Source organism: Phyllobates terribilis, unplaced genomic scaffold, assembly GCF_046119375.1.
Source record: "Phyllobates terribilis strain yellow unplaced genomic scaffold, ASM4611937v1 Scaffold_462__1_contigs__length_1437853, whole genome shotgun sequence".
NCBI lineage: Eukaryota > Metazoa > Chordata > Amphibia > Anura > Dendrobatidae > Phyllobates > Phyllobates terribilis.
Genome location: NW_027363222.1, coordinates 654,130 through 726,049, shown reverse-complemented (window position 1 = coordinate 726,049; position 71,920 = coordinate 654,130). Strand labels below are relative to the sequence as shown.

General features: G+C 49.9%; 1 long non-coding RNA gene across 1 annotated transcript; it reads right to left on the bottom strand.

Moving 5' to 3' along the window:
* Nucleotides 1–13,011: 13,011 nt before the first annotated feature.
* Nucleotides 13,012–66,271, bottom strand: LOC141229230 (uncharacterized). The gene is made up of 3 exons (XR_012295957.1): nucleotides 66,177–66,271; nucleotides 55,230–55,351; nucleotides 13,012–13,088 (listed from the first exon to the last, which is right to left on the bottom strand). It is a non-coding gene; the product is annotated as an uncharacterized lncRNA (long non-coding RNA).
* Between the last annotated feature and the right edge of the window lie 5,649 nt (nucleotides 66,272–71,920).

The following is a 71,920-nucleotide window of genomic DNA, read 5'->3' as shown; positions in this document are numbered from 1 at the left end:
TTCCAACGGTTGATGGAATGCTGTCTGGGACACCGGAACTTTGAGACGGTCCTGTTATACCTGGACGATGTCATCGTCTATTCCAAGACCTACGAGGACCACCTGAAACACCTGCCAGAAGTGTTTGAAGCTCTGGCAAACTACGGCCTAAAGGTGAAACCCTCCAAGTGTCACCTCCTGAAACCAAAGGTGCAATACCTGGGACACGTGGTGAGTGCTGACGGAGTAGCTCCTGACACTGATAAGATCACAGTGATTAAGGACTGGCCAAGACCCTCCAGCATAAAGGAAGTGCGGCAGTTCCTCGGGTTGGTAGGCTACTACCAAAGATTCATTCCCGGTTTCACCAAAATGGCAGCCCCTATGCAGGACCTCCTGATAGGTCAATCTCGGAAAGCCAAAAACCAGAAGCCGCCCTTTAGGTGGGAAAAGCTGGAAGAGGAGTCCTTCTGCCAGCTGAAGATGGCCCTCACGGGGGATGAAATCCTGGCATATCCAGACTACAGCCAGCCCTTTATCCTCCACACGAACGCAAGCAACATCGGGCTAGGAGCCGTACTGTCCCAGATCCAGCAAGGGAAAGAACGGGTAATCGCTTACGCCAGCCGAAAGCTACGGCCCACGGAGAGGAACCCTGAGAATTATAGCTCATTCAAGCTGGAGTTCCTGGCAGTAGTGTAGGCAGTGACCGAACGTTTCAAGCATTACCTTGCCTCCTCCAAATTCACCGTGTACACGGATAACAACCCGTTGACACACCTGGACACTGCAAGGCTCGGTGCCCTGGAACAGAGATGGATGGCCCGCCTGTCCAACTTTGAATTCACCATCAAATACCGGGCAGGACGCTCAAATGCCAACGCGGATGCCCTGTCTAGAATGCCAAACTTACCAGACGTAGGGGAAGATCCAGAAGAAGTTGAGCTCCCTGCGTTCCACCGTCATGGGATTACCCTGTATTCCCACCGTGTGAAGGACAGGCGCTCCGTGACGTTCAATCCCTTGCCCCACTACAACTGGGCGGAGACGCAAGACAGTGATCCCGCAGTCCATTTGGTGAAGGAAATGCTGACCCAGGCCGATGCCCGTCTTGACCCAGATGCTCCGGAGGAGACCAAGCAACTGTGGAAGGAGAAAAGTAAGCTGTTCCTCTACAGGGAGAAGCTGTGCCGGAGAATGGTTAACTCTCGAACACATGAGTTGACCTGGCAGGTAGTGGCCCCAAGACGAGACGCGGCTATGGTTCTGGAGGCATACCACAATGGAGCAGGGCATTTCGGATGGAAGAAGCTGGAGTTCTTGTTGCGTGAACGGTTCTACTGGGTAGGCATGAGAGGAGCCATCGAGAGGTGGTGCAGAGACTGTGGCCCGTGCCACCTGAGAAGAAAAGACCGAGCCAGCCAGAAGACTCCCCTGCAGCCCATCACCAGACAGCCACTGGAACTGGTAGCCCTGGACCATGTGAAACTGGCTCCAAGCAGATCTGGGTATGTCTACGCCCTCACAATCGTAGATCATTACTCCCGGTTCCTGGTGGTGGTCCCGGTCAAGGACTTAACGGCTCAAACAGCAGCTAGAGCCTTCCAGCAGCACTTCTGCCGTCCACACGGGTACCCGGACCAAGTGTTGACAGACCAAGGACCAGCCTTCGAAGCGGAGGTCTTCCAGGAGTTCTGCAACCTGTATGGCTGCAAGAAGATAAGAACAACGCCCTATCACCCTCAAACCAATGGACTCTGTGAGAAGATGAACCAGGTGGTGATAGATCTGCTAAAAACGTTGCCCCTGGAAGAACGCAGTCTGTGGCCTGAGAAACTGCCCGATCTGGTGAACCTGTATAACCACATCCCTGTAGGTTCCACCAACTGTACCCCGGCTTACCTAATGAGAGCAAGACCTGGTAAGCTGCCTATTGACATGGATATGGGAGTCCTGACGCCTGAGGACACCTCGCCAGAGGCAGACTGGGATACAGAACGGCAGCAGCAGTATCGGAAAGTACAGGAGAGCGTCGAGCGAAGTCTGTCTCAAGCTAGAGAAAGGCAAGAGAAGGCTTATAACCAGTATGCTCCCGCTGTTCCCCTGGTACCTGGAGAGCAGGTCTTGAAGAGGCGGCTCCACAAGTTGGACGACCAGTGGGAGAAGGACCCGTACACCGTACTGCCATCAAGCCATGAGAACCCAAAAATCTGCGTAATCAGTAAGGATGGAGAAACCACAGCCATTGTCTCCAGAGACCACCTGAAGAAGTGTCCCGAGCAGCTGCAAAGCCCTGAAGAAGATCAAGAAAACCCTCAACCCGCAGAGGAAAGGGAAGAAATGATCAGTACCGTACTCGGAGACTTCCCCCGGTCTTGGACACAAGTAAACGGCGCTGTCGTGGTACCCGTCCTCACCTTTCTCCAGCCAGCCCCGCAAGTGCCTACAGAGGAACCGGTAGAGCTGGAAGAGCAGCCGGCCCAAGAGGCAGAAGAGTCCACACCAGCAGTACAGGAGGATCAACCCTCTGCTAGTAGTGAGCCTGCCGTGCCCCTAGTGAGCCAAAGAGTGCGCAGACAGCTGCCCAGCTTACCCATAACACCTCCTACATCCTGTAGTGCAGAACCAGTTAGTGAGCTCCGTAGGTCCACTAGAGTCACTAGAGGTCAGATGCCCGCTCGCTGGATAATCTAAACTAATGCACTGTGAATTTATCTGTTAACTGTTTATGGTTTATGTTTGTTGCCTGTTATTAATTATGTTTCTCAGTTACCCTGCAGATTTATTTGGACTAACAGGTTATGGACACTGGATAACCGAAACATTCTTGTAGATAGTTGCACCTTGGTGCCTCTTGTGAAGACGGCCGCGGAAGAGAAAACCTGTCTGGCGTGGCCTACTTGCGGCCCAAAGTAGCTAGCTCCAGCCTTGCAGCCACGCCCAGGGCCAACGCAAGGGGTTTGCTTTGGACAGGTCCCCTACTTCGCTTAAAGTTTCACCTTGGGTGACATGGACACCCTCTTGTTTCACAAACTTCACCTTGGGTGAAATGGACACCCGGTTGCGGACACGCCGTGACCTTTAAAGAACTAAAGCTTCTTGTAAATATGTTATCGTATTATTGTTTATACCCTGTATTTATGTTTCTTTAAAAATATGTTTAGTCCCGGAGTACTAAAATTTACTAGGGGGGAATGTGACACCCCAGGGGTCTGGTTGCCACAGTAATAGAGATATTATGTCTGAGAGCAAGTGGGAGGTTTCTCTGGTCAGGAGCCCTAAGCATGCAACACGGTCCGCCCAGACCTGGGAGGGGAGGAATCTTCCCTTATAAACTGGGTCTGGGGTGGGATTAGTGAGTGAAGACAGAGACAGAGCCTGCAGAACAAGCAGAGGAGTCAGAGCCTGGAGAGGGGAAGTAAGAACCAGGAGCTCTGTAGGAGCAGCAGCTGAAGGCCAGGGGCTGTGAGCAGAGATATAGCTCGCCCTGGCTGAAGTTACTAAAACCGGACACAGGAGTCCGAGGCTGTGGGGACTGATATACCCAGCAGCAGAAACCAGCCGGCAGGGGATTCCAGGTCCTCTGTGACTGAGCCTCCGGGCTTCTATGGCCAAAGAAGGGACCAGCGCCGCCATCCAGGAGCGGAGGCTGACAGAAGGCCCCAAGTCACCAGCCATACGGGTGAGCACCACACGGTATACTCAGGGACGTGGGCTACTTGAAACCGCTGACAGCAAGGTAGCCAGGAAGAGTGCAGATAAACGGGGAGGCCTACAACTCCACCTGGCCAGGGGAACTCCTGCTTGCTCGCAGACTGACCAGGCCCCTTATACTAGCCAGTACTCCCGGGAGGGTCTGCCTTGTACCATCAGTAAAGACCCTGAACTGCACCTCACGTCTCTGTGATTCCTTGCCGCACCAGCACCATTAGCACTGGGACCCTCACACCATCACTCCCATCATCTCTCACATTAGCTGCCCTGAGGCAATACTTCTCCCATGGGGAGTTATCCCATACTCGGCTGCGCAAACAACATCAGCCTCAGCGGTCGGCAGCGCAGCGGCGGTCCCCACTGACCGCAATCCACGGGTGGCGTAGTCGGACATTTGCTATACATTAAGACTGCCACTGGTTTGACCACCGTGGGCACGGACCGGGTCACCGCCACACGGACACTACAACCCCCAGCATTCTACAACAGGCCCGGTTCCGGGCTCCCATGCACAACACAGGCCCAGGGGGCGCGTCATATCCCTGGCGGGCGCTTCTAAAACTACCCCTGGCGGGCGCTTCTAGAAGTACCCCTGGCGGGCGCTTCTAGAAGTACCCCTGGCGGGCGCTTCTAGAAGTACCCCTGGCGGGCGCTTCTAGAAGTACCCCTGGCGGGCGCTTCTAGAGGTACCCCTGGCGGGCGCTTCTAGAAGTACCACTGGCGGGCTCTTCTAATAGTACCTCTGGCGGGCGCTACTAGAACTACCCCTCATGGGCGCTTCTAGAACTACCCCTCATGGGCGCTTCTAGAAGTACTCTTAGTGTGCAGTTCTAGAACTACCCGCAGAGCCGTGAGCGGATCTAGAACTTCTAGTGTGCGGTTCTAATACTGTTCCTGGTGTGCGCTTTTAGAATTACCCCTGGTGGGCGGTTCTAGAAGTACTCCTAATGTGCAGTTCTCGAACTACCCCTGGTGACGGTGGACGCTTCTAGAAGTACTTCTAGTGTGCAGTACTAGAACTACCCCTGGTGCCGGTGTGTTCTTCTAGAACTACCCCTGGTGGGCGGTTCTAGAACTACCCCCAGTGCCATGAGCTGTTCTAGAACTTCTAGTATGCGGTTCTAGAACTACCCCTGGTGCCGATGGGTGGTTCTAGAACTACCCCTGGTGGGCACTTCTAGAACTACCCCTGGTGGGCACTTCTAGAACTACCCCTGGTGGGCACTTCTAGAACTACCCCTGGTGGGCACTTCTAGAACTACCCCTGGTGTCGGTGGGCACTTCTAGAACTACCCCTGGTGTCGGTGGGCACTTCTAGAACTACCCCTGGTGTCTGTAGGCTCTACTAGAACTACCCTTGGTGTCTGTAGGCACTACTAGAACTACCCCTGGTGTCTGTAGGCGCTACTAGAACTACCTCTGGTGGGCAGTCCCAGAACTACCCCTGGTGGGCAGTCCCAGAACTACCCCTGGTGGGCAGTCCCAGAACTACCCCTGGTGGGCAGTCCCAGAACTACCCCTGGTGGGCAGTCCCAGAACTACCCCTGGTGGGCAGTCCCAGAACTACCCCTGGTGGGCAGTCCCAGAACTACCCCTGGTGGGCAGTCCCAGAACTACCCCTGGTGGGCAGTTATAGAACTACCCCTGGTGCCGGTGGGCACTTCTAGAACTACCCCATGAGGGCGCTTCTAGAACTACCCTCGTTCCTGGTGTACGGTTCTAGAAATACCTCTGGTGCCGATGGGCGCTTCTAGGACTACCCCTGGTGCCGATGGGCGCTTCTAGGACTACCCCTGGTGCCGATGGGCGCTTCTAGAACTTCCCCTTGTGGGCGCTTCTAGAACTACCCCTGGTGGGCGCTACTAGAACTACCCCTGGTGGGCGCTACTAGAACTACCCTCGTGGGCGCTACTAGAACTACCCTCGTGGGCGCTACTAGAACTACCCTCGTGGGCGCTACTAGAACTACTCCTAGTGTCCAGTTCTAGAACCACCCCCAGTGCCGTGAGCGATTCTAGAACTTCCGGTGGGTGCTTTTAGAACTACCCTTGGTGGGCGGTTCTAGCAGTCCTCCTAGTGTGCAGTACTAGAACTACCCCTAATGCCGTTATGCGCTTCTATAACTACCCCCTGGAGGGCGGTTCTAGAACTACCCCTGGTGCCATGATCGGTTCTAGAACTTCTTCTAGTGTGCGGTTCTAATACTGCTCCTGGTGGGCGCTTCTAGAACTACCCCTGGTGGGCGGTTCTAGAACTACTCCTGGTAGTATACATCTATTCTATATTTTTCTATTTTAACTATTGTATGTACATTGGTGTGAGTGCCTGTCTCTATGGTGTCTTACTTAACCGTGTATTTATTATAGGTTTTTTAATTTCCTATTTATGCATAATTTGACAATTTTGTTCGGTTGTTCTTGATTGGTTCTTTGACATTCCTAGTTTGCCTATGGGGTCAATGCACCAAAATGAGTCATCTAGCGTCAATGAACTTTAACCACCTTCACTGCACACGTCAGTGTTGTGCCCTTCTCCCCCGCCCCCCCAAATAGCTGCAAAGTCCCACCTGTATACTGGAGCCCAAGACCACAAGATCACATGCTGGATCTCTGGCACTCATGAGGTCATGTGCAGGGGCCTCAGGAGCCTCCGAACACCACACTGACATCTGTCTTGTCTCCTCCACAACTGAGCAACATCAGAAACCCAGCTAACAGACATTGCTGTCACTGCAAACACTCATTGGATTAACTGACACGATGTCAGCAAGTTGCTGAAGATCTGGATACTGCAGCCATGAGATCTGTGGCAGCATTAGGCAGATGGGACACTGCAGCTAATAGAGAGTAAGAGTGCAACAGAGATGGCCCTAAACTGCATTTAAAGGGTGTCAGGAAAACTTAGTCAGACTTTGCAACCCTCTGGCGCCCCCTTATCCTGCTGGTCAAACACGGTATTGACTGAGGATAAGCGACAGGGCGCAGCTGCTCTCATTTATGTCGACTATTGTGGCTCGTGATGTGACAGGACGTATATATACCACCAGTTCAGTCCAGGAACGTATATATACCTAAATCCCACCACCCTCAACCACAATATCACATAAATACACCGTATGCTGCCACCACCGATCTCTTAACAGGTGGATTGGGTACCCATTAGGTAACGTGAATTAGCGGGTGAGGAACGTGTTTGCTCGACATAGGACAAGAAGAACGAAGCTGGTAAATAATAATTTACTCCCGAAAGTTGGCAGTGTTTACAAAAGATATACAAGATATTATAAAAGAGACAATTTACATATATGCATAAAACAGTTATTAAAATAAAAGGGGTAAATAATAGCAAAACCTGCGCCACGAGGTGATGGTCTCAGATTCTGTGGCGGGGACGGCTCCCCGGAAATTAGGTGTGATTCCTCCACGCAACGAGGAGTGCTTGCATCTGACGTCCCTGGGTTGGAATGAGCCAACATGGACGATCTGGTTTTTAGTAAGGAGGCAAAACACTAGGACACACCCATGTTGTTTACCTCACACGGGGCTCTGTTTTGTGAACCCACCCAGCTGCACAAGACATAAAAATCCTTCATCTTCCATATCTTGGTATGGGGGGGGGCCCACATCCAAGATGAATACATCATTTTTTTATTTTTTTTTTTAAGGTTGAAGGAAGACTAAGTCCATCTAGTTCAACCCATAGCCTAACATGTTGATCCAGAGGAAGGCAAAAAAAAACCATGTGGAAAACACTAAGCTCCACATTGGGGAAAAAAATTCCTTCCCGACTCCATACGACAATCAGACTAGTTCCCTGGATCAACGCCCTATCAAGGAATCTAGTATTTATAACCTATAATATTATACTTTTCAAGAAAGGCATCCATGCCCTTCTTAAATTTAAAAAGTGAATCACTCGTTTCAACATCATGCGGCAGAGAGTTCCATAGTCTCACTGCTCTTACAGTAAAGAATCCCCGTCTGTGATTATGATTAAACCTTCTTTCCTCCAGACGTAGAAGATGCCCCCTTGTCCCCGTCTCAGGCCTCAGAGTAAAAAGATCAGTAGAAAGGTCTTTGTACTGTCCCCTCATATACTTGTACATAGTAATAAGATCACCTCTAAGCATTTCTTTTTTCCACAGTAAATAACCCCAAGTGTAATAACCTGTCTTGGTATTGCAGACCCCCCAGTCCTCTAATAACCTTGGTCGCTCTTCTCTGCACCCGCTCTAGTTCAGCTATGTCTTTCTTATACACCGGAGACCAGAACTGTACACAGTATTCTAAGTGTGGTCGCACTAGTGACTTGTATAGAGGTAAAATTATGTTCTCCTCGTGAGCATCTATGCCTCTTTTAATGCATCCCATTATTTTATTTGCCTTTGCAGCAGCTGCCTGACACTGGCCACTAAACGTGAGCTTGTCATCCACCAATACACCCAGGTCTTTTTCAGTTACAGTTTTGCCCAGTGTTTTACAATTAAGCATATAATTATACATTTTATTTCCTCTGCCCAAGTGCATTACCTTACATTTATCCCCATTAAAGCTCATTTGTCATTTATCAGCCCAAGCTTCTAGTTTACATAGATCCTCCTGTAATATAAAATTGTCCTCCTCTGTATTGATTACCCTGCAGAGTTTAGTGTCATCTGCAAATATTGAAATATTCCTCTGTATGCCCCCTACAAGGTCATTAATAAATGTTAAAAAGAAGGGGGCCCAATACTGACCCCTGTGGTACCCCACTGTTAACTGAGACCCAGTCTGAGTGTTTTCCATTAATAACCACCCTTTGTTTCCTATCACTGAGCCAATTCTTAACCCACATACATATATTTTCCCCTATCCCCATTGTTCTCATTTTATGTATCAACCTTTTGTGTGGAACCGTATCAAAAGCTTTTGAAGAGTCCATATACACAACATCCACTGCATTTCCTTGGTCCAGTCCCGAACTTGCCTCCTCATAAAAACTGATCAGATTAGTTTGACAGGAACGGTCCCTCGTAAACCCATGTTGATATTGGGTCATGAGGTTATTCTTCTTCAGATACTCTATTATAGCATCTCTTAGGAAACCCTCCAGGATTTTACACACAGTAGAGGTTAAGCTTACTGGCCTATAATTTCCAAGTTCAGTTTTTGTCCCCTTTTTGAATATTGGCACCACATTTGCTATACGCCAGTCCTGTGGACCCTGTTATTATTGAATCTTTAAAGATTAAAAATAATGGTCTATCTATGACGTTACTTAATTCCTGCAGTACTCGCGGGTGTATCCCATCTGGGCCCAGGGATTTGTCAACTTTAGTGATTTTTAGACGCCGCCGTTCTTCCTGCTGGGTTAAGCTAGTGACATTTAATGGAGAATTTTTGTTATCACTAATCATGTTTTCTGTCATGCGATTTTCTTGTGTAAATACGGTTGAAAAAAAATCATTTAGCATATTGGCTTTTTCCTTATCCTCATCCACCATTTCACCCAGACTATTTTTAAAGGGGGCCAACATTATTATTTTTTAGTTTTTTACTATTTATGTAGTTAAAGAATATTTTGGGGTTATTTTTACTTTCTCTGGCAATGATTCTCTCTGCCTCAATCTTTGCTGCCTTGATTTGCTTTTTACATAATTTATTTAATTTTCTATATTTATTTAATGCCTCATCACCACCTACTTGCTTTAGTTCTCTAAATGCTTTTTTTGTCACTTATTGCGCCCCTTACAGCTCTATTTAGCCATAGTGGTTTCCTCCTATTTCTAGCATGTTTATTCCCAAAGGGTATATATTGTGCACAGGTACTATTCAGGATGTTAATAAACGTCTCCCATTTGCTTTGTGTAGCTTTATATCTCAGGATATCGTCCCAGTTTATTGCACTAAGATCATCTCTCAACCGTTGGAAATTAGCCTTCCTGAAGTTTAGTGTCCTTGTAACCCCTCTACTACACATCTTATTAAAGGTTACATGAAAACGTATTATTTTGTGATCACTATTACCCAAGTGACCCCCAACTCGTATATTTGATATGCGGTCTGGCCTATTGGTTAATATTAGGTCTAGCAGTGCCCCCCTTCTTGTTGGGTCCTGAACCAGTTGTGAAAGGTAATTGTCTCTCATAGTTGTCAAAACCTATTACCTTTGCTTGAACTACATGTTTCTGTCCCCCAATGTATTTCAGGGTAGTTGAAGTCTCCCATAATAATGACTTCTCCTTGAGTCGCTGCTTCATCTATTTGCTTTACGAGGATATTCTCTGCTACTTCCATTATTTTTGGAGACCAACCCCTATCAGTAATTTATTATTTTTTCCCCCTCCCCTTATCTCCACCCACAGGGACTCTACATTTTCATTAGATTCACATATATCCTCCCACAAGACAGGTTTTAAGGATGATTTTACATATAAACACACCCCCCCTCGCTTGTTTGTACGGTCATTTCTGAACAGACTATAGCCCTGTAAATTAACTGCCCAGTCATGGCTCTCGTCCAGCCACGTATCAGATATTCCTACCATGTCATAATTATTTTCCAACAAAATTAATTCTAATTCCTCCATTTTGTTGGTGAGGCTTCTGGCATTAGTGTACATGCATTTTATGTATCTCTCTGTACCTCTATTCCTTCTTACTTTATTGGCTGTTCTAACCCCACCCCCAATTTATTTGTGCCCAGGTCACTATCTGCACTATCTTCCCCACCTATAAAATGAATACCCTCCCCCCCAATCCCTAGTTTAAACACTCCTCCAACCTTCTACCCATTTTCTCCCCCAGCACAGCTGCACCCTCCCCATTAAGGTGCAGCCGGTCCCTAGTATAGAGTCTGTAGCCAACTGAGAAGTCGGCCCAGTTCTCCAGGAACCCAAATCCCTCCTTCCTACACCAGTTCTTGAGCCACTTATTTATCTCCCATTGCCTCTCTGGCGTGGCACGCGGTACCGGAAGTATTTCAGAGAATACCACCTTGGAGGTCCTTGCTTTCAGCTTGCAGCCTAATTCCCTGAAATCATCTTTAAGGACCTTCCACCTACCTCTAACTTTGTCATTTGTGCCAATGTGCACCATGACCGCTGGGTCCTCACCAGCCCCTCCCAGTAATCTGTCAACCCGATCAGCGATGTGCCGGACTTGAGCGCCAGGTAGGCAGCACACTGTTTGATGATCCCTGTCTTTGTGACAGATTTGTGACAGATTGCCCTATCTGTTCCCCTAATAATTGAGTCCCCCACTACCAGCACCTGCCTGGCCTGCCCTACTCTCCTATTTCCCTCTTTACTGGAGCAAACACTCCTCCGGCTTTCAGGGGACATGCCTTGCTGCAGCAGTGCTACCCCTGTACCGTCACTCCCCTCATCTGCCAACTTTGCAAACTTGCCAGATCAGGACTAGCCTCCCTTGCACTCTTCCCTCTACCCCCCCTTCTAACTGTCACCCAACTAACGGCCTCACTGTCCTGCAGCTCCAGACTACCACCCTCCCCCACATCTACCCCAGTGAGATGCTGCTCAGTGAGCAGCAGACTCCTTTCCATGTTGTCAATGGATCTCAGTGTTGCCAGCTGCTCATTTAGATCCAGTATCTGGGCTTCCAAAAGCACAACGTGCTCACATCTCACGCAGCAGTAAGCAACCACGACCGGCTGTTCAGGATTGCATACATGTGGCAAGATGTACACTGGATAGCATTGTCAATAATGGAGCTCATTTCCTAATGGGGATTGCAATAGACAGAATGTTAAGTAAAAAGAAAAGCAAAGAATTAATGAAATGCAGACAGCAATTCAGTCCAAAGTCCTCCCTTCCAAACTTCCTGAATCCAAGTCACTGAAAAATAAGTCACACACTTACTTTCGTTCGCACTTATGCTCTGGTCACACTCAGCTCGTTCACACTTGCAAATTAAGAGATTTAAAGAGGTTTTGTTCTGTTTTTTTCCCCTTTTCCAGCAATGCACCCTTCACCTCAATGCACTTCCAAAGGAAAGTTTGCCGTCACCAATATTGACGTAGATTGATATCAAATATGATATTTCTATGACGTTCAGAAGCTCAGAAACCATTTCCTAGGTTTCTGGTGGTTTCCCAGTTATGAAAGATACACCATCATAACTGGAAAAAGGCGAGCATCCCAAAAATGTGGTCCATGTGTTTGTGACCGTCATGTGCATTATTAAACTTGACATTAAAAGTTTGTACAGTTACACAATAGGGCTTTGGAGGGGAAATCCAGTGTATACCAGTATGCTTGCCCTGGGCTGAGGTTTATGGCGGTTATAAAAATTCCTTGTTTGGGGGAAGCAAGAGTAGAGTTCTATGGAGGTCCCTTCCAAGTGAACAGGGGGCGGAGATATAAGACATCTCTGGCTGTCCTTTCAACATTTTTAAAACTAGGACAAAAATACATTTTGCCTGACAAAGGGAATGTCACCAGGTTTCTTGCCACCTGATCTGAGCACAGCACAACGTGGGGACAAAGATCACCAATTCCAGCGACGTGTTGCTCTCTGGGCTGACTGATGTAGTTTTGATAAGTGATCCTCCACCAGCAGGAGACTGCCACCAGAGGACTAGTAAAGCTGCTGCCATGTAGTCCAACCCTGTCCCCACAACTGATGAATAGCTCTGTACACTGTGCATTGGTAGCTTTCTGCATATCAGTGGTGTGGGTGGGGTTATACAGAGCCCAGCATTCAGAGAATTTGTAGATCTGCAGCAGACACAGTTAGGGTATGTGCCCACGTAGCGTTTTTCAAGCGGATATGCTGCAGAATTTCCGCAGCGTAAAGGCTTGTTTAACGCTATGTTATCCGCCCCCCAATGTGATTACGCAAGTTCAATGCCCATGCTGCGTTTTTTTCCGCAGCGATTTTGCTGCGGGGAAAAATCCGCAGCATGTTCATTCATTTTGCGTTTCCGCAAGCGGAATTGCCTTTGCAGTACAATTAAAAACTCAAGGCAATTCCGCATGTGGAAATTGCACGATAAAAGCATGATAAACGCGTGCGGAATTCCACATGCGTTTATCCGGGAGAGGACATGCAGAAATGAAGCAGAAAATTTCTGCTTCATTTCCACAGCATGGGAGCATAGCCTTACTCTCAACTGCACCAAGCGATCCATCACTGTAATCAGGGTCTCTGCTCCTAAATCACCCTGCTCTCAGATGGGGCAGCAAAATCCTGGTGACAAATTCACTAACCCCATCCAGCTTCAGATGCAAGTATTAGAATTGATTCTGATGCTCAAAATTAAATGTAAAGGCCAGTGGCTAATGGCAGGCAATAGGTACAGCAAAGTGTGGAAAAGTTACCTGCAGGATTGTAGGGAACAAACTTCTCAGTGTCGGGGTACTGCTGCTCGTCTGTCTTATCAGAAGTGCCAGAAACCTAGTGGGGAACAGGAACCAGGTCACAAGCTTCATTTATCCAGGGTTTACCATTAGGTTCTCCATATATGATCTGAAAAGTAGTGTTGAGCCACCCGCCGTAGTGTTAGAGTTCGGTTCGTCGAACACCTGTATGTTCGCCGAACACCTTCGAACACCGTTAAAACCAATGGCAGGCAAACAAAAACACATAGAAACACGTAGAAAACACCTTCAAAAGGTGTCCAAAAGCTGACAAACTGCTCAGAGGACACAACACACACATGTAAAAGTGACAAGTACATATAGTCATGCGAAAAGAAAAGAGGTGGAGGAGTAAAAGGAGGGGGAGACACAGATATAGGCATGTCATGCCCTTCTAAAACCCCAAAAATGCGAAGCTAACACGGCCAGTCCGTTCCTGCCCGTGCGACCTCCGTGTCGCGGGGTTTGCGCCAGAGCTGCGGTGGAACCTGACGGCCAGCCCCCCCTCTCCCAATACTGGTGCCTGTCCTCTGGTGGCTCGAGCGAGCCCCCCTGCGGTGGAGGCAGGTCTAAGCTTTTTAATTTAAATTGTCTCTGTAATTTGAATGAGCACACTTTAAATCCTTTTACAAGGATCTATTGGAGGGCAAGTCTGATGCCAGCAGCCGCGTAATTCCAGCTCCAGTAGCGTCCACTAAAGCTGCTACAGTTAAAAAGCTTTTATAAGGATCGAGCTCGGCGGTCCACCGCAAGGCGTCCTACCGCCAGTCCCAGCCCCTATGCCTTGGGGTGCCTCCCCGATGCTTTTCACTGAGTGTCCCGGGGGCCCGAAGCATTTCCTTTGAAAAAATTAAGTGTCCAAACTACAGGTGGTGCAGCTTGCTTAACAGTTGGGATAATAAGCTGACTAGCAGACATTGCTACTAGGTCCAAAGTATTTCCTGGGCTAGATACAGTTAAAAATTTGTAATTAGATACTCTCGTTGGATGCTGAGAAAGCATTCCATAGAGTCTCCTGGCACGCCATATATTATTCTCTTAAAAAGCTTGGGGTAGGGATCTAGGGGACCCTTTCATAGGCAAAATCACAGCCCGGTATCGCAATACGTCACCTAGGCTGAAGATGAATGGAACATTTTCATCACCTTTCATAATCACCAATGGGACAAGGCAGGGACGTCCTCTGTCCCCTCTCTTATACATCCTAGTGATGGAGCACCTGCTCTCATCAATTCGCCATAACCCCAATATCAGGTGGATTGAGGTGGCAGGCACAGAGTACAAGTGCTCTGCATTTGCTCATGATGTCCTAGTATATAGCACTCAATCACATATATCCATCCCTGCTGTTATGGCTGAAATCGATCACTTTGTTACATGGTCAAATTTTAAAATCAATGCAGCGAAGTCTGAGGCCCTCGATGTCTCCCTCCTCAAATCCATACAGGATTCCATCCAGTCCAACTTTCCCTTTGCCTGTCCCTCACAGGGTATCAAATACTTAGGAATTCGTATTCATAGAGACCTCTCCCGTCTATGTTATCTTAATTTTGGGCCCTTTATTGAACAACTCCATACAGACCACGGTTGGCAAGTTAGAACTGTAAGATTCACTACGTGAACCACTGGTGTTTTGTGGAAAAGCACATGTACACTGTGTTCCAAATTATTATGCAAAAAGTGTTTAGGAGTGATAAGGGAAGAATTTGTTTGTTTGTCAGTTAAACTCATTGATGGTGATGTGTGTCAGGGCTCTTTATATCACTGTAAGCAATTGCAGACACCTGTGCTAATTAGTTTGGCAGGGGTGTCCAATGAAAGGCAAGACTTCTTAAGAAGGCTGTCCCACATTATTAAGCAGCCTACATTTTCTGCCAAAATGGGAAAGAAAAAGGATGTGTCGGCTGCTGAGAAGCAACAAATTGTGGAGTGTTTAGGTCAAGGCATGACTACAATCAACATTGCTAAGACACTTCATCCTGATCATCGCATAATCAAGAAGTATGTAGCCGATTCACAGTACACATGTGTGCATGCTGATAAGGGAAAATTGAGGACTCTTTCCTACAGGCAATTACGTCAGGTTAAAAGAGCAGCGGCAAAAAAGCCTTGTCATAGCAGCAGACAAGTTTTTGAAGCTGCTGGTGCCTCCAACGTCCCCCGAACAAGATGCAGGGTCCTTCAGAGGTTTGCAGCTGTGCGTAAGTTATCCTGTCGACCTCCTCTATCTAATGTACACAAGCAGAAAGGGCTGCAGTGGGCCAAACAATACATGAAGACGGACTTCAAAACTGTTTTGTTCACCGATGAGTGCCGTGCAACGCTCGATGGTCCAGATGGATGGAGTGGAGGATGGCTGGTTGATGGACACCCCATGCAAACACGGCTACGGCGCCAACAAGGAGGAGGTGGAGTAATGTTTTGGGCTGGAATCATGGGGAGAGAGATTGTCGGCCCCTTTAGGATCCCTGAAGGGGTAAATATGAACTCCATAATGTATGTGGAGTTTCTCAAACAGCACTTCCTGCCATGGTTCAAGAAGAAGAACCGTGTATTCCGCAGCAAGATCATTTTCATGCATGATAATGCACCGTCTCATGCTGCACATAACACATCTGCATCTCTGGCTGATATGGGCATAAAAGGGGACAAACTTATGGTGTGACCCCCATGCTCCCCTGACCTCAACCCCATTGAGAACCTCTGGAGCATCATCAAAAGGAGTGTCTATGATGGCGGGAGGCAGTTCACATCTAAGCAACAGCTCTGGGAGGGTATTCTGTCCTCATGCAAAACAATTGAAGCAGAAACCATCCAAAACCTGACAAATTCAATGGACGAGAGAGTTCAGAAGCTCCTTTCGAACAAGGGGTCCTATGTGCAAATGTAACATCACCTAGAATAAAGTTTTGAGCTGAAAACTGTTTGATTACAGTTTGTAATAACCGGCTAATGCTTATAATTTCAAAAATGACCATTTTTTTGCTCTTTATTAAAAAGAAAAGGTTGATCATAGAGTGTGGGGGATCTAAGAGTGTGGCAACCCAGTAGTCAGGATTATTTCGAATTCTGACAATCTGAGGGTCATGTTGCAGGTAGTGCAGCAAGAAGGCACTCATGTGTCTTGCGCATCTCGGAGCCCCAAAATTATTTTCCGGGCTAGATGCAGCAAAAAATTATTATTAATTTGAAAGCTGGTGGAGCTTAGTATAGATGGTCTAATAGAATCAGTACTGCACACAGCTACAAGGCCCAAATTATTTTCCAGCCAAGATACAGATAAACATGATTAGTAATTTGAAAGCTTATAACGGTTGGTGAGGTGATTTTAACAAATCATCAAGCTTTTACTCTCCCCAGCATGACACAGGGGTAGAAAAGTCGTTTCGGATCCATGATTTGTTCATCTTTATGAACGTGAGTCTGTCTACATTATCAGTGGAGAGCCCCGTGCGCTTATCTGTCAGCACACCACCAGCAGCGCTGAACACACGTTCAGACAGAACGCTGGCTGCGGGGCATGACAAGATCTCCAAGGCGTAAGTGGCAAGCTCCGGCTATTTATCCAGATTGGAAGCCCAAAAAGAGCAAGGGTCCAGTGACACAGTCATGGCTTCAATGTTTACTTGGAGATACTCCTGTACCATCGTCTCTAGGCGTTGACTATGTCAGACTTCTTGTCTCCTGTGGCCTTGCAAAGGATGGGCTAAAAAAGTGGTGAAATGATTCCGCAAAATTGATGTTACCAGCAGATACTGTGTTTATGTTAAGTTTTTGTAGTGCCGGCGTCCCTGCCCTCTGCTAGGCAGGGACGCTGTTCCCCTCACCGCTCTGCTCCGTGCCCGGCGTCCCTCTCCCGCTCTGCTGGCAGCGCGCGCTCCTTCCCGGCCACTGTGCTTAGGGCGCGCGCGCGCGCGCCCTCCCTCCCTAAGGGGCCGCGCGCGCCATCCTAAGGAGTCCCCGGCCAATGGCCGGAGGACTTTACCATATATAAGGCACCTCCTCCAAAATGGAGGTGCCCGAGCAATGTTGTTGCACCGTTCTACTCTGCTTCAGCCCTCAGGTCCCGTTGCCAGTTACCTGCCAGTTACCTGCCAGATTCCTGCCAGCTTGCTGTCCTAATCCTGCCTGATTTCCTGTTACCTGCCTGCCTGCCTGAGGTCCGACGGTCTGCCTTACAACTCCGGTCAGTCTGTCTAAGGACCAACTTGCCCGCTCACCTGGGAGCGCACATCAGCTACCTGCCTGCTTGCCTGAGGTCCGACGGTCTGCCTTACAACTCCGGTCAGTCTGTCTATGGACCAGCTTGCCCGCTCACCTGGGAGCGCTTCTCCGCTACCTGCCTGCTTGCCTGCCCGGAGGCTCCGCTGTCACGTGCTGTGACCACCAGCTATTCCAGACTCTTGCCCGCTCACCTGGGAGCGCTTCTCCGCTACCTGCCTGCTTGCCTACCTGGAGGCTCCGCCGTCACGTGCTGTGACCACCTGCTATTCCAGAGACTCTCGCTTGCTCACCTGGGAGCACACATCCTCCATCTGCCTTGCTAGCCTACCTGGAGGTTCTGCCATCACAGGTCGTACCTACCCCTTACCTAGAGACTGCCCCGGTCACTTGCCGTGACCTCCAGCCCGTTCTTCCAGAGACTGCCCCGGTCACTTGCCGTGACCTCCAGCCCGTTCTTCCAGAGACTGTCCCGGTCACCTGCTGTGACTGCCTGCCTGGTCGCCACCCGCTCCCTTACAAGGACCGCTCCCTTGTATAGTAGCCCAGAGGTTCCGCCTCCCAGACCCGTTACAGTTTGCTCGGGCCATGGAACCCGGTGGCACCCAAGCTCCCTCGCTCTCGGACCTGTGTCATGAACTGTCCCGTCAAAGGTCCCAACAGGAGTCCATCCTGGGTCACCTGCGGAATGTCAATACTCGCCTGGACACTGACTGCTCCACCAACAACCTCCGCCAGTGCCATGTCTCGCAATCCGGCAGCTCCGCTGTCCACTAACACCATGATATCCTACCCCGGACCTCGGCTTTCTGCACCTCCTCGCTTCGGAGGCGACTCAGCCCAGGCGGGGCTTCATAAATCAGTGCACCCTGCACTTTGAACTATTGTCCCACCAGTTTAACTCCGACCGAGCCAAAATTGCATTCATCATGTCCCATCTCACCGGGGAGGCCCTGGCCTGGCTAAATCCTCTATGGGAGAGAGGAGACCCCCTGGTGTCCAACTTGCCTGCTTTTCTCACGGCTTTCCGGAAAGTCTTCGACGAACCCGGACGGAAGACCTCATCCGCATCATCGTTGCTACGCCTCCGTCAGGAAAGTCTCACCGTGGGCCAATATGCCATACGGTTCCGTACCCTTGCCTCGGAGCTGGCCTGGGATAACGACGCACTGGTTTCCGTCTTCTGGGAGGGTCTGTCCGGCCGTATTAAAGATGAACTTGCCGGTCGGGACATTCCTACCACTCTCGATGACTTAATAACTCTTGCCACCCGGATTGACCTACGGTTCCAGGAGCGTGCCAGAGAGGTCACCCGTGAGAGGAGGTTACCACGTCTAGCTCCTACTTTTCAGAAACCCGTCACTCCTTCTGTCTCTAACCAGGTACACCCTCCTGAGCCTATGCAGGTCGACCAGACCAAGATGGTCAAGACCAGTCAGGACTTACGCCGTGCCGAGGGGACCTGCTTCTACTGTGGCAGTAAGGAGCACCGGATCCGTGCCTGCCCGGAGAGGTCGGGAAACGCCTGTGTCTAGGTTCGCTCAGAGAGGTCCACCTAGACAAGAATAAATCCTCTCCATCCCTGCTGTTGTCAGTTTCAATCGTCTACGGGGAGAAACGTTATTTCGAACTAGCCCAACTGGACTCTGGAGCAGCCGGGAATCTTATTTCACAGTCCCTGGTAGAGAAATACCGCATCCCCACCAAACCTCTGGCTGTACCCTTGTCTGTTGCTGCCGTGGATGGGGGGCTCTTACCATGCCCCATCCAACTCATCACCGAATCCATTACTCTGCAGGTGGGAATGCTGCATTCTGAAAGTATCTCCTTCCATGTTCTGCCTGGACTCTCTCACGCCCTCTTGCTAGGCCTACCTTGGCTCCAGAAACATGCACCCGTTCTTGACTGGCAGACCGGAGAAGTCCTTCGCTGGGGACAGGGCTGCCATAAGACCTGTCTGGTTCCCGTTCATCCCGTCCGTCCTTCTCCTACCCCAGCTAATCTACCTGGACTTCCGATTCCTTATTGGTCTTATGCTGATGTCTTTAATAAAAAGGAGGCAGAGACACTACCCCCTCATAGACCATACGACTGCCCTATCGACCTGTTACCTGGTACTTCTCCTCCCCGTGGGCGTATTTATCCATTATCCACTGCTGAGACCCGGTCGATGTCCGAATATATTGAGGAGAATCTGGCCAGGGGATTCATCCGGAAATCTACCTCCCCGGCGGGAGCAGGCTTCTTTTTCGTCAAAAAGAAGGACGGCTCTCTCCGTCCCTGTATAGACTATAGAGGCCTTAACCAGATCACGGTGAAGAATAAGTACCCCCTTCCGCTCATTCCGGAGTTATTTGATCGTCTGAGGGGGGCTAGAATCTTCACCAAACTGGACCTCCGTGGGGCGTACAACCTGGTTCGTATCAGTCAGGGGGATGAATGGAAGACGGCATTCAACACCCGGGACGGCCACTATGAATATCTGGTAATGCCCTTTGGCCTCTGTAACGCTCCTGCCGTCTTTCAAGAGTTGGTCAATGACATCTTCCGTGACCTTCTCTACTCCTGCGTAGTGGTGTACCTGGACGACATCTTGGTCTTTTCTCCGGATCTCCAGACTCACCGGAGGGATGTTCGTCAGGTCCTGCTCAGGCTCAGGCAGAACCATCTCTACGCTAAATATGAGAAGTGCCTCTTTGAGCAGACCTCGCTTCCGTTTCTGGGCTACATTATCTCTCAGACCGGCCTACAAATGGATCCTGAGAAACTGTCTGCCATCGAGAAATGGCCCCGACCAGAGGGGTTGAAGGCTATTCAACGGTTCCTGGGCTTCGCCAACTATTACCGCCTCTTCATCCCGCACTTCTCTTCCGGACTGCCCCAATTTCCGCGCTCACCCGTAAGGGTACTAATCCCAAAGAGTGGCCGCCTGAAGCAGAGGAGGCCTTTCTTTCCCTAAAACAGACCTTCTCTTCCGCCCCGGTGCTGCATCGCCCGGACGGCAACAAGCAGTTCTTCCTGGAAGTTGACGCCTCCTCCTCTGGAGCCGGAGCGGTACTTATTCAAAAATCATCTTCCGGGAGAATGGTAACTTGTGGCTTCTTCTCCAAACTCTTCTCCTCTTCTGAGCGCAACTATTCCATAGGAGACCGAGAGTTATTGGCCATCAAGCTGGCGTTGGAGGAGTGGCGTTACCTACTCGAGGGGGCTCTTCATCCGGTAATAATTTACACTGACCACAAGAACTTGGCTTACCTCCAGCATGCCCAGAGACTTAACCCGCGCCAAGCCCGGTGGTCCTTGTTTTTTGCTCGCTTTGATTTTGTTCTTCATTTTCGCCCGGCTGACAAAAACGTCAAGGCGGACGCCTTGTCTCGATCCTTTCTGGTGTCCGATCTCGAGGAAGAACCTAAACATATCATCGATCCCGCCAGAGTAATGCAGGTGGCTCCCGTGAGTCTAAATCGTCTCCCTCCCCGTAAGACGTTTGTTTCAGTACCTGATCGGGAGAAGATACTACACTGGGGCCATTCGTCTAAACTAGCTGGCCACGCCGGTCAGAAAAAGACCCTCCAGCTTATTGCCCGGCACTATTGGTGGCCTACCCTGCACAAGGACATAATAGACTTTGTTTCTGCCTGTGTGTCCTGCGCCCGCAACAAAGTCCCGAGACATCTGCCAGCCGGACGCCTCCTTCCGCTTCCTGTACCTGCTGCCCCCTGGCAGCATATAGCAATGGACTTTATAACTGATCTCCCCGTCTCTGCCGGTTGTACGGTCATTTGGGTGGTCGCTGACCGCTTTTCCAAGATGGCTCACTTTATTCCCCTGCCAGGCCTTCCGTCTGCACCCGAGCTGGCTAAAGACTTTATCCGCCACATCTTCCGTCTTCATGGCCTGCCCCTCCACATCGTGTCGGATCGTGGGGTACAGTTCACCTCACATTTCTGGAGAGCCACTTGTAAACTACTAGACGTCACCCTGGACTTCTCTTCCGCTTACCACCCACAGTCCAATGGTCAAGTGGAGCGGATCAATCAGAACCTGACCAGTTACCTCCGGCACTTCGTTAATGCCCACCATTCTGACTGGGTGGATCTCCTACCATGGGCCGAGTTCTCTTATAATAATCACGAGAGCGAATCCTCCTCCAAATCCCCGTTTTTTGTGGTCTTTGGTCAGCATCCTCGGATTCCTTTTCCTGTCTCCACCTCTGTGGACAACCCGGCTGCGGAATCTCTCGTTAGCAAATTTTCCTCCATATGGGAGAGTACCCGGTCCGCACTCCTTCTGTCATCCGAGCGTATGAAAAGACACGCTGACAAAAAACGCCTGGATCCTCCACAATTTCGTCCAGGAGATAAAGTCTGGCTCTCATCTAAATATGTCCGACTCAAGATACCTTCTTACAAGTTAGGGCCTCGGTTCATCGGTCCTCTGGAGGTCATCAGTCAGATCAACCCGGTGGCCTATAAATTGAAACTCCCGGCCAACTTACGGATCCCTAACTCCTTCCATGTATCTCTCCTCAAACCCGTGGTGCTTAACTCTTTTTCCAAGTCTACAGGTACGCCTCCTGCTACGGTTTCTGCTGAGGACGAGTTTGAGGTAGAGAACATTCTTGCCACCAAAAGGGTAAGAGGAAAGACCTTTTTTCTGGTAGATTGGAAGGGGTTTGGTCCTGAGGAGAGAACGTGGGAGCCCCGGGAGAACATCCATGCCCCTCTCATCCTAGCTAAATTTCTATCTGGCCTAAAAAAGGGGGGGCCTAAAGGGGGGGGGGTACTGTAGTGCCGGCGTCCCTGCCCTCTGCTAGGCAGGGACGCTGTTCCCCTCACCGCTCTGCTCCGTGCCCGGCGTCCCTCTCCCGCTCTGCTGGCAGCGCGCGCTCCTTCCTGGCCACTGTGCTTAGGGCGCGCGCCCTCCCTCCCTCTTAAAGGGGCCGCGCGCGCCGTCCTAAGGAGTCCCCGGCCAATGGCCGGAGGACTTTACCATATATAAGGCACCTCCTCCAAAATGGAGGTGCCCGAGCAATATTGTTGCACCGTTCTACTCTGCTTCAGCCCTCAGGTCCCGTTGCCAGTTACCTGCCAGATTCCTGCCAGCTTGCTGTCCTAATCCTGCCTGATTTCCTGTTACCTGCCTGCCTGCGGTCCGACGGTCTGCCTTACAACTCCGGTCAGTCTGTCTATGGACCAACTTGCCCGCTCACCTGGGAGCGCACATCAGCTACCTGCCTGCTTGCCTGAGGTCCGACGGTCTGCCTTACAACTCCGGTCAGTCTGTCTATGGACCAGCTTGCCCGCTCACCTGGGAGCGCTTCTCCGCTACCTGCCTGCTTGCCTGCCCGGAGGCTCCGCTGTCACGTGCTGTGACCACCAGCTATTCCAGACTCTTGCCCGCTCACCTAGGAGCGCTTCTCCGCTACCTGCCTGCTTGCCTACCTGGAGGCTCCGCCGTCACGTGCTGTGACCACCTGCTATTCCAGAGACTCTCGCTTGCTCACCTGGGAGCACACATCCTCCATCTGCCTTGCTAGCCTACCTGGAGGTTCAGCCATCACAGGTCGTACCTACCCCTTACCTAGAGACTGCCCCAGTCACTTGCCGTGACCTCCAGCCCGTTCTTCCAGAGACTGCCCCGGTCACTTGCCGTGACCTCCAGCCCGTTCTTCCAGAGACTGCCCTGATCACTTGCCGTGACCTCCTGCCCGTACACCCAGAGACTGTCCTGGTCACCTGCTGTGACTGCCTGCCTGGTCGCCACCCGCTCCCTTACAAGGACCGCTCCCTTGTATAGTAGCCCAGAGGTTCCGCCTCCCAGACCCGTTACAGTTTTGAGTGCTGAACACTCGACGGTCCCACGGTTGGCAAGTTGGAACTGTGAGACTCACTACGTGCACCACTAGTGTTTTGTGGAAAAGCACATGTAAGATTCTGAAACAGTCTCTGCTGATACTCCAGCATGCGTGCATCTCTTTCTATGGCAGGAATAATTTCTGCAAATTTACTTTTGTACCGGGGATCTAAGAGTGTGGCAACCCAGTAGTCAGGATTATTTCTAATTCTCACAATTCGAGGGTCATGTTGCAGGTAGTGCAGCAAGAAGGCACTCATGTGTCTTGCGCATCCAGGAGCACCAAGTCCCTGTTGTGTTGGTGGCGAGGTAACAATCATGCTTCCTTCCTCTGCCCTCTCCCCCCAACCTCGCACAACAGAAATGTGATCAAGGTCTCCCTCATCTGATGAGTCTTCCATCAGTTCGTCCTCCACTCCTGCACCTTCCTCACTAGTTTGGCTGCTACCATGCGCCCTGGTAAAACCATCTCCCCCACCCTCACATGCCTGCCGCCTTGGTGCTGCCGACCATCTGGACCTTGCAGATGTTAGCCCTTCCTCATGCAACTCCTCCTCCTCTACTTCCTCCACCTCCTCTTCTGCCACCACCTGACTCCGAATTCTGTTTAACATGTGCTCCAGCATGTAAATCACCTGAATAGTCATGCTGATAATGGCATCGTCAGCAATAAACATCTTCTTCGCCATTTCAAAACTGTGCAGAAGGGTGCATAGGTCCCTGATCTGAGACCACTCCTCCAGCGTGATTTGCCCCACCTCTGGATCTCGTTGGCCCAGGCTATACGTCAGAACGTATTGCACCAGGGCTTGTCGGTGCTGCCACAGTCGCTGCAACATGTGCAGAGTTGAATTCCACCAGGTAGGCACATCGCATTTTAGCCGGTGAAGTGGCAGGCCCAACGACTTCTGTAGAGATGTAAGTCGCTGAGCTGCGGGATGCGAATGGCGGAAGTGAGCACACAGCGACCGTGCCCTCTGCAGAAGGCCATCTAGTCCGGGATAGTGGGCTAAAAGTTGCTCGACAACCAGGTTCAACATGTGAGCCATACAAGGCACGCGTGTGACATTGCCTCGGCAAAGGGCCGCACCCAGGTTTGCAGCATTGTCGCACACGACTTTCCCTGGTTTCAGGTCCAGTGGAGACAACCATTCATGAAATTGGTTCTCCAGAGCTGACCACAACTCCTCAGCTGTGTGACTCACATTTCCCAGACATTTCAAAGTAAAAACCGCCTGATGACGTTGAGCCCTGCTGCCAGCATAGTAAGGAGGTGTGCAGGATCCCTTCTGCGCAGTTAGAAAGCTTGTGGAATGACCAGACAGGCTTTGGGTGCAGGTGGAGGACCGAGAGGAGGTTGAGGAGGCAGAAGCAGTGGAGGAACTTCGAGATAAAGAGGATTGACGCACAACTCATGGGGACGGCAAGACTTGGACAGCAGCCCCTTGTACTGCTGTCACCATAGTTACCCAGAGCCCAGTCAGCGACATGTAACGCCCCTGTCCATGCCTACTCGTCCAAGTGTCTATGGTGAAATGCACCCTGTCACACACACAGTTTCTCAAAGAAGCGGTGATGTTGTGTGCGACATGCTGGTGGAGGAGCGCAGGCACACCTTTCTTTGAGAAGTAGTGCCGACTGGGCATCTGGTACTGGGTCACTGCGACAGACATAAGGTCTCGAAAATCCTCTGTGTCCACCAGGCGGAAAGGCAGCATTTCTGTAGCCAAAAGCTTGCAGATGGTGAAATTCAACCTCTTAGCTTTCTCATGGCTAGGAGGAAATGGTCTTTTACTTGTCCACATCTGAGGGACCGAGGGCTGGCTGTTGTGCTTAGACGAGGTTGAGAAGGGTGTCCCCGGCAAACTGCCGGTCCGTGAGGAAGATGCAGGCGGACATGTTAGGTTGCCTTGATCCAAAGGTGGTGCTATCGATGTCGGACAGCGCTGAACACCAGCTGGTGTTTCCACCTCCAAAGAAAATGATGACCTGCCAATCACGCTGGCTGTTGCAGGTAAAGAGGTGGCAGGTCTGCGTCCCAAAACAGGTGTGACTGCTGTCCCCCCAGTCACAGAGGATGAAGAGGCCGCGGATGCACAAGATGTGGCAGACGGCGGTTGGCCCGGCCGGCTAGGCCGCATTGTAGCACAGTGAGCTTCCCACTGCAATTTATGCTTCATATCCATGTGCCGGTTCATGCATGAAGTGCTCAAACTATGTATTTTTTGGCCTCTACTTAGCTTTTGCTGACAAATGTTACAGATAACACAAGTTGGGTCATCCTTATCGATCTGAAAAAATGCCCAGGCTATGCAAGGCTTAGCACCCATGCGACCTGAAGAGCCACCACGACTTGTGGTCAGAGGCAGAGTTGTGTTTGAGGATGCAGTTGTTGACGTGCTTCCAGTACTACGTCTGTCCAGGAAGGCGCAACCTGACCTCGTCGTCACTAGCATCCTCCTCCACCTCCTCTGCTGACCTCATCGACTGGCTAACTGTGGGTTGACAGTAAGTGGGATCTCCAACCTCATCATCATCACCCTGTGTGTTATCACACCCGTCGTCCTCAGAGCCAACCTCTTCCTGCCCTGACAAAAAACTAAAGTTGTCGCTCCAATCAGGTATTTGAGTCTCATCATCGTCTTCCTCATTGTCTCCACCAACAGGAGTTACAGTTAGGGAACGAGGGTCTACATTATGGTCAGAACCTTCTGCCTCTGGTCCTGGATCCGACTCAAAGATCCTGGGCATCAGTGCAGATCATTTCCTCGTCTGGATTCACAGAAGTTCTGGAGCCGACCTCTAATTCCCAGGCTATAGTATGAGTAAACAGCTCTGCAGACTCCACCATCTGTGTTACCCCATACTAAGACGGGCAGCTGGAGACTTGGGAGCTGTGAGGAAGCAAGTGCGATTGGGGTGACACCTCTGAGGACTGGAGTATTTGTGATGTTGAAGTTGAGGTGGAGGAGAGCCCACTTAAAGGAGCACTTGATATCCGTTGAAGCACATGCTGTTTTTGTGCCTCATCTGGAATTTGTAGCGATTGGCATGGCCGTAAGAAAGGGATCTTCTCACATTGTCCGCTAAAAGAAGTAGACATCTTAGTTTGGCTGGAAGATGGTCTTTCTTCAGCAGATGTTACTGTTGCTTTAACACCTACCCCATGGATACAACCTTTCTTTCCCTTCCCAACATGCCTATTACCCTTTCCACCAGCAGCAGGCCTTTTTCCACTCATTTTGGTGGTTAACTACTTAACAACTCTGGAGTTGTTTGTTTTTTGTGCAATGGATGGGAACCGAGCAGAGCTGAGTGGCCAAACTGTGGTATTAGCCCAAAAGTATTGGCTGGGCTAGATGCAGATAAAAATTATTTTGAATTTGCAACCTGGTGGAGGTTAGTATAGATGGACTAATAGAACAAGTCCCACACACTGCTACAAGCCAAAATATTTTTTCAGAGCTAGATGCAGATAAAAATTATTTTGAATTTGCAACCTGGTGTAGGTAAGTATAGATGGACTAATAGAATGATGCTATGCCCAAAAGGTTTTACTTCACTAGGTGCAGTAAAAAAATTTGCATTCTATACACAGGTGGTGTAGCTTGCAACACAGATAGGCTACTCCACTGACTAACACACACTGCAAGAGGCCAAAAAGGATTTGCTTTGCTAGATTTAGCCAAATGCTGTGAAAAAAACTTGCACAGCACTAGTACAGACCTGCCTGGCAAAAAGGGATAGGAACTGATGTAACCTAGCCCTCAAAAGGACTGCAATTACAATTAGTCTTTACTCCCAACCTATCTATTTAAGAGCACAATCCTGCCTGATAAAAGTCATAGGAAATTATGTAACCTAGTCCTCAAAAGGACTGCAATCACAACTATTCCCTACTCCCAAGCTATCTGTAGATTTGTGCGAAAATTGGCTTGAAATTAACACAAAGTATAGCGCACACAGCAACAGCGGTGCCGTCTAACACGCAGCTGCAGCAGTGAGAAAATGGTGGCGACGGGGAAAATGGCTGGGTCTTATAGGGCAAGGACATGTGACATACACTGCCAATGACACATGCCCTTGCTTGTGTGAAAAAAGCAGTTCGCTCCGTGTGTGCGCTGCTGATAGGCTGACAGATTGCACCTCCCCACTGTAAATGCGGGAAAGAGAAAAAAAAATGGAGATCTTCATTATTTATGCAGAGATCCATCCCCTGCCCCTCCACCCGTCCCACTGTACACTCAAACTGCGTATTTACATTAATTTTCAGCATTACTGAGAAAAAATTCAGTTATGATTTTGGTGCACGAACAGTTATCGAACATAACCTCGAACAGCCGAATTATTTTCAAATTGTTCGTGTTCGCCGAACGGCTCGAACACCGCCCAAAACAGCTCGAAGTTGAGATTGGCGAACAGTTCGAGTCGAACACCGCTCATCTCTACTGAAAAGGAGTCAGCCAAGTCCTTGTGGCCTGCCATACACTGTTTGGCTAGCAGCCATCTCTCCCAACATACAGATGAGCTCTCATGTGTTCTGTGGGGAGGAGGGTAATCTGCTGCCCCTAAGCAATTTGTGCCTAGAGAACAAGGAGCGGATATTTGAACTGAACATTTGTTAGGGCAGCGAGGAGACCCCCATACACATTACACAGCTAGATTAGCCAGATATTAGCCCACTTTAATCCAACAGAAAACAATGTGACTTGTAATTGTGGCGCCCCTGAGGGTTCAGTGACTACAGAGGTACTGCACCTCACCCAGAGTGTGGTGTCTCCTTCTCTCAGGTAAGGAGGGAGTGCTGCCCAGAACCCCAACACCCGCATTCAACACTACACTGCTCCAGGCCGGCTGGAGGGGCAACATGCATGAGCGCAACTGCTGAGCCCTGTTCCTGGCTGGAGTAGGGGGAACCCAGAGGTAGGGGGAACCAGTAGTGGGTGTGGGTGGAGGAAGTAGTTTAAGGGAGCACTATAGTAGTAGGTATATAAAGGGGAGCCATTTTAGGGTGGCAGGAGAGTTTGGTAGAGGAGTCAGTGGAGAACAGTCAGGGATCAGAGTCTCTTTAGGAGCTCTGCTCCACAAGCAGGGCCCAGTGCTAGAGGCCCAGGAGGGGAGCAGAGGAGTAGCCTCCGATCTAAGGAAGGGATCCTAGGGTGTGCGGCGAGTGCAGGACGGCACCTGTATGCCCCGCATCTGTCAGAAGACAGGGATCGTAGGCCGCAGGAAGGGGACGGACCCCTGGTCCAGCCGTGTAACTCCAGGTCTTGGCTGGGAGGCTTCTGGCTTATATAGTCAGTTGCCGAAGCCTCATTCTAATCCCTGTGAGGGACAAGCAGGTCCGGGAACTCCAACGTACAGGAGGGGCTTCAGAGCACCCGAACGGGATTGAGAGTGGGAAGCGCAGGGCAGGAGGGAGAAAGACCCAGCGTGAAGACGGTCTAGCTAGTAACACAGAAAGTGGAGTTCTGTCAGGTGCTCCTAATCTACCTGACGAAGTGTTGAACCCCTGCCTGGTGAACGCAGCGCGACGTGGGAGGCCCGACAACTGTACAGTGCACCAATGGAACTGTCATAAGAACTGTGAATAAAGACTCAGATGACTGCACCGCACTGCCTCCGTCCATTCTTTATCTGCGCCATCTTTCCCTCCCTGCACTACAACGCCCAGCGCATCTTTCACCGCCTTACACCGCCCTGGAGCAAGCTCTACCTGTGGAGAGCCACACCATCCCTGCTGCCACCAGCTCCAGAGGACGGCTCCGCAGCGGCAGCTCCCTTTGGCTGCCTTCCACAGGTGGAGTCATGAACACTTTCCCCAGATCCTCCAATATCTTCCCCTCTTTACTGACCGCCCTGGGTCACGGACAGGGCCAGCCACGGTGATATCCCCTATACCGGCATCCATAGGCCAGCTGCCGAGTACCCCACGGCCCAGGGGGCGCGTCAGCTCTGGCGTCACGAACAGGATACGTGACCAACCAGTTATCGGCGGGTGAAGTGTGCCTAAAGAACTGTGTAATGATACTGAATGTGGTGCCCGCCCCAGAAGAACGGGCGCCATTATGTGCGCGACCAAAGACAACAGTATGGAACCTCCCATCATGGGCCGGGTCCCAGAATGGCACCAAAAGCATACCCTGCCCCTTGCAACTGTCCGCATAGATGTGTCCGTCAAGGCAGGGAGGCAGTCACAAGGAGTGACCGACAGCAGATTGCCATGGGACCGCCCCCGAAAGAGGAGGAGGAGGAGGAAAGAAGGAATGGAGACAGGGTGTGGTCTTAACCAGTCTAGACAGACCGCACCCGGCAGACAACATGGACGGAAGTCAGGATCAAGCCTCCGCCTCTGGCCTGCTGCCGTGGCAAGCGACCCCCCTCACCCTGGAGGGAGAAGCCAGTAAGTTATCCCCGGAGGACGCGGAGTTCCTCCAGAGTGAGATTCTGGAGCTGAGCCAACAAGTGGACCGGGCCCAGCAAGCAGCAGTTACCAAGTGGAGGAGCGAGCTGTTGGAGAAGTTTGCAGCACGGTGTAGAGCAGCACAGGATGCCAGCAGCGGCAACCCAGCGGAGCCCGCTGAATACCAGGAGGCCGCGTGCAGCACACGAGCAGGTGGGAAGAAATCCCCTGTCCCAGGCGCTGCAAGCGCCGACCTGCTCCTGGGCCTCCTACACCAGCACTCTCCGTACCCCGCCATGCCCTCCCTGGAGAAGCTGCTCAGCCCGGAACCTCCACCCCCGGGCACTGAAGTTAGGAACCTTCTGCTGGGTTCCCTCCCGGAGCCTCCACCTCCGGCACCTGAGTGGGTGTACGGCGCGCCGGTCTTAGATTGGTCCGCCCGGTTTGAGGACCAGCAGCCGTGCCCGCTAGTGTTGATCGAGCACTAAAATGCTCGGGTGCTCGAAGCTCGGGCCGAGCTCGCCGTGATACTTGGGTGCTCGACCCAAGCAACGAGCCCAATGTTAGTCTATGGGAGACCCGAGCATTTTTGGCATGGCACTCCCGGCGGTCTTTTAAAAGCCTAACAAGTGCCCAAAACGATTGTGACAGTGCTCAAATGACATGGGGACAGCAAGGGGATCGCCCAAGGAAGCATTTCTGATGCCCAGGTCACTGCTGTCAACAACGTGGTCAGAGGTATTAAGCCACTTTTAAGGGCTCACAATAAAACATTCAAAAACTGCTTTCCTGTGAAATATGTTAAGGAACTGCCTTTCCAGGGTAAAGACTTGTGTATAAGGTAAAATAAATAACCCCCCCAAAAAAATACTCCTCCACACCTTGGGCTATGTTAACAAGTAGCATTTTTTATGCGTTTTTGCACTTTTGTATTGCTTTCAACCGTGACAAATGCATTCACTGGGAAATGTCATTTTAACATTTTACAACCTTATCTGACCATGTGCTGTGTGACAGATGCATATGTAGCGCCCCGAGGGTTCGGCCGCTACAGGGGTATTGCACCTCTGCCAGAGGTGTGATATTCCACTCCCGGGTAAGGATGGAGTATGGACCAGGGCTCAGTTAGCTGCATACAGCGCACACACCCCATTTCCGAGGGACAGCTCAACGGTGCTCCCACTAGACAGAAGTGCAGGCACGACCGACTATGTCCCTGCCTAGAGTGGGGAGGGGGGTGGAACACCCAGTGCTGTAGGGGCAGATAGGGGTTGGTTCCTGAGCGTAGGAAGGAGCTCATTGGTTGCTGGTCACCTGGGCTCATGGTCAGAGGGAGGTATAAAAGGTGGGCACCATCTTAGAACAGTGTTCAGTGAGAGAAGGAGTGCAGCCAGAGAGGGCTGACAGGGAGCTGTGGCTCAGTCTGGGCCCAGTTCCACGAGGCAGGCCTAGAGGAGAGGCCGGAGCCTGAGAGGAGAAGGAGAAGTGATCCTAGAGAAGAGGCCGAGGAAGGAGGAGAAGTGGGAACAGGAAGGAACGGAAAAGGAGAAGAAGAGACAGAGAAACAGAAGGGCTCAGGAACAAGAAGGTGGAAGGGACCCTAAGAACCCACGAGAATCCAGGGTGAAGGGTCAGGCAGATTAAGGGTACCGTATCCCAAGTTGATGGAGGAGAAACTACCCTTAGCCAAAGACCGGTCGTCGTGATCATTTATTGGTGCGACACCTCATCAAACCTGCTAGGAAGGCACCATATAGGACAGCGGAGGACGGGGCCCACGTTTAACCGCACAACTCCGCGGCAGCTGGACAAAAGTGGGTCACTGGTGAGGCAGGCCAGAGAAAGGACAAAAGGGGGTCCTGAGCCATACTCCTGAACTGCCTGGGAGTTGACTGAGCCCCTCACCTGGTGGACGCAGCACGGCTCGGGCGGTCACTACCTGTACAGAAGTGACCTGGAGTACCTGAACTGTGAGTAAAAGACATTGGACTGCAGTACGTTGTCTGTGTACTCTTTCGCTCCTCCAGCACTACCGGTACTGGGACTATCACCACTATCACTCCCACCATCCACTACACTGCCCTGGGGCTGCACTCTTCCCGTGGGGAGTCACACCATCCCAGCTGCATACATCGGCCCCCAGCGGACTGCCTTGTAGCGGCGGTTCCTAATAACCGCAATCCACGGATGGCGTAGTCGGACATTATCCATAGTGCATAGCAGACTACCATTGGTCTGACCACCCTGAGCCGCGGGACCGCGCCGCCACTACTACTCCCAGCGTCCCCCTACTGCCCGGTTCCGCGTGCCCCACGGCCCAGGGGGCGAGTCACATACAGTGCTGAAAAGACATGGGAACAGCATGGGGAAGACCCCTGGAAGCATCTCTGACACCCAGGTCACTGCCTAAAAGTGTGCCCATCAGAAATCTTCCTTGCCGCATCAGAAGATGCAGACTTGCAACTATCCCCGTGCAAGTTCTTGTCCCAGGGTATTGTTCAATTGTACCTCCCCCATTCCTTGCAATGCAAGCGCAAGTATGCAGCCTGCCACCCACCCACACCCAGGCTGCAATACCATACTGCTTGCTTTCACTTGAAATTGGGCCTTTTAGGCATGTGGAGGCGAAATCTGGCCACCACGTCGTGGCTGCGTTGGCGGCCTGGAATCCATACTCCGTTCCCAGCCGCCCGGCAGCCGGGTGTCCACACTCGGTCCCCAGCCGCCCCGCAGCCGGGTGTCCACACACGGTCCCCAGCCGCCTGAGGGCAGCCGGGTGTCCATAAACGGTCCCCAGCCACCCCTATTTCTCCTGTCAACTTCCCCCCACACACTTTTCTTAGCCCAGCCTGCTTTAGGGCAGCATTGGACGACACCACCAGAGAACCAGACTCCTCTGGTGGGCCCTGGCTTCTCCATCAGGGGAGTTGAGAGTGCCAAGGTGAGGAGCATGATGATGATGATAGAAGTTAGCATCTGCTTTGTTTTCTTGGAATGCAAGCATAAGTGTGCAGCCTGCCACCCACCCACCCCCAGGCTGCAATACCATACTGCTAGCTTGCACTTGAAATGGGGCCTTTTAGTTTGGAGGAGGCCGAAACTGGCCACTACCTCATGGCTGCTTCGGCAGTGAGGTATTCAAACTCAGTCCCCAGCAGCCCCTATTTGTCCCGGTGTGCCTTATACATAAGGTTAAGCGTGTATACCAAAACATTACCTGTGCCCTCCCCAGTGCATATAGTGGGAAGGACAGCCTATTCCGCTGTAGTGTGTGCATGCCAAACCCCTGTTCATGGTACATGCGAAGTTGCCTCCCACCCTGCACCTGTCGTTGCAGACTTGCAACTATCCCCGTTCAAGTCCTTGTCCCAGGGCAGTGTTCAATTGTACCTCTCCCATTCCTTGCAATGCAAGCGCAAGTATGCAGCCTGCCACCCACCCACCCCCAGGCTGCAATACCATACTGCTTGCTTGCATAAACGGTCCCCAGCCGCCCCTATTTCTCCTGTCAACTTCCCCCCACACACTTTTCTTAGCCCGGCCTGCTTTAGGGCAGCATTGGACGAGACCACCAGAGAACCAGACTCCTCTGGTGGGCCCTGGCTTCTCCATCAGGGGAGTTGAGAGTGCCAAGGTGAGGACCATGATGATGATACAAGTTAGCATCTGCTTTGTTTTCTTGAAATGCAAGCGCATGTATGTAGTAGCGGCTAGGCCTGAGGTAGTCAGCGTTTTGGCGCATATCCTACCTCCTCCGAGGATTGCTGGATGTTTTTCTGCTACTATCACAGTTCTATGACTCCCGTTAAAACAAAGCTTCAGGTGATAAATGATGGATTAGGTAGTGGCAAAGGAGAAGGAGCAGGAGGAACAGGGACCATTCACATCAATATCAGGCCAGTCAACCACATATGTCTTGTAGGATATGTTTCTGTAACAAAAGGAGCGGTTCGGCTACACAGTTCTAGGGCATACAGTGAGTGCAATGCCTACCAAAAATTTTGAGGCACTCCAATGCCCCTTGGAAATGATATGGAGGTCAGAGGGCCTTAACTAAACCGTTTTTTCCATTTATACCAACTGGGTCTCCTGTACACTGTTAGCCTAAGCAGTGAATGGAAGGCTTTCCAAAAATTATGAGGAACTTGCAATGCCCCTTACAAGAGCCATGCAGTACAGCATATTACAAACATAAGTCCCATTATTGGAGAGTGGGTCTCCCATAGTATTTGCTTATGCCTTCCAAGCAAAAGCTTCAAAAAATTAGGAGGAAATGCAGAGCCCGTTCGAAGGCTCGTGGAGGTCCCAGTAGCTTAACAAGATGGTTTTAATGCCCCTTACAAGAGACATGGAGGTCAGAGTGGTATAACAAGACACTTTTAATGCCCCTCAGAAGAGACGTGGAGGTCAGAGTGGTATAACAAGATGCTTTTAATGCCCCTTACAAGAGACGTGGAGGTCAGAGTGGTATAACATGACGCTTTTAATGCCCCTCAGAAGAGACGTGGAGGTTAGAGTGGTATAACAAGATGCTTTTAATGCCCCTTACAAGAGCCATACAGTACAGCATCTTAAAAATATTATTCCCATTATTGGGGAGTGGGTCTCCCACAGTCTTTGCTTATGCCTTCCAAGCAAAAGCTGACAAAAATAAGGACGGAGGAACTTTCAATAATGGCAACACGGACCACGGTCACCCTGGTGGTATAGTGGTGGTGGAGGCTGAGGATAAGGAGAAGAACATAAAACAGCCGAAATGAGGAAGCGTATACCCATGTGTGGGTGTGAAGTGGTGCATGGGAATACACCTCCCGAAATAACACCGTGGATTTGACTTTATGTTACTCTGCTGTCATTTGGTGGTGATGAGAAGTCTTTCCCAATCTAGCCCTTGTTCATTTTGATAAGGGTCAGCTTTGTCAGTTGACAGGAGAGTGTGCTCATCAGTTATAATTCCCCCAGCGGCACTAAACACGCTCCGATAACACGCTAGCGTCAGGGCAGGCCAGGACCTCCAAGGCGTACAGAGCGAGTTCATTCCAAGTGTCCAGATTGGATACCCAATAATTAAAAGGCACAGAGGGAGCACGCTGGTACGGTCGGCAAGGTACTCCCTCACCATCTTTTGAAACTTTCCACTCCTTGTGAGAGTACCCCGCGCCTCAGGGTCTGAGAAAACTGTCCCAGAACGTTGACAGTGTTCCCCTGCCTCTACTAGATTGGAGTTGCCTCTCTCTCGCTTGTACGCTTTGGTTGGTCAACGAACTGTGACCTCTGCCGCTAGAGTGTTCAGATGGGAATTTTTTTTTTAAACAGTTCTGCAGCAAGGGCCTTCTGGTACTGGCCCATTTTTGTAGACCTCTCCACCTCAGGAATAAGAGAGTGAAAGTTCTCCTTGTAGCGGGGGTCTACAAGTGTCACCAACCAGTAATGACTGTCACCCAACATTTTAACAACGTGAGGATCACTGTTAAGGCAGCGCAACAAAGTCAGCCATGCGTGCTAGACTGGTAACGGGCAAGATTTCCGTGTCCTCACCAAGATGACGACTGACCATGCTCTCCTCCTCCCCCCTGTCCTCAGGCCACCCACACTGAACCGACGGTATGACACTTGTACAGGTACTACCATCTACAGCGCATGATAACAGCTCCTGTTCCTCCTCCTCCTCTCCCTCTGTCCCCCAATGCACGTTGGGATGAGATGAGGCTGGGCTGTGTGTAATCGCCCACTACGGCTTCTTGATCCATCTCATCATACTTCGGCTGCAATGCCTCCTCTTTAATTCTCTGCAGAGAGCGTTGCAAAAGACAGACAAGTGGGATGCTGACACTAATGATGGCGTCATCACCACTCACCATCTTAGTGGCCTCCTCAAAGTTTGTCAGGATGGTACATATGTCAGACATCCAGGTCCACTCATGAGGTCATATGTGTGGAGTCTGACCTGAATATTGATGGCCTTGTTGCAGCTGGTACTCCACAACTACTCTTCTGCTCACAAATCCTTTGCAACATGTGGAGGGTAGAGTTCCAACATGTGGGGACATCACACACCAGTCGGTGTGCCGGAAGCTGCAAACGCTGCTGCAACACAGCAAGGGCGGCGGAAGCTGTAGCCGACTTGCGAAAATGAGCTGACAGGCGGCGTACTTTCACGAGCAGATCTGGCAACTCGGGGTACGATTTAAGAAACCGCTGAACCATGAGGTTAAGCACATGAGTCAGGCATGGTACGTGTGTGATCTCGCCTCACGTCAGAGCTGCCACCAGGTTACGGCCATTGTCACACACGACCATGCCTGGATGTAGGTTCAGCGGTCCCAGCCACAGATCTGCCTGCTCTTTCACAGCTGTCCACAACTCACAAGCAGTGTGAGGTTTATCACCTAAGCTTCTGAGTTTCAGCACAGTCTGTTGCCACTTGGCGGAGGCAGTACTGCAGTGCTTCCAGCTTGTAACTGATGTGGTGATATCTGAGATGGAGGCTGAACATGAGGAGGAGGAGGAGGAGGATGCGCAGGAGCTGTACACTGTGGGGGCAACTCTGACTGACATAGGGCAAGCAATCCTCGGTGTGGGGAGGATGTGTTCCGTCCCAAGGTCCAACTGGGTCCCGGCTTCCACTATGTTTACCCAGTGTGCCGTCAGAGAGATGTACCGTCCCTGGCCACAAGCACTTGTTCCCGTGTCCGTTGTCAGGTGGACTCCTGGTAACTGCGTTGTTGAGGGCACGGCAGATGTTTTGGGACACGTGCTTGTGTAGTGCGGGGATGGCACACCAGGCAAAATAGTGTTGGCTGGGGACCGAGTACCTACCGAGGGACGGCCACCGCCATAAGCTTGCGGAAGGATTCCGTCTCCACCAGCCTAAAAGGCAGCATTTCCAACGCAAGCAGTCGTGAAATGTGCGAATTTAGGACTGTGGCCTGTCGGGCGTTAGCTGCGAATTTCCGCTTTCGTTCAAAGGTCTGGGATATGGACAATTGAACGCTGTGGTGGAACGTGGACGTGGATTCTGTTTCTTGAGAAACTGGCATAACAAGTGAAGACTGAGAGGAGGGGGAATCTTTACATGCAGTATGGACAGGGGATTGCCTTGCACACACAACAGGGGGTTCTATTGCACGCACAACAGCGGAAGCAGCAGTGGTGACACCCGCTGACACTGGTCGTGGACCCTGGGGTTCGTCCCACAAAGTTGGGTGCTTTGCTGCCATGTGCCTGATCATGCTGGTGGTGGTCAGGCTGGTAGTTTTGTCACCCCTGCTGATGTTGGCATGGCAGGTGGTACAAATGGCCTTTTTGGGGTTATCAGCAGAGTCTTTAAAAAAATTCCAGACTCTGGAAGACCTACCGCTTGTACTGGCAACGTCCCTCGTGTTGGTGTTACGGGAAACGGTTGCCTGCCTTCTGTCTGCGGCCACCACACTGCTTCTTCCTGCCTGTTGGGGTACTCTGCCTCCCTCCCCCTGTGTGCTGCTGGCCTCACTCTGCATGTCCTCCTGCCACGTTGGGTCAGTTACTAGATCATCCACCACCTCCCCTCTTCCACTTGCGCACCACGATGCTCCTCCTCACTTCCTGGCAATTGTGTCTAGTCATCGTCCACCTCTTGTGACAAATTGACAGCGTCGACTTCCTGTGGCCGTGGCTGTTCAAATATTTGGGCATCGCTACATGGGATCTCCTCTTCCACCACTTCAAGCGTAGCAGGCGAGGGGCACAAATATGGAAATGGACCAGTGAACAGCTCTTCAGAGTGTCCAAGTGTGGGATCAATTGCTGTCTGACGACACTCGGCATGGTGGGAGGAAGGAGCATCAGGGTGAAGAGGAGTATGCGGTCGAGATTCACGGCTACTAAGAGTTGACCGTGTGGAAGACAGAGCGGAGGTGGTGGTGCCCAGGTAACTGGAAGTATTATCTGCTATCCAATTAATAACCTGTTCACACTGATCAGTTCGCAATACTGGTGTTGTTCTGTGCTTCCCTAGTAATTCGATCAAGAAGTGGGAGCGAGAAGATGTGGCTGTTGGTTGTGGCACATTTTCACCTTGGCCACGGCCCCATCCTCTGCACGCACCATCACCAGAACGTCCAGTTCCACGTCCCTTGCCACACGCTTTGCCCATTGTAAAGGAAGTAAAATAGCTAACCCTTTTTCCATTGATAGTGCGAGTGTAATAAAAAGTAGATTAGAACCGTGGAAGAGGAAAACCACAGTTCTATTTCTCTGGCCTACACCCGACTGTTTGTTTTTTTTAGATATAGAAAGGCCCAAAACTGGATACTACACAGATTTTACCCGTTGAACTGCAAAACCACACTTCTGTTTCTGTGGCCTATACCAGACTCTTTTCAACAGATATATTTGTTTCTGCAAAATCAGAGACACTTTTTTTTGGGGGGGGAGGGGACACCAATAGGTTAATAAGACGGGTATTTGTACAGTGTGTAGGAGGAAAAAAAAAAAAGAGGATTTCGATGAAAAAAAGGGATTTTTACTGGGCCCCCGAGACCTGCAGCTAAGTCTAGCAATTTCAGAAACAGGAGCACACAGGACTGTAATGCAGCGTTTGATGGTATAACCACTGCGTCTCCTATATAGCCTGCCTGATATCTGGGATGGATATTAGTCCTGAGAAGGACTGTTTGTTCTGGCAGCCTTTACAGACCCTACAATAACTATTTTGCAGCAAAAAACTCTCCCTAGCTCAGCAGCGCTGTCTCTACACTGTCTGATCCGGAGCATCTGTGTCCAAGATGGCGGCGCCCGGTTTTAAATACTCGAGGTGACGCTGTGCGGCCAGCCAATCACTGTAATGCCCACAAACATGGCTGCGGCATTACAGTGACTGGCTGGCAATCCCTGCATGTTCATTGGCTCTGTAAAGAGCGCCAAACATGCAGGACGGAGACCAGAGCTCCCGCCCGAGTAACCCGGAAATGCTCGGTGCTCGCCGAACATCCCGAGTAGCGTGATGCTCGGACTAGTACCGAGCAGAGTCTAGCATGCCCGCTAGTGAGTAGTGCCCGCTACTCCCGACACCAGGAGGGGCGACCTGATGGGGTTCCCACAGGAGACCCAGGTCGAAGCCCTGCGGAGGAAAGAATTCTGCAGGCGGGAGCTCCAGCAGCTGGAGAAGGAGCTGCGCGCTCGGTGGGCGCGTTGCGAGCGTCTGGAGGCCAGGAACAAGGCCGCAAAGGCTCAAGTCCGTCAGGAGGAGTCTGCCCACCCCAGCCCCCGCGAGGAAGGACTCGTGGTAAAGTTTGACCTGAAAGCTGGGTGGGGCTTTATACAGGATCCAAACTTTGCGAGGGACATTTTCGTAAACCGGCGGGATGTTGAGCCCGAGCTGGAACAGGGTCATCCCGACCGGAATCTATACCCCGGTGACCATGTCACCTACACACGTCACCACGGGGAACGCGGGTGGTACGCCGTACAAGTGTACCGCGTGGTCGAGAACACCCCCCCGCTGGACATACCTTACGACCCGGCTGGGTCAGGTAAGAACCAGCAGTACCCCAGGCGGGGACCACACTATTAATCCAGCAAGTAGGACTGAATACTATGTAAATAGTCACCCGTAAGGGTGCAGTAGTTGAAGTTTGAAATAATGTTTTCTTAGAGTGTGTGTTTTCATAATTACCCGTCAGGGTATACAGACTCCAGGCTGGGGACTGTGAACAGCCGAAAACTTGTCTTGTATATAGTTCTGCACTTCTTAAAGTGCTTCCTATTGGTTTTATAAGTACGATCACATGACCTCAGAAGAAAAACCCGTTTGGCGTGGCGGAAGACGTGGTCCATCACCAGGATCACCCATGCCCTGCAGCCACGCCCAGGGCCTACGTTGAGGGTTTGCAGACGGGTCCCTCATGCTGCTAAATTTGCACTCGTTTACCAGAATGTTATGGAAAGTGTTTTATAATGATAAATATACTCTGTAACGTTAAAGTGATGTGCCTCCCATAAAGGAAAGATATATAATCTTATATGCAAATGCATTCTTAAAAATTTGCATGTCTAATATGTTTTGCTCTGTTCCAGCCCGCGGACGTGCTGTGTTTTACCAAGGGGGGGGGAGTGTGGCGCCCATGAGGGCTCAGTCGCCACAGAGGTACTGCACCTCACCCAGAGGTGTGGTGTCTCCTCTCAGGTAACATGTAAGGAGGGAGTGCTACCCGGAACCCCAACACCCGCATTCAACACTACACTGCTCCAGGCCGGCTGGAGGGGCAACATGCATGAGCGCACCTGCTGAGCCTGTCCCTGGCTGGAGTGGGGGGAACCCAGAGGTAGGGGGAACCAGTAGTGGGTGTGGGTGGAGGAAGTAGTTTAAGGGAGCACTATAGTAGTAGGTATATAAAGGGGAGCCATTTTAGGGTGGCAGGAGAGTTCGGTAGAGGAGTCAGTGGAGAACAGTCAGGGATCAGAGTCTCTTTAGGAGCTCTGCTCCACAAGCAGGGCCCAGTGCTAGAGGCCCAGGAGGGGAGCAGAGGAGTAGGCTCCGATCTAAGGGAGCGATCCTAGGGTGTACGGTGAGTGCAGGACGGCACCCGTACGCCCCACCTCTGTCAGAAGAGAGGGATCGTAGGCCGCAGGAAGGGGACCGGCCCCTGGTCCAGCCGTGTAACTCCAGGTCTCGGCTGGGAAAACCAGAGCTTCTGGCTTATATAGTCAGTTGCTGAAGCCTCATTCTAATCCCCGTGACGGTCAAGCAGGTCCGGGAGCTCCAACGTACAGGAGGGGCTTCAGAGCACCCGAACCAGATTGAGAGTGGGAAGCACAGGGCAGGAGGGAGAAAGCTAGACAGTCTTCACGCTGGGTCTAGGAACACAAGAAAGTGGGGTTCTGTCAGGTGCTCCTAATCTACCTGAGGAAGTGCTGAACCTCTGCCTGGTGAACACAGTGCGATGTGGGAGGCCGACAACTGTACAGTGCACCAATGGAACTGTCATAAGAACTGTGAGTAAAAGGCTCGGATGACTGCACCGCACTGCCTCCGTCCATTCTTTATCTGCGCCATCTTTCCCTCCCTGCACTACAACGCCCAGTGCAACTTTCACTGCCTTACACTGCCCTGGAGCAAGCTCTACCTGTGGAGAGCCACACCATCCCGGTTGACGTAACACCAGCTCCAGAGGACTGCTCCGCAGCGGCGGCTCCCTTTGGCCGCATTCCACAGGTGGCGTCACAAACACTTTCCCCAGATCCCCCAATATCTTCCCCTTTTTACTGACCGCCCTGGGTCACAGACCGGGCCAGCCACGGTGATATCCCCTATACCGGCATCCATAGGCCCGGCTGCCGAGTACCCCACGGCCCAGGGGGCGCGTCATAATAGTAGAAAATGCCATGTGATCTTCTTGCAGATGTTTCCTATGGCATTTTAGGATTATGTAGATACAAGTCTGTGCATCAGTACAGGGCAGAACACAAGAGTGGTGTATGATCAGAGCTGCGGTAATACATTATACCTGTATAACAATTGGCGCAGGCTTTGGTACTTTCCGGTCTCCTTTCAGAGGCTGCCCGTTCTTCTGGGTCATTACTTGCTTGTTGACATTTCCTAGAGCTTTTCTTGATGTTTTCCCACATGATACAGAACCGCGCACTTTTGACAAGTGACTTTCCTTTAGGGAAATATAGATCATGTGAGGACGGTTCCTGAGCCAACCATGTGGAGCATCAATGGGCATGAAAGTGAAAGATTGCCAACACCAAAGCTGCAGAGGCAAAAGTCTTCCAATACACAAGGAACAGAATTATGCCCACCTGGATGTCAGGTGTACTAGTAATCCCAGCACCCAACCCTCATGCCCAAAAGGACTACGTCATTTCTGCACTAAAAGTATTTCACGTGTCAAAACCCCACTGAAGTGGCACTTTAACCCCTTACCAACATGATTTGCAGTTACATCATATGCCAGCTCTGACTTCTTGCCTGGAAGATGATGGCTGTGATATTTAGCCATCATCTGCCTTTAATAGCCACATGTAGAGCAGAGCTCCACCTGTTAGAGATGGACAGCAGCATTAACAGCGAACTGAGAAGGGAGTCATGCCATGTGCCCAACTGTGCCCCTGTAACACGATCGTGGGATGCCATCACTGCCAGGAAGGAGTCTGCTGAAAAGACCCATGCCTGTCATGACAGATCTGAGAGTGCTGGCTATATACTGCAGTATTGCTGTACATAACACAAGAAATCAGATGATAGCATGTTCACATCCCCTAAGGCTATGTGCCCACGATGCAGAAATGCTCCGGATTTTTCCTGAGCGTTTCTGCATCTCCCCTGGCAGAAAAAAGCATGCGGATTGTACATGCGGATAGTACATGTGGATAGTACATGCGTTTTTCCTGCCACGGACATGCGGATGTGAAGAGCTCTTCACATGCATTTCCACATGCGGGTTTTCAAGCGCTTTCCAAGCGATTTTAGCATCACTTAGAAAGTGCTTGTCAACTTGGTCACACTATATAAATCCATGCAACCGGCATGGATTTATATAGTGTGATCCGAGAGAATGTCAAAAAATAAAAAATAAATCTATACTTACCATCCGATGGCCCCCGGAGTCTTGCTTCACTCGGTGCTGACTGCTGGCAGATCGCGGTACACTGCACTGAAGGACCTGCCGACATCAGCATTGCGTGACCCGTCACATGAATATGACGTCAGCGCAGGTCTTTCAGTTCATCGCGATTTGCTGGCATGAGAGGAGGAGCGCAACGGGGACCGCCAGAAGGTAAGTATCATTTATTTTTTATTTTATTCTTTTTTTCACAGTTTCTATGGTACCTGGGTCCGGAGGAGAGTCTCCTCTCCTCTACACCTGGGTACCATCCGCACATTGGAACACGTGGATTGCGCATCTACATATACAGTGATGCATAGTCCATGCGTTCTAATGCAAGTCAATGGCAGCGAAAACGCAGCACTTCCACAAAATAATTGGTAGTGCTGGGTTTTTTTTCCGCAATGATAATCCGCAGCGGAAACTTCCACAGCATGTGCACATCACATGCAGATCATCATTGGGGAACATGGCAGGCCTTCTACCATGCGTTTTTTAAGCATTTCTGCAGCGTTTTTGCCGCTGCGGAAACACTTAAAAAGGAATCGTGGGCACACAGCCTAAGGGGACAAAAAGGAAAAAGTTTAATCTCTACATTCAAATCACTCCTGCCCCTCTATGACCCATTTTAAAATAAAACATATGGGGGCTACTTCTGTAAAAGTCCAATCAAAATATAAAAATAATTAACCTGATCGACATAAAAACAAAAACCCTCATATGGCTGTATTGACAGAAAAATAAAGCTACTGCTCTTAGAAGAATAAGAAAAATGCAGAGCCGGGAAATAAAATGGTCAGGAAGGGGTTAAATTCTGCCACTTCTATAGAAAATTGAACCCATTTCGCTGACTGCCTTCAATGGCAGCCAAATAAGGCAGAGGGTTAGAGGAATACCGACCTTATATTGTAGACTTCTAGGATGCTTAAGAAGTGGACAATCCCTTTAAGCTACATTGTGCAGACAAAGCCGTGGCAGTGTAGAAGGCCGACAAGATCTCAGTGGAAAGGCTGCAGGTTTGCGTCTGCATTAGGCAAGTTATAGAGGTAGAAGTGTTGGGACCTTGTTGCTGTGCAGGTAGAATCTGGAGCCTCGGCACCGTCCTGCGGAGCCCATACTACAGGGAGGAGGAGCAGCGCCATGTGTAGTAATCTGAGCAGGATAGTCAGTGTTCAGCCAGCACTGATGGAGACTGACACCCCAACTCATTACCCAATACATGACCGGCTTAAAGAACCTCTCCCATCAGAGCTTATCCTCTTACTATATTGTAATCAGATTATACAGCACGGCACTTACAGCTGCTCATTATACCTTTCTACTGGGCTAATTATTCTCTTTTCTCTGCTCTATGTAGAATTAGCTGGGTCCCCTCCTGACCCAGCCGCTCTCATCCCCCTGCCAGGGACTTTTGCAGTGACTTATGACTCCTACAAGGAAAACTGACCTCCTGTTTCTACATACAGCTTATAAATATTAGCAAAAATGTCCAATCACATTGTAAATATAACGACATCCAAAAATGTGTGCGTCCAATGGACATTCCACACGGACAGTGTAGACCATAGACAGTTATGTAAAAGAATGGGAAGCCACTAGGTGGCAGCACAACGTCACATAACAGGATTTTTTATCCAGATGGCTGTGAATCTACTAGTCATTAGGTTACCTGACTCAAGTAATCATTCATAGATCTCCACAGCCAAATGTAGATGTATTGAAGTAGAACAGTGAGAGCAGAACCAGTTCGGCTTGTATTTTACCAGTGAGATTCAAAAACACAATTTAAACTTCCTTGACATTACAATAATAAATACCAACCAAGGCCGGTTACCACAACACTGAAAACTGACAGCCACAAGTGGGTTACTATCCTGGCAGAGCTACCATCCGGCTCCCCTACGTAGAGGAATACCGAAAAGCCAATATATACGCCTAAGGAGAAATTGCTCAACGGTGAATGAGTACATGATAAAATCGAGGGAATTACAAAAACGCTTCCTACAAAAGGGATATCCTAAAAAAGTGCTAGGCCAACGCCCTTACAAGAGACAGAAATTCTCTATTGACCCCTAAAGCACGAGAACAACAAGATAATGAGATCCATCTAATAGGAACCTACGACGACCGAAATCAGGGGGTGATGAACATACTCTATGATCTTTGGGCAATTTTGAGATCAGATAAAGATCTGCAAGATGTGGTCCCTGAGAGCCCCAGGGTCACATACAGGAGAGGCAGGAACCTTAGAGATCACCTTGTGCGCAGCCACTTTGTGGAGGACAACACGGGCAAAACAACGTGGCTGAGCAGTGACACCACGGGGACTTATAGATGTGGTGGCTGCAAAGCCTGCAAATACATCTGGAAAAGCAAGAAATGTATCAGTGCCACAACCAAACTAGAAGACCAAAATCACGAATTCACAAACTGCAAGACGCAAGGAGTAATCTATATGGCAACTTGCCAATGTCCGATGAACTACATCGGCAAAACCAAAAGAGTTCCGGAGACGGATATTGCACCATATCGGTTATGTCAGACGTAGAGAGGACACAACTCTCTCGAGACACATGCTTGAGAAACACACCTTGGACCCGTTTTCTTTATACTTTCAAGCCATTGAAGTAGTACGCCCCCCCGAGAGGAGGTAATTGGGACCAACTGCTGCTTCAGAAAGAAAGTAGATGGATCCATAGAATGAAATCCTATAACCCACACTACACAAATGAAACATTGTCCTTCTCATGTTTCATTGACACATAATAACATTTTCACCCCCTATGAAACCTCTTGAACCTCGCTAGACCTAAAAACTCTCTAAAATATAATATGTAGAATCCAGTCCATGTTCTTCATAATGGATATTGGTCCACATAACTATCAAATCAGCGCCATATAGGACCAAAACTATTAAAGTTATTATACTTTAAAATCACAAAATGACCTCTTGAACAAATTGAACTTTAATAACAATTGGACAAATTTCATCAGAATTTCTTCCTTTGTTTTTAGATTATAAAATACTCATCTGAAGACTTAATACAGATACATCGATACAATCAGACACACTGATACAATCAGAATAAAAGTCATCCCAATGTCTATTATTATGGACATATTGATACGATCAAATGAAATGAACTTTGAGGAAATAGACGTCCGCAAGCGTTTGCTGGTGCGGAAGCAGTGACATAGCCAGATGGCATTTGTCACGATGAAAGGAAGTTCTGCATCGATGTAAGTGTAGGTGGGACGAGGTAGCACATGAAACAGGCAGATCTGTCTGTAAACAAAACAAATGACAAACTACGAACAAACACTATTAACAACTCATATCGCAACAAACTCGTAGAGACGACATTATAAGATGCAATGCAATATACCAGTCTCCTTCCCTAGATATAAAAGACATATTAATACTGTGAGATCGCAGTGCAGCCAAGACATCTCTGTGAGAAAAAGATCCTACTGGAAGAATGAGACGAGTCCCTGCATGATTATATGATCGCAACATGATACGCCTGCAACGCACCCGAGTCACTCGATTGGATGACAGAAGGGGGGGCGCACAAGAGGTGGCACCAACTTTCCTATAAAGTCACGCTGGTTTAGCCGCCAGACGCTGCCGGCAACCCTGCCAATAAGTTTATTACAAAACTATCGTACTATCAAACCAAAAAAGATCATAGACTGTGAGCCCCTGATGACCATGAGAGTCTCATATAAGAATGATGAAACGCGTAGGGCTGAGCATTTCTATAGAAAGTACTACAAGAGATGATTAGCCAGGCTACCTCAATATAAAGCTCCTAGATCAGGAGAAACAAGCACCGCACCGGTATATGACGGCAGCACTATAAAGCCGTTCTGAAGAGAATAGCACAGGACATGGTAAAATGAATATTATTAATGCCATTATCAGACTGCAGACTCACAATGAGGAGAAATGAGATGGCATGATTTCTAATAGCCAGAGGCTAAATTGAAAAGGGAGTTATAAATATAAATAAAGAGATACCCCTAGGAATTGTGACTAATCCCTGGCCTCCCAACAAGACAATATATATAAATGGTTAGCCGGTGAGATAAATTAAAACCATACACAATAGTCCTATGTTTAGGATAATTTTAGGAAATTTGTCACGGATTTTGGACACTTAATATCTTTTTAAAATATTGAATAAAGGTTATTTTTTATATTTTACTCCCATTGGATTTGACTGTGAAATACTGCAGAATTATCTTGGACCATATTTATACTATATAAAACAGTGAGGGGTCAATATTGGTTTAGTAGTTTCCATATTACTCTGGATAGGCTTCTCAGTGTCTGCGGCATGGCAGGCTGGATGGCAGCGTTCTGCTACGATCCAGCCTGCCATCTCAATGTAGCAGAGCTGGAGCCGTCGTGGGAACCATGGAAAGGTAAAGATGAGGTTCGTTAATTATTTTACAGCTATTGCAGGAGACATTGGCTTCAGCTGGAATGGGCGTGACGGTAAGTAGAGTTTAATTTAGGATATTAAAGTATTGTGTTTATTTCAATTAAAAGATTTTATTCTGGGTGTTGGTGTTTTATTCACTTTCACTATGGGGTTAGTAATGGGCGCGTCTTATAGACACCTCCTCATTACTAACCTGGGCTTGATGTCAGCTGGCATTATAAGCCGACATCAACCCCAGCCCTATTACCCCACTGCCACCGCTACAGGGCAGTGGGAAGAGCGAGGCTAAGTGCCAGAATTGGCGTATCCTATGGATGCGTCATTTCTGGGGCGGCTGAGGGATGGTGTTTCTAGCCTGGCAGGGGGCCAATATTCATGGCACCCTTCCTGGGCTATTAATATCAGCCCCCAGCTGTCTGCCTAGCCTTTGCTAGCTATTAAAATAGGGGGACCCCACGTCATTTTTTTTTGGGTCTCCCATTTTAAGATGGCGGATACACAGGTGCAAAATACTGATGAAACAATCACTCACAACCTACCATTTCATGGAGGGGGTGACTGCCTAGTATTAGAATTGCACAAAGATAGGCTTTTATAGGGTGCTGTTCACACTAGGGTAGTGCACAGTATCCGGCTTACAGCCTATTAGTTACGCCCATACTATTCGACTAGGCGGGCTTCCCGGTACTAGGGGGTGCACTTGGATAGTACCGGGCAGCCCGCCTAGTCGAATAGTATGGGCGTAACTAATAGGCTGTAAGCCAGATACTGTGCACTACCCTAGTGTGAACAGCACCCTATAAAAGCCTATCTTTGTGCAATTCTAATACTAGGCAGTCACCCCCTCCATGAAATGGTAGGTTGTGAGTGATTGTTTCATCAGTATTTTGCACCTGTGTATCTGTGGTGCCCCTGAGGGTTCGACCGCCACAGGGATGCTGCACCTCTTTAATGGGGTGTAGTGTTCCTCCTTTGAGGTAAGAACAGTGCGATGGTCAGGACCCCAGCTTCACATCCAACACCACACTTCTCCCACCAGAGGGGCCTATTTGGCACTAGGTGCTGCCCCTACTGGAAGTTGGGAGACTGAGGAACCAAGAGATAGGGGAACCACTTAGTGGGTAAGGGTGGAGGATTCACATTTTAGTGACACTTTAAATTTCATATTTAATACACAGCCATTTTTGGTTCTGGGTTCTTTGATCGTGATCTCCCTCCCTGTGTGGACCTGCAGAGGATGGAGACACGGCCCTCGTATCTTGGCCTTGGGTCGAGGGGCAGGTTGCAGATAATGTATGCCTCAGCCCGGTCAAGGACCATGACCAAGAAGGCCTGGAGCTTAGGAGTGTAGTTCCACCGCAAATGGATCCCGGGGGGATGCAGACGGAGCGGTATACGCCACCTGTCCTCGCCAACCTGATCTATTCAGAGGGATTCTGGCTGCAAGAGGGGTACCGGCACCCGACACCTGACCTTGCTACTCTATGTCCTGGTCAGGGAAGCCCGGCAGGCCCTGAGGATCCCACCGGGTAACGGAAGGAGCAGAGCTGCCACACGTACCCTTTTTCTGAGTGAAGTTCAGATAGAGATCCAGCCTATCTGACGCACCCCCTGGGCCATATTCTTTATGGGAATATCCGGAGCCGGATCAGATGGGAGTTGTAGTCTTCCGAGTGGCTGTGACCCGGTCCGTGCCCAGGGTGTCAAACTCAGTTGTATGTGGCAGTCCTACAGATGTTAATAAGTTCTTAATGTCGACTACGCCACCCGTTGTATTGCGGTCACTATGGCCGCCGCTGCAGCAGGGTCCGCTGAGGCTGATGGTGTAGGTGCAGCTTGTGATGGTATAACCCCCAACGGGTGGGGTATAGCCTCAGGGGGTCAGGTGCAGAGGATGGGGGTTGTGGTGGTGCAGCATAGGTGTTAAATGAAGACAGAGTCGGGTTGTGCAGTTTAGGGTGTTTTTACTCACTGCTGATGTTCCGGTCACTCCAGCTTCAAGTGACCTCCCGAGCCGTGCTGCATCCACCAGGTCCTGGATCCAGCCAACCCCCAAGCGAGTCCGGAGCGTGACCCTGAGCTCTCCTTCTGTCCTTTCTCTGGCCGTCCCCACTATTGATCCACCCAGGTCCAGCTCCCTCGGGCCTTCTGTTGGGAGACCCTTGGCCTTGGGTTCCCTGACCCTCCACGTGGTATGCCTTCGTGGTGGATGTGGTGGGTGGCCGTGGCAGACGCTGCCCACGGCCTCCGGTCTCTGGCTGGGGTGTGTTTTTGCCCCCACCAGCTTGGGTTCCGGTACCCTGATGCCGACTCTTCACCCGTGGATTGGATTTGGGTTCTTAGAGTCCTTTCTTCTGTTTCCCCCTCTGGGTCTCTCTTTCTTCTCCTCTCTCACTCTCTGGGGCTGCTCTGCTCCTCTTCCTCTGACTTCTCTGCAAAGGCTGACAGACTGACCCTGTTCTTAGATGGTGCCCACCTTATATACACCCTCTATGTGTGAGCTCAGGTGACCAGCACCCAATGAGCTCCTATCTTTACCCAGGCTGCTCCCCCTATCTGCCCCTACACTACTTGGGATGTTCCACCCCCCTCCCACTCCAGCCAGGAACAGACTCGGTCGTACCTGCACATTTCTCAGTGGGAGTACCGTCGGTCTGCTCCTCGGAAATGGGATGTGTGTAGTGCATGCAGCCTACCGAGCTCAGGTCCACACTCCATCCTTACCCGGGAGTGGAATATCACACCTCTGGGTTGAGGTGCAATACCCCTGTAGCAGCCGAATCCTCAGGGTGCTACATATCTACACACAGACAGGAAAGGACTCTGTCTGAAGTCTAAGAACACTCTGGTGCGGGGTTCTGATTGAACACTGGACTTACTCGGAGGTTGTCGGACCCCCCCGTCTCTGGTGACCGCAGAACTCCGCGAGGAGCAGGGAGAAGCCTTTCAACTGCAATCTCCACAGTGAGTAAAAACCCTGGAAGTTAACCTCTATGGCCTCCGGACTCTTTATTCTGCATTACACCGCACTACGCAGCACCAGGCCTCCTATACTACAACCCATCCTGTCTCTCTGCCCTGAGGCCCTGCTCCGCTTGTGTGGAGTAGTACCAACGACGGCTGCCATAACATCCTGCCTCAGCGGACTGCAGCAGCGCTGGTGGCCTTCACCAGGCGCCACAGGTGGCGTAGTCAAGATCAGCCACTCAACCCGGATAAGCCCGTACCATCCTTTTTAATGTGACGGCCCTGAGCACTGGGCACGGAGCGGGTCCGGGCCATGGCTGCACCCCATCGACAATATAGGACCCGGCTCCGAGTCCCCCAACCCCCAGGGTAGGGCTTCCAGCGTCACACATATCCGCCATCTTTATGTGGGTCTGCTGCATCCTGGTAGTGCATTTGGCTTTGAAGATCTGGCCAGGAAAACACTGCTGCCCTTTCCTCACCCCCAGCATAGTGAGCGGGGGTGAGGAGCAAGGGGGAATGGGTGTGTGGAAATAATATAAGGAACAGGGAGGGATGTGTCAGGAGACAGAGTAGGGGGAGAAAAGTTTGTGCGGGCACATAATAGAGACTGGGTAATGTGGGGAAAGGGGTAACATGAAGAGACAGTGTGAGGGCATACCAAAGGAGACAGTACATGTACTGATGGTGGTTCTAGTGATGTTGTACTGTACTGATGAGGGTTGTGATGCTGTATTTCTGCATACTGCTGGTAGTTCTATTGATGTCTTTTTGTGCAGTTATTGGTTCTGATCCTGTACACATGGAACAGTCCATAACTTGTAAGATTACATGATACATGGCCATGTTAATAAAGTGTTGTGCTGTCTGAGAAGAGTTACTGTTTTTATTTGTTTTAGGAAAATTAAAGGGTTTGTTCAAGTTTGTGATGAAAGTCTGCAATCACTGACAGCATAGCTCTGAATTCTCATCGTGCGCATGTGCACTGCATGCGGTCAGGATTCTCTGGTGCTAGTGGTGAGAGCAGGAAGTCTTGAAACCACAATTATGCGAATTGCATACACATGATCACATGCCGACTAGACATGCATGGCCTCATTCTATACAAATTACTTGAGTGAGGCTGGTCACGTTTAGTTGGAATGTGGCCAGAAGTATGAAAATCTCATACTTGCATGCACATGACCTTTCAGGATTCTCCTGTACTGGAGGAAAGGTGAAAGTGTGCAGTGCATGCGCTGCGAGTATTCAGAAGTCTGCAGTCACCTAGAGTTCTTCCGACTTTAATCACAAACCTGGACAACCCTTTTAATTATACAATTAAGTACTGTAGCATGCCCAATCCTAAGAGCGTGTAATATACTCAATGTCAGGATTCAGCTCTGCTAGCTGGGTCCAGCAGACACCACATGACCACTCGTATGTGATTTTCATACTTACGGTTATGTGACAACTAGCCTTTAATCCTGCTTCTCTTCATGAAATAGGGGCTGTAGTTTTTGACTGAAATTGAGAGAATTAGGAAGAGTAGCTAGTCACGTGACTGTCAAAAAGCAAATCGTATATGAGCGGTCACATGACTACTATTCAAACTGCATGAGCGGTGTGTGTGGGGGGCGCCAAACTGAATTCCTGCTCCGGGTGCCGGAAAACAGATCTGCCTCTGCTAAGCTTGCAGATATGGTCAGAAGGTTCTGTAAGACATTGCACTATAGATCAGATATTCTTCCAGAAACAAACCGCCTGGAAGCCTCCTTGTCAGATTTATGCTTAAGAACTAATTATATTTTACTTTAAATATTTCTAATAAAGAAAATAATCAATACAGTAATTATAATCCATAATATTCCAATATGTTATATTACTTGTGATGCGTCTGATATAGTCTAGCTTTATTAAATCATGTTTTGTTTCTGTAAAGGAAATCGAGGCTGAGCCTGCAGATATTGTTAGAAAGTTCTGTACCATGTTATTCTATAGATAAAATGTACTCACAGAAACCAGGCGTCTGGAGGTCTCCTGCAACAGACTTATCCTTGAGAACTAAGAATTGTAATGTTTAATCTGAACATGCATGGAAACTTTGTTACTGTGAGCCAGAACTTTGGTTTAGATACTGCACTCTTCTGTAACAGAGTAGGTCCCTCTCTCATTCATAGGGGTCCTGTATACACAATTTATGTCTCATCTCCATCTCTGAACTGTAACTATTATTCAAAATACATTTTTCTCTCATTCTAATCACCTGTGAATATGGATGTTTTGCTTGGAATACAGATTTCCATGTCATTTCATTATATTGTCTGGGCGTGCGTGGAAACTCCATGCATGAGAGAAATTTACATTTATATACTTCACCCTTTTGCAAGAAGGCCGACCCACTGCTCATTCCTAGAGGTTTCTGTAGAAGTGTTTTTATATCTTAGCCTTATCTATACCTTTCTTAATTGTAAGTTTATTCTAAATTAACCTCCATTTTATTCAATTACCTATGAAGACCTGGTTTGTCCAGAAGTCTGCACCGACATCTGCTATCAAGCTCATCCAGTGGCCGGTATCATTATGGTACGGCATCCAGTGGCCGGTATCATTATGGTACGGCATCCAGTGGCCGGTATCATTATGGTACGGCATCCAGTGGCCGGTATCATTATGGTACGGCATCCAGTGGCCGGTATCATTATGGTACGGCATCCAGTGGCCGGTATCATTATGGTACGGCATCCAGTGGCCGGTATCATTATGGTACGGCATCCAGTGGCCGGTATCATTATGGTACGGCATCCAGTGGCCGGTAGCATTATGGTACGGCATCCAGTGGCCGGTAGCATTATGGTACGGCATCCAGTGGCCGGTAGCATTATGGTACGGCATCCAGTGGCCGGTAGCATTATGGTACGGCATCCAGTGGCCAGTAGCATTATGGTACGGCATCCAGTGGCCAGTAGCATTATGGTACGGCATCCAGTGGCCAGTAGCATTATGGTACGGCATCCAGTGGCCAGTAGCATTATGGTACGGCATCCAGTGGCCAGTAGCATTATGGTATGGCATCCAGTGGCCAGTATCATTATGGTATGGCATCCAGTGGCCAGTATCATTATGGTATGGCATCCAGTGGCCAGTATCATTATGGTATGGCATCCAGTGGCCAGTATCATTATTATACACACTATAAGCCTCCCAATTGGCATCAAGATAACAGAACAGTAGTGTTGCGCAGACGTGCTTGGATAAGGTGTCATCTGAGCATGCTCGGGTGCTAACAAATTATCTTTTGCTTGCTCGAAAAATATGTTCACGTCGCCGCGGCTGCACACAAACTGGCAAGCCCTGCATGTATTGCGGCGGTCTAACAGCCGTGAGACATGCAGCCGCGGTGACGCAAACATTTTTCAAGCACGCCGAAGATACTCTTAGCACCCGAGAATACTCGGATAACGCCTTAGCTGAGCACGTTAGCTTATCACTACAGAACAGATCTGAACAGTGCTCAGGATTCTGCTCACCTAGCACCCTGCCGAGAATAATAAATGCCTGTAGCCAATTTCCAAAAGTCCCTCCTACATTGCTCACCCTCCACCTCCCTATGCTTTTTCCCTGCTCCCACATTTCAGTGATGAAACACTCAAGAGGCAGTAAAGTAGATATAGCTGCAGTTTTCCTTTTCCAAATATTTTTAACTTCCATTTTTTAAATGAGGCCCTAATGGTCCTTGAAAGCATAAACACACTCTCCCAAGTCAGACTTTGTTGCAGATGGACAAGCCTATTTTTGGTAACAGTCTCTGCTGCCACTGGCCAAGTCCCAACACATCCTTCCGCATCATCAACCCTAACAGACCACCATGCTGCTACAGGCCCCTCACACTGTGGTCCCAACTGCAACACCCGGTGGCCTAAAAGATGTACCCAGGTTACCGTACGCGAGGTGTGAAAGCGTGTAACTGGCATGTCTCACCGGAGGTCATCACCACAACCCACTAATGGTCCATCCTAACTGACTCTGGGCACTCTGAGGACCTGATGCAAAGTATCTTCTGGATTAACGACCTCTGATGAAGTCTGCAATAATGAAAAATAATAATAAAAAAGTAAACGCTGCATTGCACCAGATGACCAGCAGGTGGCAATGAAGTCACAACATTAACTAGCCCCCTATTGTAGAAAACCTAAACACCATCAGGAGGTGCTGAGGCTTCATGAGAACGCGCCACCCCCAAACTTAAAAGGCTTTTCCACTATTCAGACAACTTCTCAATCACTGTTTCCCCTGAGTAAAATAATAACTATTCTACTCTGTGCCATTCCAGCAGTGTCAGCACTGGCTCTCCCGGGGTCCGCGATCCCTGCGGCCAATCAGAGGTGTCTGCACTCTCTCGTACTTTGGAGGAATTGACCGCTGCAGCTGCTCTCCCACTTCCTCCAGATGTCAATGATGTCTGTAGGAGAGGAAAGTGAAGCCAGCGCTGAATGTCACGCCAAAGATGGCTGCCCTCCTATTATATAAATCTCACTAGAACTCCACCACCAGCCTATCACATTCCTAGTTCCACATCCAACCTCCATATCAAACCCTGTAATAAACCCTTCATTACCTGGTCGTCAGGACCTCAATAAACCCAGCCTTTTTGAGGCCTAGTTCTGTACGGCCATTAATAATGCACTGGTGTAAATAATGTGTGTGAGGTAAATTGTGTGGAAAACTGGATTGTAAACAAGCAATGATTTCTTCAATTGGACTGCAATGTCCTGAACCATACGACTTGTACCAGTCATGCGACTTATGCTGCCCCAGGACTACAGCCATATTGGCCAAAGCTGTGATATCACAGAGGCACATACCAGCATGTGGAAGCATGGCGACATAGCGATGACATCACAATGGCAGGTGCCGGAATGTGGAATCCATGACATAGCGATGACATCACAATGGCAGGTGCCGGAATGTGGAATCTATGACATAGCGATGACATCACAATGGCAGGCACCTATATACACAGGAGCGCAGGTGAGAGGAGACACACGGGAGCTCACAAACCACAAGGAAGGCAAGAAGAATCGATTGGAGAATAGGGACAGGAGAAGCCAAGAAGAACAGAATAACCCGCTTCTTAGCCTTCACTGAGCCATGACAAGACTGAGCGGATGGAAGCGGAGGAGGAGACCCAGGACCCCGTCACATCCACCTGACTGATGAGAAAGGGGAGAAATTATGTAGATTATGTAGCAGCATTACAACTATTCTCGTTACCCATAGCAACCAGTCAGAGCTCAGCTTTTATTAAAGGGGTATTCCCATCTCCAAAATCCTCTCCCAATATGTAGTAGGTGTAATAATAATAATATTAGATATCCATGCTTACAACCACCAGTTATCTAGTTGCTAGTGGTCGTAACCATGGATACCTAAGGTCCTGCAATGCCTGCACATGAGGGAAGAGACAGCGAAGCAGAAAAACTATTCTACATTTCTAATTGAGGTTTTTGCTAATATTATTATTACACCTACTACATATTGGGATAGGATCTTGGAGATGGGAATACCCTTTTAATCTCTGATTGCTATGGGTAACTAGGAGAGTTTGTTGTTCAGCTTTGATAAGGGATGACAGATTTTACTAGACTAAGTGGATATCATTGGTGCAACCAGAGCAGCTGCACAGGGGGCTAATCGGTTAGGGGGTCACTCACCTTCATTTTGTTAATTCTGTGTATTGCTGTAGCAGTGCTGTGCGCGTATATTGATGCTGTGGGGCAGGGGCGTACATAGAAATCATCGGGCCCATAGCAGAAGTTTGAGTTGAGGTCTCCCCCTTCAAAAGAAATGTAAAAAAAAATTATATTTGTCAGTGTCACAGAAGAGCAGATCTCACAACTTTCCAGCCTTTACATAGTAATTTTCCCCCTGCTGAAGTCCTAGATTCCCCTCTCATTCCCACCATAACGTATGATGGCAACAAAAGTGCCCCCAAAAACAGTATGATACCCCCCATGGTGAATTCCTCTACCTTAGCCTCCACATGTACAGTAGGGTCATCAAACTTTCCCCCCTCCCCCTCAACTCCCAAGGCAAAGTAAGGTGACCACAACACAGTAATCCCCCAACTGTGACCCCCACACAGCCCTCCATGCAGTGTAATGGGCCTACATACAGTATAATGGCCCCACACTGTATAATCGTCTGCACTAGCCCTCCAAACAGTATGATGGACACCACATAGGTCAGAGTAATATTCAGCTCACCCTTGAAGGATTCCCAGTGGGTTCCATATAACGAAGCACAGGATCCAGTCTCTGCCAGATGTAGAAGCAAGGTGCACGAATTGAAGTGAATATCCAAATCCAGTACAAAAAAAGTCTTTATAAGAATGATTGAAACAATGGCATTGTTGTGACACACCATTTAGGTGTAGTTGGGGGTTTGGAAGGTGCAGAAAATATGAGTCTAAGAACATGCAGAGTGTTCGAAACGCGTTCGGTGTTGCACATTTTCTGTACCTTCCAAACCCCCAACTACAGCTAAATGGTGTCACAACAATCCATTTGTTTTTTTACTGGAGCTGGATATTCACTTCAATCCAAGCATGATGGACCCCACACAATCCTTAACACTGTATAATTGCTTGCATACTGTATAATGGCCCCGCACATAACCCTTCAAATATAATGGCCCCGCACATAACCCTTCAAATATTATAATGGCCCCATATAGTATAACACGCCACCATAATCCTCCATACAATAAAATACTCACTATAGTCCTCCACAGAGCATAATTCACTTCCCCATGGTCCTCCTCACAGTATAATACACTCCCCATGGTCCTCCACACAGTAATATCCACCCCTCCATAGGGTAAAACGCAGCCCACAGTTTTCCAGTATTAGGGGCACCACGTGCTCACTGAATTTTTTTAAGAAAAATACAATACTCACCGCTCCTTGTTCCCCCACTGCTTCAGTCTCTGCAGCGCATATACTCACCTCAGCAGCTACACTATCTGACACAGCATGGAGTGCGATGAAGTGTCGTCATCGTGCCCACTGTGTCAGATGCAGGAGGGAGGGAGCATTAAATGCTGCCGTCAGTCAATACCATGGTTAATCACTAACAGGGGCATTTAAGTGTCCTGGTAGCTACTTCACTCATGTACCTCTTCCCATTGCCCCATAGAAGTGATTGTCGAAGATTTACCATGGCAGTCAGGGGCCTTAAAGAAGGATTCAATCACTGCCATCTTAGTACTCCTATAAAGCTCGGCTTCACAAGAGAATGTCAATTAAACTACATGTATATACTGCAATAATACAAAATATAGTATAAGGGGTTAAATGATCACATAAGTCCACTAAGTTAACTTAAAAATAAAGTAAAAATTGAAAAAGTTTTGAAAAATATGAACGTTTAAATTATACTTCAACCATTATGTTAAAATTCGCCCCAAAACAAAAAATGAAATGCTCTTCTTCACAAAAAACACAATCAAAATCAATGACATTTAATGCAACCCAAAAAGGTATCAAAAACAGGTCAATTCACTTGTATTGAGAGAGGCCGAACACATCCAGTCGGCACGTGATAGCGTGTATGCAAATTGCAATCTTGCGGCGCCAGTACTAGAGTAATTCTGACCGCTCGCACACTGTGCACTTTAAGGAGCCACAAGTCTGACTGCAGATGGCGCCCCAAACCTGGGCAAACCTTTTAATATACCCCAAAATTGTATCAATAAAAGCTACGCAAAATCACGCCCTCACAAAGGTCCATCAATAGAAAAAAAAATGTAAAAAGGTCTCAGAATATGGTGACCCAAACCAATTTCTTTAGTGTTGTTACATCGTTGTTTAACCACCGTGGGAGATAACCACAATACCAAACTCAAGGTGTTTTATCTCAATGACCTGGAGAATTATATTATATTCTAAAAACAAATCCTTACAAGACAATAGTGGAATTGCTTTTATCTCATTATTTCATCCCAACACAGATTTTGTTTCTCTCCACATTTCAGACATATGATAAATATATAGTTGTATAGCTTGTTTTTATCTTAGTGGTGAAAACATTTTATTTTATTTCATTTTGCAACAAAGAAAATTCCTCGTTTCCCATTGTTTTCTGTGGCCAAATATTTTCCTATTGGTAAAGCAAAATGAGGATTTAGTTTGTGTGAGTGAAGCTCATGTTTTTATTGACAAAAGTTTGGGGAACATAGAAGATTTTGATTGTTTTTTAAAATCATTATTTGGGTAGGTTATATGGTTATTAAAAGGGTAAATACTTGTTATGGTGCTATTATGGGTTCAATAATTTAACATTTTTATATGGCGATTGGATTAAATGATACTTCCGCGTTTTAAATTTTTATACCTTTGAAATCAGATCGGGGCCCGTCTGCCCACCGGGACAGGTGATCGGGGCCCGTCTGCCCACCGGGACAGGTGATCGGGGCCCGTCTGCCCACCGGGACAGGTGATCGGGGCCCGTCTGCCCACCGGGACAGGTGATCGGGGCCCGTCTGCCCACCGGGACAGGTGATCGGGGCCCGTCTGCCCACCGGGACAGGTGATCGGGGCCCGTCTGCCCACCGGGACAGGTGATCGGGGCCCGTCTGCCCACCGGGACAGGTGATCGGGGCCCGTCTGCCCACCGGGACAGGTGATCGGGGCCCGTCTGCCCACCGGGACAGGTGATCGGGGCCCGTCTGCCCACCGGGACAGGTGATCGGGGCCCGTCTGCCCACCGGGACAGGTGATCGGGGCCCGTCTGCCCACCGGGACAGGTGATCGGGGCCCGTCTGCCCACCGGGACAGGTGATCGGGGCCCGTCTGCCCACCGGGACAGGTGATCGGGGCCCGTCTGCCCACCGGGACAGGTGATCGGGGCCCGTCTGCCCACCGGGACAGGTGATCGGGGCCCGTCTGCCCACCGGGACAGGTGATCGGGGCCCGTCTGCCCACCGGGACAGGTGATCGGGGCCCGTCTGCCCACCGGGACAGGTGATCGGGGCCCGTCTGCCCACCGGGACAGGTGATCGGGGCCCGTCTGCCCACCGGGACAGGTGATCGGGGCCCGTCTGCCCACCGGGACAGGTGATCGGGGCCCGTCTGCCCACCGGGACAGGTGATCGGGGCCCGTCTGCCCACCGGGACAGGTGATCGGGGCCCGTCTGCCCACCGGGACAGGTGATCGGGGCCCGTCTGCCCACCGGGACAGGTGATCGGGGCCCGTCTGCCCACCGGGACAGGTGATCGGGGCCCGTCTGCCCACCGGGACAGGTGATCGGGGCCCGTCTGCCCACCGGGACAGGTGATCGGGGCCCGTCTGCCCACCGGGACAGGTGATCGGGGCCCGTCTGCCCACCGGGACAGGTGATCGGGGCCCGTCTGCCCACCGGGACAGGTGATCGGGGCCCGTCTGCCCACCGGGACAGGTGATCGGGGCCCGTCTGCCCACCGGGACAGGTGATCGGGGCCCGTCTGCCCACCGGGACAGGTGATCGGGGCCCGTCTGCCCACCGGGACAGGTGATCGGGGCCCGTCTGCCCACCGGGACAGGTGATCGGGGCCCGTCTGCCCACCGGGACAGGTGATCGGGGCCCGTCTGCCCACCGGGACAGGTGATCGGGGCCCGTCTGCCCACCGGGACAGGTGATCGGGGCCCGTCTGCCCACCGGGACAGGTGATCGGGGCCCGTCTGCCCACCGGGACAGGTGATCGGGGCCCGTCTGCCCACCGGGACAGGTGATCGGGGCCCGTCTGCCCACCGGGACAGGTGATCGGGGCCCGTCTGCCCACCGGGACAGGTGATCGGGGCCCGTCTGCCCACCGGGACAGGTGATCGGGGCCCGTCTGCCCACCGGGACAGGTGATCGGGGCCCGTCTGCCCACCGGGACAGGTGATCGGGGCCCGTCTGCCCACCGGGACAGGTGATCGGGGCCCGTCTGCCCACCGGGACAGGTGATCGGGGCCCGTCAACACGGTGGCAGCTTTTGAAAGTACTCTTAGTGTGCGGTTCTAGAACTACCCCTGGTGCTGGTGGGTGCTCCTGGAACTCCCCCCCCCCCCCTTTGTGCGGTTCTAAAACTGTCCCTGGTGCCGGTGGGCGCTTCTGGAACTACCCCTGGTGGGCGCTTCTGGAACTACCCCTGGTGGGCGGATTTAGAAGTATTCTTAGTATGCAGTCCTATAACTACCCCTGGTACCGGTGGGTGCTTCTAGAACTACCCATTGTGGGTGTTTCTAGAACTACATCTTGTTGGTGCTTCTAGAAGTACTCCTAGTGTGCGGTTCTAGAACTACCTCTAGTGTGCAGTTCTAGAACTACTTCTAATATGCAGTGCTAGAACTACCCCTGGTGCCCGTGGGGGTTCTAGAACTACCCCTGGTGCCGTGAGCAGTTCTAGAACTTCTTTTAGTGTGCACTTCTAGAACGACTCCAGGTGGGCGCTTCTAGAACTACCCCTGGAGGGCAGTTCTAATACTGCTCCTGGTGGGCGTTTTTAGAACTAGCCCCAGCGTGGGCGCTTCTAGACCTACCCCTGGTGGGCGATTATAAAACTACCCACAGTGTAGTGTGCGGTTCTAATACTGTTCCAGGTGGGCGCTTCTAGAACTACATCTTGTGGGCGCTTCTAGAAGTACTCCTAGTGTGCAGTTCTAGAACTACCCCTGCTGCAGGTGGGCGGTTCTAGAACTACCTCTATTGTGCAGTTCTCGAACTACTGCTAATATGCAGTTCTAGAAATACCCCTGGTGCCCGTGGGAGGGTTCTAGAACTACCCCTGGTGGGTGCTTCTAGAAGCACTCTTAGTGTGCAGTTTTAGAACTACCCCGGTGCCGTGAGCGGTACTAGAACTACACCTGGTGTCGTGAGCGGTTCTAGAACTTCTTCTAGTGTGCGATTCTAATACTGCTCCTGGTGGGCGCTTTTAGAACTTCCCCTGGTGAGCGGTTCTAGAAGTACTCCTAGTATGCAGTTCTAGAACCACCCCTGGTGTCATTGGGCGCTTCTAGAACTACCCCCTGATGGGCGCTTCTAGAAGTACTCCTCGTGTGCGGTTCTAGAACTGCCCATGGTGCAGGTGGGCGATTCTAGAACTACTGCTAATATGCAGCTCTAGAACTACCCCTTGTGCCCTTGGGGGTTCTACAACTACCCATAGTGAGCGCTTCTAGAAGTACTCTTAGTTTGCAGTTCTAGAACTACCCCCGTGCCGTGAGCGGTACTAGAACTACTCCTGGTGGGCAGTTCTAGAACTACACCTGGTGTCTGTGGGCGGTTCTAGAGCTACACCTGGTGGGTGGTTATAGAACTACCCCTGGTGCCGTGAGCAGTTCTAGAACTTCTTTTAGTGTGCGGTTCTAATACTGCTCCTGGTGGGCGCTTTTAGAACTTTCCCTGGTGGGCAGTTCTAGAAGTACTCCTAGTATGCAGCTCTAGAACTACCCCTGGGGGTGCTTCTAGACCTACCCCTCGTGGGCGCTTCTAGAACTACACCTAGTGCCGGTCAGCGGTCCTGAAACTACCCACGGTGGGCACTTCTAGAACTACCCCTCGTGGGCGCTTCTAGAACTACACCTAGTGCCGGTGAGCGGTTCTGAAACTACCCCTGGTGGGCGCTTCTAGAACTATCCCCGGTGGGCGCTTCTATTAGTACTCTTAGTGTGCAGTTCTAGAACTATCCGCAGTGCCATGTGCGGTTCTAGAACTTCTAGTGTGCAGTTCTAATACTGCTCATGGTGGGCGCTTTTAGAACTACCCGTGGTGGGCGCTTCTAGAGGTACTCTTAGTGTGCAGTTCTAGAACTACCCCCGGTGCCGGTGGGCGCTTCTAGAACTACCCCTCATGGGCGCTTCTAGAAGTACTCCTAGTGTGCAGTTCTAGAACTACCTGCAGTGCAGTGAGCGGTTCTGGAACTTCTAGTGTGCAGTTCTGGTGGGCACTTTTAGAACAACCCCCGGTGCCGATGGGCGCTTATAGAACTACCTCCGGTGGGCGCTTACAGAACTACCCCCGGTGGGCGCTTCTAGAAGTACTCCTAGTGTACGGCTCTAGAACTACCGCTGGTGCCGGTGTGCGCTTCTAGAACTACCCCTGGTGGGTGGTTCTAGAACTACCCCTGGTGCCATGATCGGTTCTAGAACTTCTTCTAGTTTGCGGTTCTAATACTGCTCCTGGTGGGCGCTTCTAGAACTACCCGTGGTGGGCGGTTCTAATACTACCCCTGGTGGGCAGTCCTAGTACTACCCATTGTGCTGGTGGGCACTTCTAGAACTACCCCTGGTGGGTGGTTCTGAAACTACTGGTGCCGATGGGCGCTTCTAGAACTACCCCTGGTGTGTGCTTGTAGAAAACCCTTGGTGTGCAGTTCTAATACTACTCCGACGGGCGGTTCTAGAACTACCCCAGGTAGGCAGTCAGAGCTACCCCTGGGAACGGTGGCCGGTTCTAGAACTACCCCTGGTGGGCGCTTCTAGAACCACCCCTGGTGTCATAGTGTGCTTCTATAGCTACCCCAGGCGGGCGCTTCTGAAACTACCCCTGGTGGGCGGTTCTGAAACTACCCCTGGTGGGCGGTTCTGAAACTACCCCTGGTGGGCGGTTCTAGAACTTCTACTAGTCTGCAGTTCTAATAACGTTCCTGGTGGGCGCTTCTAGAACTACTCCTTGTGTTTGGTTGCGGTTCTAGAACTACCCCTGTTGCCGGTGGACGCTTCTAGTACTACCCATTTTGGGTGCTTCTACAGCTACTCCTAGTGTGCAGTTCTTGAACTACTCCTGGTGCCGTAAGTGGTTCTAGAACTTCTTCTAGTGTGCAGTTCTAATAATGCTCCTGGTGGGTGGTTCTAGAAGTACTTCCAGTGAGCAGTTCAAGAACTGCTCCTGGTGGGTGGTTCTAGAAGTACTTCCAGTGAGCAGTTCAAGAACTACCCCTGGTGCCGGTGGGAGCTTCTAGAAATACTCCTAGTTTGCAGTTCTAGAACTACCCCGCGTAGGCGTTCATAGAACTACCCCGTGTGGGCGCTCATAGAACTACCCCGCGTGGGCGCTCATGGGAACTACCCCGCGTGGGCGCTCATGGGAACTACCCCGCGTGGGCGCTCATGGGAACTACTTGCTTCACTCGGTGCTGACTGCCGGCAGATCGCGGTACACTGCGCTGAAGGACCTGCCGACATCAGCGTCGCGTGACCCGTCACAAGAATATGACGTCAGCGCAGGTGCTTCAGTCCATCGCGATTTGCCAGCATGAGAGGAGGAGCGCAATGGGGGCTGCCAGAAGGCAAGTATCATATTTTTTATTTTATTCTTTTTTTCACAGTTTTTATGGTACCTGGGTCCGGAGGAGAGTCTCCTCTCCTCTACACCTGGGTACCATCCGCACATTGGAACACGTGGATTGCGCATCTACATATACAGTGATGCATAGTCCATGCGTTCTAATGCAAGTCAATGGCAGCGAAAACGCAGCACTTCCACAAAATAATTGGTAGTGCTGGGTTTTTTTTCCGCAATGATAATCCGCAGCGGAAATTTCCACAGCATGTGCACAGCACATGCGGATTATCATTGGGGAACATGGCAGGCCTTCTACCATGCGGTTTTTAAGCGTTTCTGCAGCGTTTTTGCCGCTGCGGAAACACTTAAAAAGGAATCGTGGGCACACAGCCTAAGGGGACAAAAAGGAAAAAGTTTAATCTGAACATTCAAATCACTCCTGCCCCTCTATGACCAATTTTAAAATAAAACATATGGGCGTTATCCAATCAAAATATAAAAATAATTAACCTGATCAGTGAACGGCATAAAAACCAAAACCCTCATATGGCTGTATGGACAGAAAAATAAAGCAACTGCTCTTAGAAGAATAAGAAAAATGCAGAGACCGGAAATAACATGGTCAGGAAGGGGTTAAATTCTGCCACTTCTATAGAAAATTGAACCCATTTCGCTGACTGCCTTCAATGGCAGCCAAATAAGGCAGAGGGTTAGAGGAATACCGACCTTATATTGTAGACTTCTAGGATGCTTAAGAAGTGGACAATCCCTTTAAGCTACATTGTGCAGACAAAGCCATGGCAGTGTAGAAGGCCGACAAGATCTCAGTGGAAAGGCTGCAGGTTTGCGTCTGCATTAGGCAAGTTATAGAGGTAGAAGTGTTGGGACCTTGTTGCTGTGCAGGTAGAATCTGGAGCCTCGGCACCGTCCTGCGGAGCCCATACTACAGGGAGGAGGAGCAGCGCCATGTGTAGTAATCTGAGCAGGATAGTCAGTGTTCAGCCAGCACTGATGGAGACTGACACCCCAACTCATTACCCAATACATGACCGGCTTAAAGACCCTCTCCCATCAGAGCTTATCCTCTTACTATATTGTAATCAGATTACACAGCACTGCACTTACAGCTGCTCATTATACCTTTCTACTGGGCTAATTATTCTCTTTTCTCTGCTCTATGTAGAATTAGCTGGGTCCCCTCCTGACCCAGCCGCTCTCATCCCCCTGCCAGGGACTTTTGCAGTGACTTCTGACTCATACAAGGAAAACTGACCTCCTGTTTCTACATACAGCTTATAAATATTAGCAAAAATGTCCAATCACATTGTAAATATAACGACATCCAAAAATGTGTGCATCCAATGGACATTCCACACGGACAGTGTAGAGCAGGGGTCTCAAACTCGGCTGGGTATATGGGCCGCATATGGAAAAAGTTAGAATTTAGGGATACCATCTTTTTTTGTATACACCGTCTGAACATTTTTGCTGTGTTTATTTTATTTTTTTATAGCTTGGGTCGTTACGGATGTGGCGATAATAAATGTGCACTTTTTGTGTTTACTTTAGTTTATATATTTAGTTTATATATAAAGCAGCATTTTTAGTGGCAAAATATTTTTTCATGCTTTATTTTTAATTTTACAATTTTGTTTCCCTCTTTTGGCCACAGAGTAATATTGTTTCACAATTAGCACCATATATAGTAATTCTGTCAAACATCTAGTAATGTGCCCCATCCAGGTGGTCCCCATCTGGCAGTAATGTGCCCCATCCAGGTGGTCCCCATCTGGCAGTAATGTGCCCCATCCAGGTGGTCCCCATCTGGCAGTAATGTGCCCCATCCAGGTGGTCCCCATCTGGCAGTAATGTGCCCCATCCAGGTGGTCCCCATCTGGCAGTAATGTGGCCCATCCAGGTGGTCCCCATCTGGCAGTAATGTGGCCCATCCTGGTGGTCCCCATCTTGCAGTAATGTGGCCCATCCTGGTGGTCCCCATCTTGCAGTAATGTGGCCCATCCTGGTGGTCCCCATCTTGCAGTAATGTGGCCCATCCTGGTGGTCCCCATCTTGCAGTAATGTGGCCCATCCTGGTGGTCCCCATCTTGCAGTAATGTGGCCCATCCTGGTGGTCCCCATCTTGCAGTAATGTGGCCCATCCTGGTGGTCCCCATCTTGCAGTAATGTGGCCCATCCTGGTGGTCCCCATTTTGTAGCAATGTGCCCCATTCTAGTGGTCCCTATCTTGCAGTAATGTGCCCCATCATAGTGGTACCCATCTTGTAGTAATGTGCCCCATCCTGGTGGTCCCCATCTTGTAGTAATGTGCCCCATTCTGGTGGTCCCCATCTTGTAGTAATGTGCCCCATTCTGGTCCCCACCTTGTAGTAATGTGCCCCATCCCAGTGGTCCCCATCTTGTAGTAATATGCCCCATTCTGGTGGTCCCCATTTTGTAGTAATGTGTCCCATCCTGGTGGTCCCCATCGTGTAGCAGTGTGCCCCATTCTAGTTGTTCCCATCTTGCAGTAATGTGCCCCATTCTAGTCGTCCCCATCTTGTAGTAATATGCCCCATTCTAGTGGTCCCTATCTTGTAGTAATATGCCCCATTCTGGTGGTCCCCATCTTGCAGTTATGTACCCCATCCTGGTGGTCCCCATCTTGCAGTAATGTGTCCCATCCTGGTGGTCCCCATCTTGTAGCAGTGTGCCCCATTCTAGTTGTTCCCATCTTGCAGTAATGTGCCCCATCCTAGTGTTTCCCATCTTGTAGAAATATGCCCCATTCTGGTCCCCACCTTGCAGTAATGTGCCCCATTCTGGTCCCCACCTTGTAGTAATGTGCCCCATCCCAGTGGTCCCCATCTTGTAGTAATATGCCCCATCCTGGTGGTCCCCGTCTTGCATTAATATGCCCCATCCTGGTGGTCCCCGTCTTGCAGTAATATGCCCCATCCTGGTGGTCCCCGTCTTGCAGTAATATGCCCCATCCTGGTGGTCCCCGTCTTGCAGTAATATGCCCCATCCTGGTGGTCCCCGTCTTGCAGTAATATGCCCCATCCTGGTGGTCCCCGTCTTGCAGTAATATGCCCCATCCTGGTGGTCCCCGTCTTGCAGTAATATGTCCCATCCTGGTGGTCCCCGTCTTGCAGTAATATGCCCCATCCTGGTGGTCCCCGTCTTGCAGTAATATGCCCCATCCTGGTGGTCCCCATCTTGCAGTAATAAGCCTCATTCTTGTGGTCCCCATCTTGCAGTAATGGGCCCCATCCAGGTCCCCATCTGGTAGAATTGTCCTCTGCGCTGTTCTTCACACACACAAAGATTAAGAAAAAGAAAAAAAAGATTCCTTTCACCTGTCCTCCGTTCCCTCTGCTTCCTTTGTGCACATGTGGCCCGCGGGCCGCGTGTTTGAGACCTTTGGTGTAGACGGTTATGTAAAAGAATGGGAAGCCACTAGGTGGCAGCACAACGTCACATAACAGGATTTTTTATCCAGATGGCTGTGAATCTACTAGTCATTAGGTTACCTGACTCAAGGTCCTTTATAAGAATGAAATAATCATTCATAGATCTCCACAGCCAAATTTAGATGTATTGAAGTACAACAGTGAGACCAGAACCAGTTAGGCTTGTATTTTACCAGTGAGATTCAAAGACACAATTTAAACTTCCTTGACATTACAATAATAAATACCAACCAAGGCCGGTTACCACAACACTGAAAACTGACAGCCACAAGTGGGTTACTATCCTGGCAGAGCTACCATCCGGCTCCCCTACGTAGAGGAATACCGAAAAGCCAATATATACGCCTAAGGAGAAATTGCTCAACGGTGAATGAGTACATGATAAAATCGAGGGAATTACAAAAACGCTTCCTACAAAAGGGATGTCCTAAAAAAGTGCTAGGCCAACGCCCTTACAAGAGACAGAAATTCTCTATTGACCCCTAAAGCACGAGAACAACAAGACAATGAGATCCATCTAATAGGAACCTACGATGACCGAAATCAGGGGGTGATGAACCTACTCCATGATCTTTGGGCAATTTTGAGATCAGATAAAGATCTGCAAGATGTGGTCCCTGAGAGCCCCAGGGTCACATACAGGAGAGGCAGGAACCTTAGAGATCACCTTGTGCGCAGCCACTTTGTGGAGGACAACACGGCAAAACAACGTGGCTGAGCAGTGACACCACGGGGACTTATAGATGTGGTGACTGCAAAGCCTGCAAATACATCTGGAAAAGCAAGAAATGGATCAGTGCCACAACCAAACTAGAAGACCAAAATCACGAATTCACAAACTGCAAGACGCAAGGAGTAATCTATATGGCAACTCGCCAATGTCCGATGAACTACATCGGCAAAACCAAAAGAGTTCCGGAGACGGATATTGCACCATATCGGTTATGTCAGACGTAGGGAGGACACAACTCTCTCGAGACACATGCTTGAGAAACACACCTTGGACCCGTTTTCTTTATACTTTCAAGCCATCGAAGTAGTACGCCCCCCCGAGAGGAGGTAATTGGGACCAACTGCTGCTTCAGAAAGAAAGTAGATGGATCCATAGAATGAAATCCTATAACCCACACTACATAAATGAAACATTGTCCTTCTCATGTTTCATTGACACATAATAACATTTTCACCCCCTATGAAACCTCTTGAACCTCGCTAGACCTAAAACCTCTCTAAAATATAATATGTAGAATCCAGTCCATGTTCTTCATAAAGGATATTGGTCCACATAACTATCAAATCAGCGCCATATAGGACCAAAACTATTAAAGTTATTATACTTTAAAATCACAAAATGACCTCTTGAACAAATTTAACTTTGATAACAATTGGACAAATTTCATCAGAATTTCTTCCTTTGTTTTTAGATTATAAAATACTCATCTGAAGACTTAATAATACAGATACATCGATACAATCAGAATAAAAGTCATCCCAATGTCTATTATTATGGACATATTGATACGATCAAATGAAATGAACTTTGAGGAAATAGACGTCCGCAAGCGTTTGCTGGTGCGGAAGCAGTGACATAGCCAGATGGCATTTGTCACGATGAAAGGAAGTTCTGCATCGATGTAAGTGTAGGTGGGACGAGGTAGCACATGAAACAGGCAGATCTGTCTGTAAACAAAACAAATGACAAACTACGAACAAACACTATTAACAACTCATATCGCAACAAACTCGTAGAGACGACATTATAAGATGCAATGCAATATACCAGTCTCCTTCCCTAGATATAAAAGACATATTAATACTGTGAGATCGCAGTGCAGCCAAGACATCTCTGAGAAAAAGATCCTCCTGGAAGAATGAGACGAGTCCCTGCATGATTATATGATCGCAACATGATACGCCTGCAACGCACCCGAGTCACTCGATTGGATGACAGAAGGGGGGGCGCACAAGAGGTGGCACCAACTTTCCTATAAAGTCACGCTGGTTTAGCCGCCAGACGCTGCCGGCAACCCTGCCAATAAGTTTATTACAAAACTATCGTACTATCAAACCAAAAAAGATCATAGACTGTGAGCCCCTGATGACCATGAGAGTCTCATAAGAATGATGAAACGCGTAGGGCTGAGCATTTCTATAGAAAGTCCTACAAGAGATGATTAGCCAGGCTACCTCAATATAAAGCTCCTAGATCAGGAGAAACAAGCACCGCACCGGTATATGACGGCAGCACTATAAAGCCGTTCTGAAGAGAATAGCACAGGACATGGTAAAATGAATATTATTAATGCCATTATCAGACTGCAGACTCACAATGAGGAGAAATGAGATGGCATGATTTCTAATAGCCAGAGGCCAAATTGAAAAGGGAGTTATACATATAAATAAAGAGATACCCCTAGGAATTGTGACTAATCCCTGGCCTCCCAACAAGACAATATATATAAATGGTTAGCCGGTGAGATAAATTAAAACCATTCACAATAGTCCTATGTTTAGGATAATTTTAGGAAATTTGTGACGGATTTTGAACACTTAAAAAATTTTTAAAATATTGAATAAAGGTTATTTTTTATATTTTACTCCCATTGGATTTGACTGTGAAATACTGCAGAATTATCTTGGAGCATATTTATACTACACTGCTCAAAAAAATAAAGGGAACACTCAAATAACACCTCCTAGATCTGAATGAATGAAATATTCTCATTGAATACTTTGTTCTGTACAAAGTTGAATGTGCTGACAATAAAATCACACAAAAATCATCAATGGAAATCAAATTTATTAACCAATAGAGGCCTGGATATGGAGTCACCCCCAAAATTAAAGTGGAAAAACACACTACAGGCTGATCCAACTTTGATGTAATGTCCTTAAAACAAGTCAAAATGAGGCTCAGTATTGTGTGTGGCCTCCACGTGCCTGTATGACCTCCCTACAAAGCCTGGGCATGCTACTGATGAGGTTGCGGATGGTCTCCTGTGGGATCTCCTCCCAGACCTGGACTAAAGCATCCTCCAACTCCTGGACAGTCTGTGGTGCAACGTGACGTTGGTGGATGGAGCCAGACATGATGTCCCAGATGTGCTCAATCGGATTCCGGTCTGGGGAATGAGCGGGCCAGTCCATAGCTTCAATGCCTTCATCTTGCAGGAACTGCTGACACTCCAGCCACATGAGGTCTGGCATTGTCCTGCATTAGGTTTCACCCAGGGCACCAGCATAAGGTCTCAAGGGGTCTGAGGATCTCAACTCGGTACCTAATGGCGGTCAGGCTACCTCTGGCGAGCACATGGAGGGCTGGTAGGTCCTTTCACAAGCATTTTGGTCGTACTATCGCTTCTGGTCGGCCTGGGCTCGCGTCATTGTCGTGCACCAGCTGTGCCAAGGCCTGCATTTTGTCATGGAAGCGTAAGACATTCAATGACTGACACTCCAGGGGAGGCCAAGTCCCCTTCCCAGACCTCCTTCACCAGAGCCAGGTGCCCCACGCACGCCAGTCGTACAGGAGCTCAAAAGGGAGAACCCCGTTGAGGCCCGTGGAACCTCCCGGTAGGCAAGGAGCAGGTGTGGGAGGTACCGCGCCCAGTCGTGCCCCTAGGAGTCAACCAACATCTTAAGCATCTGCTTCAGAGTGCCAGTTCGCACAGGCCATTGGTCTGTGGGTGGTATGGGCTGGTCACCAGATTTTGCACCTGTATTTGCTTACAGAGGGTCTCCATCAGCTGCGACATGAACTGGGTTCCCCGGTCGGTGAGCATTTCCTGGGGAAAACACACTCGGGAGAACATCTTCAGTAAGGCGATAGCCACCTTGTCTGCCCGAATGGATGACAAGGCTACCGCTTCTGGGTACCGGGTGGCATAGTCTACTACCATCAGTATGAAGAGTTTCCTGGAGCTGCTGGGAGTGGCCATCGGGCCAGCCAAATCCACAGCCACCCTCCTGAAAGGCTCTTCGATGATGGGCAGAGTTACCAGTGGGGCTTTGGGCCACCGCCCCACCTTCCCCACCCTCTGACAGGTGTAACACGAACGGCAGTAGACAGTTACCTCAGCCCCCAACCTTGGCCATTAGAAATGCTGGGCTAGCCTGGCCTTGGTCTTATGGATCCCTAGATGTCCAGCCATCGGAATTTCGTGTGCCATCTGCAACAAACTCCACCCTGAACGGATAGGGTACCACTAACTGTCGATCCCTGGGCCACGCCTCCGGTGAGCCTCGCTGGACTGTTACCCGGTATAGCCATCCTTCGTCCCAGACCACCCACTGGAGGACCGAGTTCGAGGGAGGCTGTGTCGCCCGCTCCTCACGAGGCTTCAGGCTGTCAGTCTCTAACGCCACCTGAAACCCGACTGGACATGGCCAGAATAGACAAACCTGCCACGTCTCCTGGCCTCCGTCTGACCCGGCAGCCACTTGGTCGGAAGGGGAGAAGCCGTCGGACTCCCGAGGGGCCACTAGGGCCCGGGTGCCGCCACTGCAAGCAACAGTGGCTACGGCCGCTGAGACCGCGGGTAGCGCCAGTTTCTCCTCTGCTTCTGACCAAGCATCTGGTCTAAAAGGACTACCCTGGCCCTCTAACATCCTGGTTGTGGAGGAACCCTACCATGCGGCCTTACCTGGGAGCCCTATCTCTCCTGGAACTGCCCCGCCCTCCATGGCATGCTCCCCCTCTGCAGCTGTTTGCCCCTTGTCTGCCCCCTCTGCAACAACCTCACAGGACAAATTTCTCCAGCCTGCCGTATGGCCACATTCTGAGGCCTCATCACAGCTGACTTGATTGATCTCGTCCCCCATGGGGAGAGAGGTGTTAGGGGCTCAGGGTGGTAGTTGTGGTGAGGGGCTGCTGTGTTCCCACACTCTGGCTCCCTGATAAAGACACATGTCCCAATTCTCCTGTGCTCTGTATGTGGTGTGTAACACTCACGTTTTGGTCGCAGATCTCTGCTGTCTTCGGTTCTTCCACCTCAGGAACCACCGCACACACATTAGGGAACTTCCACTCCATTTTATAAAAAAGAACTTTACTTGAACGTTTGAATACAACTTCATACAGCATGCAGCATTGATCACATACACCTTGGCGATGGACAGCGCCGGCTTGATGCCTCCAATCCCGGAGCCGGCGAAAGTTTTATCAGGTATCAAATCCTAGGGTGACACCAGTTCGGGCCGCACAAGGGTCATCTCAGCACCGGTGTCTCACAGTCCCATTGCTCTGGCGTGGCCTATGGTAACAGTCTGAAAGTTGTCAAGGGACCTCCCACCACCCCCACTCACACACAAAACAGTGGACAGATTCTGGGACGAGGATCAACTGCTCTCATTAGGGCCCACATGTGATCGACCCAGCAGTCTGCAGGACACCACTGCATACTCTGGAGCTTCTTCCGGTATGACTCAGGAGTCAAGTTGTACTGCCAGACCAGAGCCTGCTTGAAGTCCTCATAGCTCAGGGTGGTCTCACTGTGCAAGTACCCAAAGATTTCCAGGGCCTTACCCCTAAGCTGAGGGGTTAGGAACCGGACCCACTGTTCCTCAGGCAGATGGTACTGATGGCAGTTTTTTTCAAATGCCAGCAAGAAAGTGTCCAAGCCCCCTCCTTTGTG